The following is a 72,089-nucleotide window of genomic DNA, read 5'->3' as shown; positions in this document are numbered from 1 at the left end:
TTAGTACCTCCGGCCTTGGATCATGTCTTGTTTTCTTCAATGGAGGCTGGGATGTATGTGTCACAGGCAGATCACTCACAAATGGTGTAGAAGTTTGAATATCAACATTTAGGGAAGGAAGCCTTGATGTTGTATCCGTAAAAGTTTGAGTACTAGCCATCTGTGTAGAGGAAGGAGGCGTAGCTTCTTGAACATAATCTACTTCCCGTGTCTCTGTTGACGGTTGATCAACTTCATTGACACCGTCAAAGAAAGAGTCAAAGTTCTCATAGTTATCCACAAAATTTTGATCAAAATCCATATCTTCATGCCTAGGCAAGTTACTGCCAAAAATTGAATCATCATCTCCAAATCGTTTTTCTTCACCATCATCATCACCATCACCACGCGTGTCGTGACTCTTGTTGAAGTCACTCTATACCTCCACATTGGTCATGGTGTCATGTTCTTCTGCAATAATTGCAATTGGAGGAACTCTGTCATCTTCATGTTCAAAGATGGTTGTCACATCATTTGCAGAATCCAGGGGTTCAGAAGACTCTTCATTCTCAAATGACTCACTTAATTATGCAAATGCTCCAAACTTCACCAAAGGATATTTTCCTTGAACTGTAAATTTACCCTTGCGGTTCTGTTTAATTAACCCAATAGTGTTTGACCCAAGAGACTTCATGTCTAAATTTTCTCCTTCTTTTTCAATCTCCGGGAATTGTTTGTTGATGAGCAGCTGAATGAACCTTGGGTACATGAGAAATTTATCTCTTGTCTTTCTTTTAATGTTTACAATGAGATCGTCCATGATGAATTTAGAGAGATTGAAGTCAAGTCCCGCAGCGAGAGCGGCAATTGCACCAGTTTTCCGTAAAGAGATTTCATCCGCTCCAAATCTCCTTCCCGAGATGCAGCTCACAAAGACATAAGCAAGAAACCTCCAATATGGTGGTAATAGCTTCTTTAGGGTTGGAGGAAATTCTCCTTCATATCCCATTTTACTGAGGAGTTCTTGAGCTAGATCCATTTTGATCTCTGTTGGAAAACTTTGTTGGTATTCAATCTTCAGAACGTCCCGGATAATCCGCTCTGTGGCAATGACCTTACTTCCATTCCTTTAACAAGAGATTCAACAGACATAGAACCATAATTCCCTTTCTTCACTACTGCAGACTTCCAGAACTCGTTAATCAGGCTTTGGTAAATTGTTGGATTTAGATTCAGAGCAATAGCTAAGCAACATTCCTTCAGACTATGGATCATGGAATTGAATTCACCATGAGCTGTAGGAGGGTCAACCAAGAAGATCGCCAAATTGTGACTGTCAGCAAACTTAAGTCCATCCATTTTGATCTGCATTAAGCCAAACCAAGTGAGAAAAAAACTTATATAATCATTTAAGACTAAGGTTTAACTCATGTATCAATTTAATTAGGCTTTGATGGAGATTAATTGAGAAAATTATTTTAATGTTCAAAAACTTTGGGTTTATGGTTAGAGAGGGTGTGTGTGGCCATAAACGAGTTTACAACCATAAACGAGGTATACGGCCATAAACAGGGTGTACGGCCGTAAACGGGTGTACGGCCGTAAACCCTTCAGTGGCTGTAAACCCTTCAACTAGCCGTAAACGCCGAACAATTTGTTTTCTTTGATTAATCCTTCGAATCAAGGTCGATTCATAGTTATAATGGCATTCCGATGATCGCAATGGGCATACCTTCAAGCGTAAACAATCAATTTCGAGTTAAAAACACAAAGTGAGATGAATCGATGAATATCCTTGAGAGGATTTAAGGAGTTTATGACCGTAGAAAAGAAAGTGAGGGTAAAAAGAGTTTACAGCCGGACTTCATAGCTTATATACCCGGACCCAAGACCCAGTCCATTTTCCATGGGCTGCAACCCAAGAGGCATCAAAAATTAAGCCCAATACCCAAAAAACAATTAAAAAATAATGCATTTTGAGGAATAAAAATAAAATAAAATAAAAACAAAAATAAAACAAATTATAAAAAATAAAACAAATTTTAAAAAATTAAGCTAACTAAATTTTAAATTTTAAATTTTGATATTTTATAAAGATAAAAATAAAAAAAATAAAAACAAAACTAAACATAAAATAAAATTTGAAATTAAAATACCACTAATTTCACCTCAACTATTGCTAATAATATTTTTGTGATATTGGGATCAAAGTTATTAGACATCGTCAATCCGTTTATATTACTTCCACCTTTATGTCTAGATCTGGTTGATCGCCGAAATTGTGGTCTACTTAAACACGAAGGATTGTGATCTATACTTTTGACATAATATGAGTGACAAGGCATTATGACCTTACGTTTGTAGATAAAATTCCTAAGGACCATTCTTTTGACGACGACCAAGAATATTGTTGACCACCTAAATTGAGCAGCGAGATCAACAGATAACCTAGTGATTATTCATTTTTAAATGTACTAGAACATGTTTCCCGCTTCCTGAAATACCCCAATAATCAAGAACTTCTGAGATATTCCTTACTTTAGGTGAGCAGACATTTATTATGGGAGAAGACAGATTTAGAATGCATATGCTGTACACCCAAGTCGGATTTCTTCCAATCACACAAAGGGTGAATCATATGACTAACTGAAGTTTCGAGGGATTGAGAAGTAGAATGGTGCATATGTTGTGTACTAAGTCGGATTGTTAATCACGCAAAGGAGACAACATATGGCTAATAGATAGAAAGAATTGCATAGAAGGAGATGCAGAGAGACAGAATTGCATATGTTGCAGTCCAGGTCGGATTTTTCGATCACTAAGAGGAGGCAACATATGACTGACTGAAAGAAAGCAAGAAAATAGCTTTCTACAGACCTACTTTATCGTAATTCCCCGATCGCCTTGTCAATATCGGAATTAAGGACACAATCCGTACATCGAGGAAGAGTTAAACCACGATTCTAGATACAGATTACTTAGTGTGACCGGTGGATTCTAATGTATATCTCCCTGCTCAATCTACCCAAGCGTCATGTTGCCAAACTTAATGGAACTATCTATGTTAAGATTTGTCAAATCTCTAGATTCCTTAAGTTCATCTACACCTAGTCAAGTCCATTTAAATCTTTCGTGCCTACCAGCGCATCGAACACAAAGTCTAGATAATTCAGCTTTTGTACATTATAGAGATTCAAATTGCCTGTTATCGCATGAATATATCACTTCCGATCACAACACCTACATAAATACGCTTACTGAAAGAACACTATTTTTGGATTTGTTTTCTATTTTTTAATTGGTTTTTGTTTATTTCTCCCCCTAAATTTGTGCATGGGTGCGAATTAAAACTAAATGCACAAATTTAAAGTATCCTAAAACAAAAGTTAGTCCTCAAAGTGTATCATTTTCAAGAATCCCACAAGCACATTGAATCAAGCTTTGTTAAACGGTTTTGTGAACAAGTCCGCCACATTATTAGCAGTGGGAACTTGTTCCAACCGAATGAGCGAACGCCCATAACAATCTATGATAAAATGCACTTTGATATCGATGTTCTTGGTTTTTGAGTGTTGGACATGATTTTTAGCAATTTGAATTGCAGCCTCATTATCGCAAAAAATAGGGGTTTCTAGAAAATTCAAACCATAATCCATGAACTGATGTTGTATCCAGATAACTTGAGAACAACAAGCAGAAGTGGCTATGTATTCTGCCTCTGCTATTGAGGTTGAGACTGTATGCTATTTCTTGCACTGCCATGACACCAACCGATCACCAAGAAATTGACATCCTCTAGACTTTGATTTCCTGTCAAGCTCACAGCCTCCGCAATTATTGTCAGCAAAAGCATATAGATCAAATTCGGAATTTTTCAGATACCAAAGACCCAATTTTGGGCTGCCTTTGAGATACCGAAAAATTCTTCTGACAACAATAAGATGTGAAAGTTTAGGATTAGCTTGGTATCGTGCACATTGACAAATCACAAACATGATGTCTGGCCTGCTTGCGGTTAGATATATCAACGATCCGATCATTGATCTGTAGTAAGTCTGATCTACAGATTCGCCTTCAATATCTGGAGTCAATAGAGGTCTCTCGACCATTGGCGTATGTACAGGTTTTGCGTTTCGAAACTCGAACTTCTCTAGCATATCTTCAACATACTTGGCTTGATGTATCAGGATTCTGGTTGAGTCTTGTTTGACTTAAAGCCCCAAAAACATGGTTATTTCTCCCAGGGAACTAATCTCAAACCTCTTCTTCATAACACTTTCAAACTCGTTGCACAGCTTTGATGTAACAACCCGAAATTTGTTCCCTCGCTATAACCGTTTCGTCAATAAAACTCGCCGGTAGCAAATTGTTCCAAGTTCGTTTTTGATTAGGTCAATTAATTCAAGGCATTTATTTTGACATCGTAAGTACCCAAACTCATTAGAAACACAAGTAAACATCTCAAACTAATAATTAGAAAAGTTTTAGTTTTGACCATATCAAGTTACGAAAACTTAATCGGGTGCGACCCAAAGCCTCGATTAACGTCGGTATCGGGTAGAATTCCACCGTGTCTCAATTCCAAATCATATTTAATGTTGTTTAAGCCTCATTTGGAGCCTTTTTCACTCTCTATCTAACCTCTCTCCTCAACTCAAACTTGTTGATCCAAAATCACTCATTTCAAGCTTCAAAACACCAAGGTAACTATCCTAGTTTCTAGTATAACTCATTTAGCCTTCAAATTCGAGTTTAAATCATGGATTAGGAATATTATCATGAGTTTACGGACCTAGAACATTCCTAGGCCGTGAACTCATATAAAAGGGGTTTTTGAGCCATAAAACCCTTCCAAACCTCATTTGGAGCTTAGATATGACTTCGGGAATTGCCAAATCGGACTTAGAACACCTTGAGCATCATTTTTGAGGAGTAATCATGAGTTTAATGCCCAAGAACATGCTTGGGCCGTAAACTCATATGCATGGGGAGTAAACTCATTTTAATGTGTTAAGATGCCACTTAAACACACCATTAGCCTTGGAATAAATCCTAGAACCAACCACAATTGAATTTGGGACCTTAAATATGATAAAAACCCTTCATTTGAGAGTTTACGGCCATAACCCCCCATGAATAGGTTCCAGGGCCGTAAACTCCTAAACATAAGTCAAATGGTGCCGAAAATTCATCCTAAGGCTTGTAAAAATTGTTTGAATCACATGTGATTGTCCTAGCATCACCAAATTACATAAGGAATATGTGTGGGGGATTTTACGGCCGTAAAATCCTAGTTTACTGCCGTAAACTCCAATAAATGGTCCTTTTGAGAGTTAAATTCCTTTCCAATGCATTAGACTCAAACCTAGATTTAATCCCCAAGTGTTTCAAGGCCATTTTGCACCATAAACTTCCCATCCATGAGTTCATGGCCGTGAACTCATGTGAATACGTTGTTTAGGGCCGAAAACTCTTATAAGAGTTTACTCTTGAAGAATAAACTCCATTCCTAAGCCATACAAGTCATTAGATGCCACCCGGGTCACTCCAAACACTTGATTTGAAGTGTTGTCGCGTCTGGGAGTATATAATCGTATCTAATTAGTGAATTAAAATCTAATTAGATATATTTGTGTATTATTTAATATTACATAGGAACCTCGCACTTATTCAAGCCTCGATTCGACATTTAGCATCCTAGTCGACACATTCCGCGTCCGGTGAGTTCATACCCCTACCCTTTTTCAATGGTTTTTCAATGTTTTCAGGGGGGAATACAAGCAAAAGTACAAGAATAAGTTGTGCTTAAACATTATTATTTCATTAGAAATGTTTCATATTTCACTTGCTTTTAATAATTGAACCCGTATTAACCAACTGTTTGACTTGCAGAATCAGTTACAAACCAATTTCATAACTTATTATATAATGTTATATTATATATTTCACAATTGATTTGTTCCATATCATTATTGTTTAAAAGCTTTAGATTAGTACATTTGTTTTGTCCTCGGTAACACTCCACAGAGATACGCGAGTGGAGGATCGTCTTTATAAGTAGAACTTAGAACATGATTTTCCGCATTATTACTTGTAGATTAGTTATTACTATAAATTGGAGACATGTCCTCGGAGAACACTCCACAGAGATATGGGAGTGGTGGACCGCATCCGTAACCATAATCTCTTAGATAGGGAGCGTGACTTGAGTGTATAGATCTATACGGGGCTGACTACCCCGCACCTGGCTGCTAGCTACAGCCGAACCGAAAGGTTCAAGGGTGACGAAAGTCATAAAATGATTTGGACTTCTTATTGCCATATCTAGTCTATCGTATGGTTATAGAACTCGCAATTTGGATAAGAGAAATTTACTTGTTAGTAATAATGAATATAGTAAATTAATAATCTTTGAAATTAGTTTACTATGATGATAGTTTTATATACGTGTTAAAACTAACCTACACTTAACAAGGATAACCAGGTTTTTAGTATACATCGTTTACATTACATTTCGGAATGGTAACCAACTTTTTAGGAAAATATAAAAATTTCCTGGGATAACATCAGTACATAACCAAAAATGTGTAACAATTCAGATAACTAAACTTTACATTTCACAAGGGCAAACATGTTTTCAGTGTACATCTTTTACATTACATTTTGGATCAGATAAGCAACTTTTAAGAAAATATGGGATTTTGTTGGATAACCACTTTTTCAGAAAACTAAAGGAACTTGTTCATTTCATAAAACAAACCGCTTATGAAGTCACCAGCTTTATGCTGATTTTCAAACTGCTTGTATTCTCAGGTTCTCCTTAGATAGGTATTCCCGCGTTCTTTTGCAGAAGACGGAGCGTTTGGAGTCACATCTTTCTTTTGTTGAACTTATGTATCTATGAAACTTGTATTACTCTACTTTTGAACAAATGTAATGAAAACTATATAATGTAATGTTTTGTGTTTTACTTCGCTTACTATGTACATTGGTTATGATATTCAACATGATGTCACCTTTGCCTCGGAACGTTTCTGCCCTGGGTTTCGGGGTGTGACAGATTGGTATCAGAGCCCTTGTTTATAGTGAACTGAGTATACCAAACCTTACATGGTATAAGACTATAAACATTAAAGGGGCCTAAGTGCTCTGAACTAAAAGTATACCTTAAAATATAAGTATTTTCAAAAGTATACAAGTATACCTAACCGTCAAAATCTATAACTACAAGTAGAACAAAACATAAGTAAATGGGTGTTGTACGCTGCAGTTAAACCTGGGCAGTTATGTAGTCGTGTCTAGGATCAATATAGCCTGGCCAACAATATTCATTCGAGACACGGCCAACATGTGCTTGGGAGTGACTGTGGTATGCGGCATACCTAAAACTTACCGAAATACCACAAACTACGAGCCTTCATCACAGCGAATCATGAAATACTATGGGAGTATTTCTAGATCCAACTTCGTTGTAGGAAAATTCTCATTCAAGCATTGCCCCTCGATCATTCCTTTAGCGATAGTTTGTCTGCCCTGATAATTTATTCCTGCTTCATCGCTTCATAGAATTATATGTCTGTCATGAAGAGATATCCCTTGTTTCATATCTCTTGATTAAATTCAGAGGACTTACCATCCTCTTTTTCCTAATCATTTTAGATTGAAATGTCTCCAAAGAATGGACCCAGCGTAAGGAACAACAACTCTCCGTCGTCATACTCTCCTTCGTTCGACTTCATCCTGTTTCAAACAGCCGTTACTGTTGCAGTGACGGCTGCAATGACGCTATTGAACCCTAGTAGGTCCAGTGGACCAGGAAGTATCATGTACCCCCAAAACCATGAAGAGGATCAAGAACACCCAAACGAGTGTAGTAAGAGTAAGAAGAAGGTTTTCTGGAAAAAGCGGAAGGGTCAGAGTTCACAAGGACCCTCCAAGAAGCTCAAAGCTGTGGCAGTCCAAGATGCTACTAATCCTGCCGCTGTTCCTATAGTTCAAGCTACCACTACTCCTGTTGCTGCATCTACAACTCAAGCACCTACCATTAGGTATGCTGGTAATCTCCCTTGGTGCAACAAGTGTAATTATCACCATTGTATTCCAGGCCCATGCCGTGAGAAGGTTTGCATCAGATGTGGCATGAAGGGCCACCTCGCTCGAAACTGCAAAACGCCAATTCAACTAATCAATCAAGCTTCCGGATCGAGTACCGAACAAGCCTGTTTTGGTTGTGGAGAAATCGGGCATTTCAAGCGAAACTGCCCAAAATCAGCAACCACCAACGACGTCAACAACACCGAGATGGTTTTAGCTATGAAGCAAGAGGAGGCAGCCACTGATCCCACCAACATCGCGGGTACATTTCTTTTCGACAATTCTTATGCTTCCATCATTTCGAATTTGGTGTCAAGAAAGTTTTATTAGTCATTCATTCAAATATCTTTGTAAGCATAGTCCTCGTCTAATAACCAAAACATTTACTGTCAAATTAGTTATCGATGAGAATGAGTGCACTAACGACTTATCTCTAAGTTGTATCCTTACTTTGAGTAATCATTCTTTCCTCATTGACCTGGTGTCAGTTTCAATAAAGAGCTTTGATGTTACCATTGACATGTATTGATTGAGTCTTGATCGTACTAATAGACTTTGTTATGAAAAAGCTATTCGTCTCAATCTCCCCTCTGACCGGACCCTCATGATATATGGTGACAAGCTTAGCTCAAAACTTCGCATCATTCCCTACATCAAAGCTCGAAAGTTTCTGCGAAAGGAGTGTCAGGTATTCTTAGTTCATGTAATCAGCGAGAAACAAGAAGTTAAAGACCCTAAGAGCGTCTCCGAAGACTGTAATATTTCTGATATCTTCCAGAAGAGATTCCGAGAATTCCTCCCGAACGCCAAGTTGAGTCTCGTATCAACTTAATACCTGGAACTACCCTCGTAGCCAAACCTCCGTATCGTTTACTCCAGCAGATATGCAGGAGTTATTCAGTCGGCTTAATGAGTTGACTGTCAAAACCCATATCCTCTTTCCCGAATAGATGACTTCTTCGATATTTTCAGGGAGCCAGCTACTCCTCAAAGATACACCTTAGGTCAAGACACCATCAGCTATGAGTTCATGAGAGTGATGTTTCAAAGACAGCATTTGGGACCCGATATGATCACTAAGAGTTCGTATTGATACCCTTCGGTCAAACCATTTTCCTCTGGTCATGTAGTAGGCGATGAAGATATACACGTGGATCCTCCTAAGATCAAAACAATAGAGAATTGGTCAGCACCGAAGACTCCCATAGAAAACCTGTCAATTCTTGGGTTTCATCGACTATTATTGGAAACCCATCCAAAAAATTCTTCCAAAATTATCAAACCCTTAAACCACTCCAACACAGAAAGGTGTACCCTTTTTCATTGGAATGAAAAGCGAGACACATCATTCTAAGCATTGAAGTAAGATTTATGCATCACACTTATCTTGTCCCTGCTAGAAGAAACAGAGGACTTCGTTGTCCTTTGCAGTACATCCAATTAGAGTTTAGATTATGTGCTTGGACAGGAAGGAAAAGTTATAGTTCACGCTTTGAGACAAACAAAAGGCACACGAAGTTAACCACACATCTCACGACTTGTGATGAGTTAAAAAACTAACTTGAAGATCGATTAGATCTTATAATAGGTAAAATAATAAATACGAAAACTGTAAACAACTCAAGTATGGATCGAAGAATGTCGAATGATTAATCAACAATCCTCAACAGAGCTCGATAAAGAACTTCCACTGTAGAGGATTTAGGGTTTACAAGAACGATGAAGAAATAATCTGTGATATGTCGTAATCGCTATCAATCGTCTGCCTAATATGCATGCAAGCATATATATTTATATTAAACCCTATCAGCTCACGGTTGGACAGGCCCAAACCAGAGTAACAAAACTTGGACTATTAACTGAGCCCAATGGACGCAATACATCAAAAAGCTACGCTACCCAACAATCTCCCCCTTTGCGTCAAATTGGAGCGAGATTACTTCTTCTTCATGCTTGGGCCAGCAGCAGGAACCTTCTTCTTTACAGTTTCAAACAGACGTGAGATGAGCGCGAGGATTGTCTGTCTGAACCGAATATACCATTGTATCATGTCGTCAAAATACTTGATATCATCCGCTGTATTTTCTTTGCATCTGTGGATGATCCCCAACATATGCTCTAGACAAGCAGTGGTATAAAGATATTTATCAGCTAAGGCAAAGAGACATTTTTGTCCTTCACTCCTAGTGAACATGACTGAGTTTCACCTCGGATCAATTTTTCCCATCTTCATATGGTTTAGATCACTGGCCGAGCCAACAGGAAATATCTTTGGTTTCTTCTTGAAGACAGTTGCAATCTCCTGATCCATCAGTGCGACCTCCATAATATAGCACACCAGCATCCTTTTGAGATGGTCAATGATCGGACCATATTCAACTTCATTGGTTAGAAGGATGTTGTGCAGGATGATCCAATCATGGGGATTGAGGTTCGGTAGATCTGCTAAAGAAATTGCATGTTCGGTTTTCGCAGATCCCCTGAGCACCTTGAACCGAACGTTGATAAACTTCCCTTCAGTGTACGGTTTCAAGACCCGAACGTTGATAATCTTCTGAGCGCTCCAGGTTTGATATTGGGGTTGAGCAGCCTTCAGATAGAATTCAATCAATTCCCGATCAACCTCCGGATGAGGATGAGGGAACTCAGCAACGTTGGCGAAGGCGTGAAAGATGAACGCCTTTCGGGTAAGTGGCATGTCGAACTGAGAGTCGACAGAATTGTAACAGTCAAATGAGATAACTGGTTCAAGCCACAAGATGCTCGGGGTGTCGATTGCCTCCTTTATCATTCTCTCTCGAGTCCAAGCAGGAAAAAGAGTTTTCCTACTCTCGAGAAGGTCGTGGGCTTCTTTCTTTTTGCGTTCAGCTTTTTCAGCTTCTCTTGCCACACGATCACTTTCATCTGCATCATTGCGTCGACTTTTGCGTTTTAACAAGTCGGCAATGGTTTCTTGATCATCTTCCTCTTTTTTCTCAGCAATCTTCTTGCCTTTGTCTTTCACACCCGAACCGGAGGCTTGGCCTACAGGAGGAGGTTCGGTGGTGTGAGTTGCCTTTGAGGAATGAGGTGGTTGAGGTGCAGACTCCTTTTCTCCCCCTTGTTTCGGAATGGACACGAAATCGGGTAGCCCTTCAAATTTGCTTAAGAGGTCTAGGGCAGGAGCGAGCTTCTCTGCAAGGGTACGCCTCACAGAATGATTGAGTATCGGATCATGTGCTTCGAGGATGTTAGATATTGCTGAGTGGACATCCGAAACACACGTCTTGATGACCTCCCTTTCGGACCGAAGAGTGTCTATTTGTTGTTGAGAGTGGGAGAGTTGAGCACTCTTGACCTTCAGGGCAGTGGTCTTCCTTGCCAAAACATCCATCAATGAGTTCTCAGCAGCCAAATCTTCTTGCAGCTTTGAGAGACACTCATCGATAGAAGCACGGAAGGCTGAGTTCTCGTCGGTGAGCGATTGACGAAGTGAAGCAAAGGACTTCAACTCAGTAGAGACAAACGTGGCCAACTGTTGAACAATCGGTTCCAACGTAGTCTTGGTAGCAGCAACACTCTCCTGTAAAGACTTTAACAGGGCAGAGGCATCAGAAAATAGTTTATCGACTTTTTCGGTCGCAGCCTGGCAGGCTTTCGTTGAGGCATCGATGGCGGTGGTGGCAGCAGCGACAGAGTCTTGCTGAGCCCTTGAGAAAGCATCAACAAGCTTTTGAATGGCAGCTTCAAAGAGGGATGATTGAGACGTAGAGGAAGAGGCAATGAGCAAGTCAACCTTGTCATGGAGCTCCTTAAGATGTTTCTTTGTGACTGGAGCGTCATCATCATCATCGCTCTGGACTTGAAACGGACTGTAGTAGACCGAATCAAACGTCATGTTTTCCCCGCCAAGGAAAGGGTTATCTCCGTCAGAGACATGACCGGGAGATGGTGGTGGTGGTGAAGCTGGTGGTACAGTGGTTCAGGTAGGTTCGGGTTGGGTTGTTTCGGGTGTAGGTGTAGGTGTAGGTTCAGGTTGGTTTTGGGTAGGGGTAGGTTCGGGTGCTTTTTGGGTTTCGGTTGTGTGTATGGTTTTGGTTGTTAGTGGAGGTTCGGTTGCATCAGTATGAACCCCCGTATCAGATACGATGGTTGTAACCTTTGCAGTGGATGTTGCTGTTGCATCGGTGAAGATTGGTGGTGGCATTGGGATTGAGGTTTGTGAAATGTGGGTGAAGGGGTTTATGGTGGGAATGGAAGTAGGAATAGATTGAGTAGGAGAGGGAATTGGAGAAGGAGGGATTTGCATTTCAGGGGTAGGTGATCTGGGTGGTGTGTTGCCTCTTGGAGAGCCGTCAGAATCTGAACTCTCACCCTCTGACTCACTGGAAGAGGAAGCGATAATCAGATTTCTCTTTGGTTGAGTTTTTCGCCTCTTGTGCTATGGAGATTGAGCAGCTTTCGTGGGTTTCCTCTTCTTGGGGGAAGGGCCTTTAGCCCCTTTCGCCACCTATTTCCCTTTGTCTGCCTTCTTGCCTCTTGGAGCAGGCTTGTCGGCGTCGTGGATCGATTTCAACATCTCCTGTGTGAGATCCCTCGGACCAGAACGTTTGAACTCTTTGTAGGTTCTGATAATCCGGCTATCAGCTGGAACGTCAGCATACATGGTTTCCGGAATGGAGCCATTGAAAGGGAATTTCGAAGCATTTGAAACGATGATCTTCATGGTATGGAATGTACCAATCGAAGACATCGGTGCACCGGAGATAGTGGGGACGTTGTACTTGTCCATTACCCACGATCAGGGTCCAAAAACGAGCATACGACACCTCTGAATGCCGCGAAGAAGATGAGAGACTCTGGATGAGTTGTTGCCAAAGAACAAACCCATAGTCGACATTGATGCCATTGTAGACCCCATATAAGATGGACAGGAACAGTCGACTGGAACCATCTGAGCCAGAGCTCCTTTCAAAAAGACCTTTGAATAGCACAGTGAACATCCCGTTCCACTGTGGCGGCAAGCATGACTTCTTGAACTTGGCGACGGAAGTAAGCGCCTCCATGTAACCCATATTGTAGAACATGTTGAACAGGTGCCCCATGGGAATTGTCTCTGGATTAACCCTTGTTGGATCAGCTTCAAACCCTAACAGAGAGCAAAAGCGTTGCTTGGAGATAAACGCTTTATGATGAGAAACGTCAAAGAAGATCCTATCGACCACTTTGTCGTAATGAGCAGTCGCATAGATCTGCGACAGGAATTCCATGGGCACTGATTCCACCCTTGAAAGTGCAGGAGCAATTGGCGAATATTTCAAGCACTCGATGATGGCAAACATGTAGGAATCATAGACATGAGGGGTTAGATCGATAATAAGGCATTGTTGAGGGAGAATGGGAAGAATGTGGGAAGTTGCGTGAACTGAAGACGAATCTGCCATTGTTGAAGAGAGTGAAGAAGATGATGAACAGTTAGGGTTCAGGGATTTCTTGCGCTCTGGGAATCTTGACTGCAGTAAAGAGGTAAATGGTAGATGATGTTGCCTTTTATACTGGGGTTTAAGGAGAGAGAAAAATCTTCCCAAATCTTCTATCGATATACGAAGGGTTTTCCGGAATTTGACTGATGCATGACAGTTAAGGTAAGCGATGATCACGCATGAGAGAGAGTGTCAGATTCCTTAGAACACACCTCCCATCAAGCGCCGTTTGGATAGAAACCGTTTCAGATTCACACGCGCCCTTTCTGTGCTTTTTAGAGAAGAACCGTTTCAAATTCGCACACGCGTCTGCGACGTCATTTGGAGATTGGACGTTACAAATTCGCACGCGTTTCCTTTTTACCGCCATTTGAAATCAAATCAATTAGACTCCCGCCTGAGTCAGCAACCCTTCATCTTATCCCTTTAAATTGTAACGGTATCTTTTGAATAATACGCTCACGTGGATTAAGATTGACCACAGCAATTAATCAACCACCAATCCAATGAAAAAGCCTGTAATTATTGGAACCAGAATTGTGGAAAATCAAAGATTTTCGTGCTAAGGGTGTAAAAAGAAAAGAAATAAAACAATCCTTTTTAGGAAAAAGGGTGATGTCAATAAAGACATGAAATAAATGATCCCGGGCACGAATCTCTTCCTTCAAAGTCAAGAAAGACCTTAAAGTGTTAATGTGGTTTCCCGTTGAATAACGATCAAACACCTATTAAGAAGTGTTGAAAGGCTTCTTTTAATTAAGCTTTTTAGGGTGGCTTAGCTTTGATTCAACAGTCCTAATCTTGAAATAAGATAGAAAGTGAACAAAGTACTTGTGAGACCGGTGTAGTCTGTTGAACAAGTAGGTTTGAAATAATTTTTAAAGTGGCTGGTAAATATAAAATCTCAACAAAAATTAAAAACTGGATCCCAAGGGAAGAAATGTTATGGTTTGTAACAATTTCATAGGAATCACACAAAAGAAAAATTTGAGACTTCATGAAGATACGTCCGTCAATTCATTAGTGAAAACTAGAGCAAATTAATTGTTCACTGTCAATTCAGATTGGGTATTGAATTTTGGGTTTCACTCAGCTCGTAGTGGCACGAAACTAAGATCATAAACGCAGTTTTTGAGTAACCATAAACCTCAGTGGTAATTTCTGAGAGTCTCAAGGGTTACGTTTGTGAAACGAATTTAATGGAGAAATGCAATAGAGATGGTGTAAGAAATCAAAGTACCTCTGCTGGGAAAAATAGGACCAAGCAGAAAACTCTTATCTCATGTGAGACGAGAGTTAGGTAGCTCACGATTGGAATAAATGTGATAGCCTAATTGGGAAGACAAGGTTTGTGTATACCAAGTCATTAAGGCTATTATTCAGAATCTGATGAGGCTTTGGGCACATACAGCAGCATGCTTCAAGGGACACTTAACTAATTCAACCATTTCCCCACACAAATACAATAAAAAAATAAAGAACAAAATATTTTTGGAGTTTTTGATATTAAAAGAAATATTTTTGGAATTTTTGATAAAAAAAAATTATAAATAAAAATAATAAAAAAATAAGACTGAAAGAAAAAAAATAAAAAAAAACTTTGGAGCCGAACCCGAGCGTTCGGTTGATTTCGGTTGAGAAAAATTTTGAAAAACCGAACCCGAGCGTTCGGTTGGTTTCGGTTTTGAAAATTTTTGGAAAACCGAACCCGAGCGTTCGGTTGGTTTCAGTTTTGAAAATTTTTGGAAAACCGAACCCGAGCGTTCGATTGGTTTCGGTTTTGAAATTTTTTGGAAAACCAATGAACTTAGACTTTCAAAAAGAAAATGCTTTTGACAATAAGATAAACAAGTTTGTAAAACAATTGTACATGAAATTTACAACCAAGAAAACTACCTTTAATTGATGAGCGAAAGGCAGATTATTCAACCGAACCCGGACGTTCGGTCTATTTCGCTTCTTACGTTTGAGTTTGAGAGGTAGTTTGTGGTACTGACGCTGATTCCATCATACCGAGCCCTTGTAGAATTTTATTGAACGACGCTTCAGGAAGGGCTTTGGTGAAGACATCAGCCAGTTGATCAGTGGTTCTAACAAAGTGAATTTCAACGTTTCCATCTTCCACATGATCTTTAATGAATTGATACCTCAGTGCTATGTGCTTAGTCTTGGAGTGTTGCACTGGGTTATGACAAATCCTAATTGCACTTTCAGAGTCGCAATATAGTGGGATCTTTTTCATATTGAGTCCATAGTCTCTGAGTTGACTCTGGATCCAAATCACTTGAGAAGTACAAGATGCAGCTGCAATGTATTCTGCTTCAGCTGTAGACAAAGACACACACGTTTGTTTCTTTGATTGCCAGCTAACCAACTTCCCGTCAAGAAATTGGCAGCCTCCAGTGTTGCTTTTCCTGTCTAGTCCACAACGTCCAAGGTCTGCATCTGAGTAGGCTTGAACGAAGAAGCCTGAGTTGGATGGATACCATAGATCTAAAGAGGTAGTTCGCTTGAGATATTGTAGAATGTTTTTCACTGCAAGCATGTGAGGTTCGCGTGGGTTCGACTGAAATCTAGCACAGTAACAAACAGAGAACATGATGTCAGGCTTGCTAGCAGTAAGATACATCAGAGAACTAATCATCTGGCGATAAAGTGTAATATCAACTGCCGGTTTATCCAAGGATGGAGTGAGCTTGGTGCTGAACGCCATTGGAACTTTGACCTTTGAATCTCCCATCATGCCAAATTTTGCAAGGAGAGTCTTCGTGTAAGCTTCCTGATTGATAAAGATGCCTTCGGGTCCCTGTCTAATATTTAAACCAAGGAAAAAGTTAATTGGACCCATTGAGCTCATTTCAGATTTAGTCTCCATCAGCTTTCTGAATTCAACTGTTAAGCTGGGATTCGTAGAGCCAAAGATGATATCATCGACGTAAATTTGAACAATCATAAGGTGGTTACCTTCCTTCATACGAAAGAAGGTTGGGTCAACCGAACCTTGTTTGAATTTTGACATCTTTAAAAACTTTGTCAGCGTTTCATACCAGTCTCTCGGAGCTTGTTTCAGTCCATACACGGCTTTGTCCAAAATATAACAATGATTAGGATACCTTTCATTTACGAATCCAGGAGGTTGCTCCACGTACACTGTTTCTTCAAGTTCACCATTGAGAAGTGCACACTTAACGTCCATTTGGTAAACTTCAAAGTTTTTGTGTGCAGCATAGGCAAGAAAGATTCTAACGGATTCCAGCCTAGCAACAGGAGCGAAAGTCTCTTCATAGTCAATTCCTTCCTCCTGACAGTATCCTTTCACAACTAGACGAGCTTTGTTTCGTATCACGTTCCCTTCTTTGTCCATTTTGTTCCGGAAGACCCATTTGAGACCAACAACTGAGGCATCTGGAGGAGTTGGAATGAGTCGCCAAACTTTGTTCCTTTCGAATTCATTCAATTCATCTTGCATAGCTTGAACCCAGTCGGAGTGATCAAGAGCAGTGTTAACTGTCTTTCGTTCAACTTTTGAGACGAAGGAGTTAAACATACATAATTCTACTTTTGAGAACAAGGAAGTTTGTTTTGCTTTGAGTTGTGATCGGGTCAGAACCTTTTCAGATACATTCCCAACAACTTGAGAGACAGGATGATCTCTGGTCCATTTGGTGAGAGGAGGGTAGTTTGGATCAAAGGATGGATCCAATTCAGCGTTTATCATCTCTTCTGGTTCGGATGGACTTTCATCGTCATAAAGCATATCGGCATGCTCCCCCTCAACAGATAAGCTTTCAGGAATGTCTTGAGTGTCTTGTGCTACAGAGGTTTCTGCTGGTGCTGAGCTTTCGGGTGTTGATGCACCTTCGGGTGATGAGGCACTTTCGGTTGGTGTGGTACTTTCGGTTGATAAAGTGCGTTCGGGAGCAACTTGAGAACTGTTCTCCCCCTCAACATGTGAGCTCGGCTGTGATGATGATGGCGGATCCTCCCCCTCGACTGAAGCATTGTGTTGTGGAGGGTCGTCAGAACTTGATCCTCCTTCATTCATTGTCTTTGCAGCATCATCGATAAGTTGCTTCAGATGATCTACCTTGTTGTCAGCTGCGTTGGCTTCTGAGAGAGTTGCCTTCTCTGGTTCATCAAATAACTCAACGAACTTCTCAAAGAGGTTTGCAATAGAGGCGGTGAGTTGGCCAGTTTGAGGAAAAATTTCTCCAGCTGTGTCTTCGTTGGCCTTTAGCTTTTTGACATAGCTATCATCAAAAGTCACGTAATAAGTTTCTTCTATTTTTCTCGAGCGCTTGTTTAATACCCTGTACGCTTTAGAAGTTAGAGAATAGCCCAGAAATATCCCCTCGTCGGCTTTGACATCAAACTTGTTGCGGTTTTCTTTAGAATTGAAGATGAAACACCGTGAACCGAACACATGGAAAAACTTGACATTTGGCTTCCTGTTGTTGATTATCTCATAAGGAGTGAGAGTGAAGCGCTTATTGAGATATGACCTGTTCTGTGTAAAACAAGCAGCAGAAATAGCATCAGCCCAAAAATATAAAGGTAAGGAAGCGAAACTTAGCATAGTTCGGGCTGCTTCACACAAAGATCGGTTTCGTCTTTCGACAATTCCGTTTTGTTGAGGAGTGTAGGGAGCCGAGAAGTTATGACTGGTTCCCTTTTCGGCCAAGAATTCTTCGAATTCTTTATTTTTGAACTCCAGCCCATTGTCGCTCCTGATGTTGCGAACGACTTTCTTCAGCTGTACTTCAACCTGCTTAATGAACGTCTTCAGTTTGAGAGTCGCTTCAGATTTTTGCTTTAGAAAGAACACCCATGTAAAACGCGAAAAGTCATCAACAATAACAAGAATGTACTTGCTACCACTGATGCTTTCGATAGATGATGGACCACACAAATCAATATGAAGTAACTCTAGTGGTTCAACAACTTTAGTGTTTATTATAGATGGATGACTTTGATGACTCTGCTTCCCCATTTCGCATGCAGCACACAAATGTTCTCTATCGTACTTGAGCAATGGAAGACCTCGAACATGACCTCCAGTGACAAGTTTGTTGATATCCTTAAAGTTGAGATGAGAGAGCCTTCGGTGCCACAACCAGCTTTCGTCAGATTGTGCTTTGGATAACAGGCAGATAGCTGGGTTCCCTTTGATAGGTTTGAGGTTCAGGGGAAACATTTCACCTTTACGCTCCGATTTGAGAATAACTCTTTTCGTTTTCTTCTCAATTATTTCAGAACCCTCATCGTCGAATGAAACTTTGAGACCGGTACCTCCAACTAGCTGAGATACACTGATGAGGTTATGTTGTAGTCCTTCCACGTATGCAACCTTCCTAATCGTGAAATCACCATTTGTAATCATTCCATAGCCTTTTATGGTGCCGAAGGAGTTGTTCCCGAATTTGACATTTCCACCATTTGAAAGAGATCTGTATTCCCTTAGCTCTTCCTTCCTTCCTGTCATGTGATGCAAGCAGCCACTGTCAATGTACCATTCTTTGTCAAACTGCTCGTCACTGATAACCTGCAAAAATCAAGCAGATTTAGGAACCCAAAGTTTCTTGGGTCCTCGTGAGCCTTTCACAGGAACAGGAATAGTAAGAGAGATGTCAACAAGATATGTTCTTTTTATTAGTGTTGTTTCATCTTTCTTTTTGATGGTGAATACTTTAATTTTATTGGGATTCGTTGCTTTTGGTTTGGACTCTGGTTTAACTGATGAAACCTTCGATTTTCCTTTCGCTTCAGTTGATGATTGAGGTTTTTGAGAATGAACATAATGGAATTTAGAACGAGGTGGAGAGGAATTAGAAGAATTTGAAGAATTAGAAGAGTTAGAATGAGAGAACTTAGACTGAGATGGTTGCTTGACTTGAGATTCTAGGTGACCTTTTTGCTTTTGATCATTAGTGGGACCGAACCTAGAATTTTGATCTCTTTTGTTCTCTGAACCGAACCTTTGCTTTCGGTTGATGTTGTTTTCTGAACCGAACCTCTGCTTTCGGTTGTTGTTGCTCTCTTGTGATTCAACAGGACTTTTCTTTGACTTTAAGTTCCTGTCATGATGTGAGAAATAGGCATTTTGAGCTTGCCAAAACTGTTTTCTTTCAGAGAGATTCTTCTTGTATCTCTGATTCCTTTGCTGTTTTTGATTTCTCATCTGCTTCGGTTGATGATGGATATTGGCTTTTGGTTTCGGTTTCCCTTTAGCTGGTTCATTCTGAACTGATGATGTTTCACTTAAAGGAGTGACTTCTTTTGCAGGAATTCCTTTTTGTTGAGGAATATCTTTTGTACCACTAGTACTTGGCACATCAAAGCTGTCAGGCTTATTTAAAGGTTCTGGCACATATCTGCCTTTTCTTTTCCATGAAGTTCTGTCAGATAGACCTACAGTTTCATCAGCATTGTCAATTGGAGCTGACCAGAAGAACTCGTCGCATCCATCAGCATTGCCTTCTTTTACAATTGCTGTGAGTTCAGCAGTCTGATGTTCGGTTACGCCTGTGACCTTATACACCTGATTTGGAGTAGTTCTAACCTTTTGATATACGACTGCCTTCTCTGCAAGGATCGGGGACTTTTGTTGGGACAAACGAGCAAACTCCACTGAATTTTCCGAGATGAGATTCTTGTGGTTTTCGGGTTCGCTCTTGACAAATTCTGAGCAATCAACTGTGTCCTCTACAGAAATTTCACTCATATTGTCGTCCTCATTAAGCTCAGATGCATTTTCAACATCAATTTTATTGTCTGAGCTCAAGTTGGCGTTCAATGAGTCAAATTTTTGTATGGTTTCGGTCCTCAGTTTCAGTTTATCATTTTCATCCAAAAGGTTTTTAAGCATGTCCTTATGGTCCTTGGACTTAATGAAAGATTCAATTTTGTCCAGTCCATACATATACGTCGGATTAACTTCCTCAGACGAAATAACACTTTCACAATTATACGCTTCAGCATCAATTTCATCCTCCTTAAACTCAAGGAAGGGTAAAATCATGCGATGAATCTTTTGCCCTATTTCACAGTCCAAATGAAGCTGAGTGATATTAGTATAAAGACGTTTAGCAATCAAACAAAAAACATTTCTCTGTTTTAAAAGCTTTAAATTGTCTCTTTGCAAATAAATGTTTTCATCTTTTATTTTGATTAACTCCGACTCGTTCAGTTCGATCCACATCCTCCGTTCCTCACTCTTCGAAGACACCCTGCTTATTTGGTCAGTTAGGTTAGAATTGGTGACTCGAGTTTGAGTTAAACTACTGTCTAGATGAGAGATTCTTGAACTAACACTTTTTAATTCTTTTTCGTATGAGCATTGTGGGACTTTGAATGAAACAAAACGGATTGTACCTTCTTGATCATTTCATCAAGCTCGTTGAACTGCACGCTGAGCGGTTTTGCTGTGAAGCACAAGTCCTCTCGCTCCTTTGCGTCTCCGTTCCCACTATCTGTGTTGTATCCCCTCATCTGAGACACGTCTGTCACCATCAAGCATTTTCCACGGCTGCCCTCATCTTTCGCCACATAAGACTTTCCATGAGAAGGTTTCCTCACTTCATCATATTCAGAGTCGGTTGACCAGACCTGCACGCCACCGAACTCATCATCCGCTACCGAACCCTGCACAATTAAAGCATTCATAGAAGGGTTAGCAGTAGATTTCTTCTTCCTGATCTCATCCAGCTTTCTCTGCAACAAAGCTTCTTCATCCTTTTCGTCATCCTTTTCTGTCATTTTCTTGAGGACGCAATCTTTTGCATAGTGGTTCTTTCCTCCACAGTAATAGCAACTCACTCCCGAATCTCCTTCAGCTTTCGGTTCCTTCTTTGATTCTTCTTCCTTCGGTTCATCTTTGACCTTTTCAGAACTATAGCTTCCGTGCCAATTTCTATTCTTATTTGTGGGAAATCTTTTCTTGATGAACCTCTTGGGGTTTGACACCATCATAGCATAGTCTTCAGAAGTGAGGTCGTAGTCCTCCAAGTTGAGATCTTCTTCTTCCATCACCGCTTTGCTTTTGGACAAAAGAGCCAACGAACCCAAGCTTGAGACCACACTCTTCTCCTGTAACACGATCTTTTCTTGAGATTTCAGGATGCCTACCAATTTCGCCAAAGAGTAGGATTTAAATTGCTCATGCGCTTTAACAGTGGACACAACAGCTCTCCACTCAGATCTGAGGCCATTCAAAAACGTAACCTTCTGCTAAATAAGCTTCCTTTCAATGTCATGTTTAATCATCTTGCTAAGAAGATGATTGAAGCGATCGAACGTTTGAGTCACGGTCTCTTCGGCCCCCTGCTTGAATTCACCAAACTCAGACAAGAGTAAGGTTTGAATGGAGTGTTCAAGATCTTCGTCCATAGAATACAATTCTCGTAGCCTGTCCCATATTTCTTTTGCAATCGTGCATGAACTCACTAGCCTGAAAGTATCAGATTGAAGAGCGAATCTGATTAATCTCAACGCTTTGATATTGCACTGAAATTTATCTTTTTCGTCTTGAGCAATATCTTTAACGTCTTTCAAAAGATCATTATACTCCTTCTGAGTTTTAATAATCCTTGAAGTTGCTGAATGAGCGAAAGGTCCAGAAACGATTGCTTCCTAGATGAGGTATCCATTGTCCTCAGATCCTATAACATAATCTTCAAAGTGATGTGCCTAGACTTCATAATCGTGGGTGTAAAGGATGGGAATCTTCGTTGTTGATCCAATGCTATTCGAAATATTAATTGGATTGGATTGTGACTCGTCCATGCTTGATCGAATAACCTGTTAAAAGATCAGACTTGTAATGTATTAAATTAGGGCAAAACAATAAATATCGAGTTACGTCAATTATGGGATGACGGCTTAATAAATATCAGTAAATGCGGAATAACCCTAATCGAAACTTTTTTCACAGAAAAGAAGTGTATGAATTACACAGCCTCCTGCTCTGATACCAATTGATGAGTTAAAAAACTAACTTGAAGATCGATTAGATCTTATAACAGGTAAAATAATAAATACGAAAACTGTAAACAACTCAAGTATGAATCGAAGAATGTCGATTGATTAATCAACAATCCTCAGCAGAGCTCGATAAAGAACTTCCACTGTAGAGGATTTAGGGTTTACAAGAACGATGAAGAAATAATCTGTGATCTATCGTAATCGCTATCAATCGTCTGCCTAATATGCATGCAAGCATATATATTTATATTAAACCCTATCAGCTCACGGTTGGACAGGCCCAAACCGGAGTAGCAAAACATGGACTATTAACCGAGCCCAATGGACGCAATACATCAAAAAGCTATGCTACCCAACAACTTGTAATTTGGAGCAGCAGTTCCTGCACTGAAAAATGAGGGTCATGATCTCAATGGAATCGAGCACATGAATTTCACAAACCATAAGAGACTACAACATATCTTCGATCAAAAAGACATAAACATGAGGTGCTCTTAGCCGATAGGAAAACTTAAACAGTAAGACTAAGACATTAGCAATGACCACTTGTCCCCGTTTATTCGCTCAGACCTGAGAAACCTAGTCAGAAGCCCTCGGGGCTACTCCAGCAGCCCAGATACCAGAATGGGAATGGTAGATAACCAACATGGATTTCAGCATCACGTTACCCAGTTTTCCCGAATGAGTATGATACCATTTGGGATGTCGATCCTTCGATAAAAATCCGCCCACTTCCTTCCGATCAGAAAATCATTCATGATGAAAATACTCACGCGAACCCACATCCAAGAAGTAGTCCGACTGCATAGTATAACTACATCCCTTATCTTTGGTTGAGATAACAGGATTACCTCAAGGTTTTGGCAAGTCCCTTCAAAGGACTCACGGAACCAAGTTGGACATGAGTACAACTTATCATCCTCAGACAATTGGACAGAGTAAGAAAGTTATTCGAGTCATGGAAAACATGCTGGGAACATGTGTCATAAACTGCCGAACAACTTGAGATATCCCTTACCTATGATCGAGCCTTCGTATAACACCGATTATCATACCAGTATCCAGATTACACCATTCGAAACCATCTACAGTCAAAAGTACAGATTCCTTCGTATTAGGACGAAGTAGGAGACACACAGTTAGCTAAGAGTCGATTCGCCGGTAGTACCCTCACTGGTTCTGAAATCATCCGCGAAACCATCAAGAAGATCACCCAGATCCGAGAACGATTGAAAACTTCACTAGATCGATAGAAGAGTTACGCCGATATACAACATAAACCTCTGGAATTCCAGGCTGGAGATCGTGTCCTATTAATGGTCTCACCCTGGAAAGACATGCTACACTTTGAAAAGCATGGAGAACATAACCTGTGGTACATTAGACCCTTTGAGATCCTCGTTAGGATTGATTCCGTAGCCTTCAAACTCCGAGTACTTTCAGTACTTAGCAACGTTCATCCTGTACCTTGCATCTCTATTCTTAATGAATACCAATCTGATAAAACCATAGAAATCTATCCTGATGTGACAAAGAACCATGATATACCTAAACATTCCGGACGAACAAACTAAGATCTTAGACCAAGTAATCGAACGTATGAAACCAAGCTGTATCCTGATAGTGAAGGTTCGCTGGAATGACATGCGGAGACCTGAAATCACTTGGGATCGTGGAAGATTCGATATAGTAGATATATCCGCACCTTTATCCATAATTTGTACCTTAATCTTTGAATTTCGGGACGAAATTCCCTCTACCGGGGGGATAATGTAACAACCCGAAATTTGTTCCCTCGCTATAACCGTTTCGTCAATAAAACTCGCCGGTAGCAAATCGTTCCAAGTTTGTTTTTTATTAGGTCAATTAACTCAAGGATTTTATTTTGACCTCGTAAGTACCCAAACACATTAGAAACACAAGTAAACATCTCAAACTAATAATTAGAAAAGTTTTAGTTTTGACCATATCAAGTTACGACAACTTAATCGGGTGCGACCCAAAACCTCGATTAACGTCGGTATCGGGTAGAATTCCACCGTGTCTCAATTCCAAATAATATTTAAAGTTGTTTAAGCTTCATTTGAAGCCTTTTTCACTCTCTCTCTAACCTCTCTCCTCAACTCAAACTTTTTGATCCAAAATCACTCATTTCAAGCTTCAAAACACCAAGGTAATTATCCTAGTTTCTAGTATAACTCATTTAGCCTTCAAATTCGAGTTTAAATCATGGATTAGGACTATTATCATGAGTTTACGGCCCTAGAACATTCCTAGGCCGTGAACTCATATAAACGGGGTTTTTGAGCCATAAAACCCTTCCAAACCTCATTTGGAGCTTAGATATGACTTAGGGAATTGCCAAATCGGACTTAGAACACATTGAGCATCATTTTTGAGGAGTAAAAATGAGTTTACTGCCCAAGAACATGCTTGGGCCGTAAACTCATATGCATGGGGAGTAAACTCATTTTAATGTGTTAAGATGCCACTTAAACACAACATTAGCCTTTGAATGAATCCTAGAACCAACCACAATTGAATTTGGGACCTTAAACATGATAAAAACCCTTCATTTGAGAGTTTACGGCCATAACTTCCCAAGAATAGGTTCCAGGGCCGTAAACTCTTAAACATAAGTGAAATGGTGCCCAAAATTCATCCTAAGGCTTGTAAAAATTGTTTGAATCACATGTGATTGTCCTAGCATCACCAAATTACATAAGGAATATCTGTGGGAGAGTTTACGGCCGTAAACTCCTAGTTTACTGCCGTAAAGTCCAATAAATGGTCCTTTTGTGAGTTAAATTCCTTTCCAATGCATTAGACTCAAACCCAGATTTAATCCCCAAGTGTTTCAAGGTCATTTTGCACCACAAACTTCCCATCCATGAGTTCACGACTGTGAACTCATGTGAATATGTTTTTTAGGGCCGAAAAATCTTATAAGAGTTTAATCTTGAAAAATAAACTCCATTCCTAAGCCATACAAGTCATTAGATGCCACCCGGGTCACTCCAAACACTTGATTTGAAGTGTTTTCGTGTCTTGGAGTATATAATCGTATCTAATTAGTGAATTAAAATCTAATTAGATATATTTGTGTATTATTTAATATTACATAGGAACCTCGCACTTATTCAAGCCTCGAGTCGACGTTTAGCATCCTAGTCGACACATTCCGCGTCCGGTGAGTTCATACCCCTACCCTTTTTCAATGGTTTTTCAATGTTTTCAGGGGGGGGGGGGGGGATACAAGCAAAAGTACAAGAATAATTTGTGCTTAAACATTATTATTTCATTAGAAATGTTTTATATTTCACTTGCTTTTAACAATTGAACCCGTATTAGCCAACTGTTTGACTTGCAGAATCAGTTACAAACCAATTTCATAACTTATTATATAATGTTATATTATATATTTCGCAATTGATTTGTTCCATATCATTATTGTTTAAAAGATTTAGATTAGTACATTTGTTTTGTCCTCGGTAACACTCCACAGAGATACGTGAGTGGAGGATCGTCTTTATAAGTAGAACTTAGAACAAGATTTTCCACATTATTGCTTGTAGCTTAGTTATTCCTATAAATTGGAGACATGTCCTCGGAGAACACTCCACAGAGATACGCGAGTGGAGGACCTCCTCTGTAACCAGAATCTCTTAGATAGGGAGCGTGACTTGAGTGTATAGATCTATACGGGGCTGACTACCCCGCACCTGGCTGCTAGCTACAGCCGAACCGAAAGGTTCAAGGATGACGAAAGTCATAAAATGATTTGGACTTCTTATTTCCATATCTAGTCTATCGTATGGTTATAGAACTCACAATTTGGATAACAAAAATTTACTTGTTAGTATTAATGAATATAGTAAATTAATAATGTTTGAAATTAGTTTACTATGATGGTAGTTTTATATAGGTGTTAAAACTAACCTACACTTAACAAGGATAACCAGGTTTTCAGTATACATCGTTTACATTACATTTCGGAATGGTAACCAACTTTTTAGGATAATATAGGATTTTCCTGGGATAACATCAGTACATAACCAGAAACGTGTAACAATTTAGATAACTAAACTTTACATTTCACAAGGGCAAACATGTTTTCAGTGTACATCTTTTACATTACATTTTGGATCAGATAACCAACTTTTAAGAAAATATGGGATTTTCTTGGATAACCACTTTTTCAAAAAACTAAAGGAACTTGTTCATTTCATAAAACAAACCGCTTATGAACTCACCAGCTTTATGCTGATTTTCAAACTGCTTGTATTCTCAGGTTCTCCTTAGACAGGTATTCCCACGTTCTTTTGCAGAAGACGGAGCGTTTGGAGTCACGTCTTTCTTTTGTTTACCTTATGTATCTATGAAACTTGTATTACTCCACTTTTGAACAAATGTAATGAAAACTATATAATGTAATGTTTTGTGTTTTACTTCGCTTACTATGTACATTGGTTATGATATTCAACATGAAGTCACCTCCGCCCCGGAACGTTTCCGCCCTGGGTTTCGGGTTGTGACATTTGAACTCGTTGACCCGAAAATGATATCATCGACCTAGATTTGAACGATAATCTGATCGGTACCAACATGCTTAATGAACAAGGTTTGATCGATTGTCCCTCGTGAATAGCCATGCTCGAGCAAGTGATTCATAAGAGTTGCATACCACGCCCTTGGAGCTTGATGTAACCCATATAAAGCATTGTCCAACTTGTAGACGTGATTTGGAAACTTTGAATTGACAAACCCAGGAGGTTGATCAACATAGATTTCTTCCTTCACAGCACCGTACAAAAAGGGATTCTTGACATCCATCTAGTAAACCGTGAAATTCATGTAGGAAGCGTACGCAAGGAAGATGTGAATAGCCTCCAAGCGAGCTACCGGAGCATAAACTTCGGTGTAGTCAAGACCCTCAATTTGGCGAAATCCATGTACAACCAATCGAGGCTTACTTCGCACAATGACCCCTGAATCATATTACTTGTTTTGATAGACCCAACGCGTCTCGAGTGACTTCTTGCCCTTAGGTAATTCAACCAGCTTCCAGACCCCAAGCTTTTCAAATTGATTCAATTCCTCATGCATAGAATCCACCTAGTTGGGCTCATTTAAAGCCATTTCAACATTCTTTGGCTCTATTTGAGATATGAAGCAAGAGTAGAGACATGTATTGACATCTCCACTCTGACTCCACATTCGAACACTGTCGCCCAATTGACCATTGATGTTTCGTGTTGAATTCTGAAAGGAAGCTCCTGGCTGATGTCATTAAGCATTACGGGAAGATTGTGAATATTGACAAATCCATCATCTGTTGTATGAAACACCTCGGTCGAATTAGAATCGTGAGAGGGTTTGCCACAAACTCGTTAGCGATTGGTTCAGGAAAGAGAAGTTCGATAAATGTTTGAGTAGCAGCGGAAGCATCTATGGAAATGAACTCTCTATCACCAGGAGTAAGAGGAGTGGCATCAACTGGATTGGTTTGATGACATGGATGATCAGACATATTACTTGGAACAGATGTATCCACTATAGGAGTCGTAAAATACACCACCGGTGGTCTGTAAACAACTTCTTCGTCCTCATCTTAAATCACAGTCTTCGAGTTAGAACATGAACCAGACAAATCATCTGAAAACACATTGTACGATTTGAACAAAGATGTGTAGTCAAACAACCAATCTGGACCGACTCTGGCATCCGTCTTGTTCTCCTCCAACCAACGCACGTCAAAGGATTCTACAATTTGATTTGTCCTTTTATTGTAGACCCTGTACGCCGTGCGAGCAACATACCCCACAAAGTAACAATCATCGGCTTTGGCATTGAATTTGGGATTGGATTCCAGATGAAGGAGGGTGCAAGGACAGCCAAAGATACGAAAGTGACTAATAGATGGTGTGTGACCGTATAGAATTTCATATGGAGTCTTCATATGAGCTTTGTTGATCAGAACGCGATTTTGAACATAACACGCCGTGTTGATCGCCTCGGCCCAAATGAAAACCGAAAGTTTGGAGTCACATAACATCGTCCTTGCAGCTTCTTAAACAGTTCGGTTCTGCCGCTCAGCAACACCATTTTGTTGTGGTGTGTGAACGACACTGTATTGACGCACTATCCCTTTTTCAGCACAAAAGTGATCGAGAACGGCATTTTTGAATTCTTTCCGGTTGACTGTTCTGAGCACCTTCACCCGGTGGTTGTTTTGGTTCTCTATCATCACAATAAACTTCATAATCAAGTCAGCAACCCTAGCTTTGTTGGACAAGAAGAAGACCCACATGAATTGCGAGAAATCATCGATCACAACCAGACAATATGAATTTGTATTGATGCTGAGGACGTTGACCGGACGAAATAAGTCCATATGCAACAATTGGAGGACCTAGTTGATTGAATTGACCTGTTTTGGAAAGTGTGGCTTTCTATGATGCTTACCTTTGGCACACGACACACACTTTTCGAACGTGATGAAATCTCTGACAGGAAGTTCACACACCATGTCATTCTTTGCAAGTCGATTCAAATTCTTTGCATTAGCATGTCCGAGTCTTCGGTATCATTGCATAGACGTGACAACCCAAAATTTTTACCATGTGTAGTCGATCAATCAATCAAGGTCAGAATCGTTTTTGCTATCTTCTGGCGTTGTTTAGAGTCAATTTGAGTGCTCTAAACCTAGTATAACAAAGGTATGAGGCTAGGGATAAGTGTATTTGGGTTCAACACCTTTTAATTGAGCCAAACACCCCTTCATGAGGTGCGTGCGGCCGCACACATGGGTGTACGACCGTACACCCATCCCAACCGTACACTCTCATGTATAAATGAGAGTCTTAGCCTTCATTTACTTCTTTTCACACTCCTAAGCCAAGAAATCAACTTCTCTCTCAAGTATCATCCGATTTTTCTTCTAGATCTTCAAGTTGTAAGTGTTTCTTCCTTTGATTTGATGATTCATTACTCTACCTAGTAAGTATTCATGCTTTCATTCATGAAATTACTCCTTTTGTTTAGATCTTCAACTGTTCTCCAAGAACACCTACTAAGTTTTTGGACCTCAAACACCCCTAAAGGCTTCTATATTGTAAGTACCACTCCTCATGCTTGTTACTTACTGAATATACTCCTTAGAAATAATCCACACCATGATCGTCAAGGAGTGTACGGCCGTACACAACCCATGTGGCCGTACACCCCATTATTTAGTGCTTAATGGCCTCAAAACTCATGTTTTATGCTAGCACTTGATCAATAACACTTAGGGGATGCAAGATAGAACCTTGGAATACACTTTTTACCATTTTTACATGAATATCAAGTGTGTACGGACGTACACTCCTTGTGTGGCCATACACACCCTTTTTAAGGCCCCAAATTGCATTAAACTTCCATTAAGGCTGAGTATTGGTCAAGACACACTTCCTAGATGCTTAATAAGACTTTAAATAACTCAATGGCATGTTTCACCATGAGTGTGCGGCCGTACAACCACTTGGGCCGTACACTCTGGCCATACACACACATGAAACACCCCATTTTGGCCGTACACTCAAAGGTGTGGCCAAACAACCGTTATATGCAACCCTTGGTACTTCTAGCACTTGAATCTAAGTGTTTCCTATGTCCTAGGGTGTCTTTCCTAGCATGTTTAGCTGTTCAAACACTAATTATATACATATATGTGTCATTATATGCTATTTAGGATTCGTTGTGCTCAAGTATTCACTTGGCACTTAGTATCCTGCAAACCGATCTTTCATTCGTATACAAACAATAGAACACTATAACATGAATGTGGGCCACTATTTCATGGCATGACAATCTGCTGCTGTGTCATGTTTTGTAGCCAGAGTCTCCTTGAGGGAGAGCGTGAGTTGGTGTATAGATCTATACAAGATTGACTATCCTACACCTTGCTGCTAACTAAAATGGGACCTGAAGGTCTACGGGTGACTAATGTCATGCCAGTTTGATGCCTTAGAGCGTCGTTATATACTAGTCTATCAAGGTTGGTTATAATCATATCACATTTTACCATAATTAAAAAATTGGTTTAAGGTAGTTAGTACATTGGTAGTTACTTACTTACAATACTACTGTACACTGTTATTTTCCCATTGCATTCACATTATGATCTTGTCACATAAACGGTAATGTAATCTATATTTTAGTAATGATAGTCATAATTGGGAAAGATACGCTTTTACAAACAACAGAACATTTGGGCCTTGGCAGAAGGTTACTTTTAGTAGAAAATATAGGATGTTCTAGGAGATACAAACATTTACAAATACATACAAACATTTACATCAAACATTTAGAAACACTTTCATACAAGCAACGACACTAAAATACTTATGAACTCACCAAGCTTAATGCTGATCTACGCTTTCAAAATAACTTGTATTCTCAGGTCACCAGTAGACAGGTACCGATGACCAGGTTTTGAGATGATGAAGCAAGTTCAAGACTCATCTCTTATTTTGAATCATATTTTTGGTGTCTTGTAAACTATTCAGAACGCACTTGTATTAAAATTATATTGTTAATGCAGTGGATGGTGTTGTTGCTTTTTTACTATTATGCATTGTTGTGATACTTTATGTGACGTCTTCCGTCCCCGAACGTTTCCGCCGTTCAGGTTTTAAGGTGTGATAGCTTGGTATTAGAGCATTGAGGATAGTGGATCGAGTATATCAACCCATAAAAGATATACAAACCATAAACAGAACGAGATTAAATACTCTAACCAAGAGTATATACATTTAAATAATAAAATATTTAACCGAAGTATACATACTTGCATTCATACTAAAATTAGTGTCACTAGGACAGAACAAAAGTATTGCGATTGTTCGACAACACACGTAGGCTTGGGAACATATGATCAGATCTGGGAGTGATTTAGCTTGATCAACTATATCTTTCTGAGAAGTGATTAGCATGTGCCTAGGAATGGTTGTGATATTGCAGCAAGTCTAAAAACATACCAACACTGCTGCAACGAAAACATTAAAACATAACATAAACTTAAAATACTGTAGGAGTATTTATGTTAATATAATTATTATTTGAGAACTAAAGGCCTTTATTAGTAGGTCAATAGTTTCTAAGTGGATACACTAAGGTTATATGTGACTAGGATGACATAGAATAAGAATCCATGATCTTTGCTTTACATCATGTTCCTTGTTTGGTTGGGGATTTGGAGTTAGGGTCACTTATTCGAAGGTATATCCTGTTTTGATTACATGTAGCTGGTATGCACTATGAAAGTATTGAAGCAACTGATAAAGATCATCTTATAATTATCTAAATTAGTATGTCTATTGATTATTTCTTTAGCCCTATTCTCGCACAGATAACATGGCATGATTCCATCCCCACGGCGACCCATACTTCCCTAACCAAGGTAACGGAGGATGGCTCGATGCAGAGCCAAAAGAGAATCATCCAATCCCTCTGGATGACGACTTCGCAGAGAACTTTACGGAGGATTCTGACTCCGAACCCGAAGTCAATAACCTACCCCCAGTGGCTCATATCCCAAACCCTAACCCTCATCCAGCATTTCAAGGTCCCATACCTCTGTGGGCAACAAAACTGAACAGATGGATCCATGAACAGAGTCAACCCTTACCTTACAACGGAGATCAAAGCTTCTATAACTTGAGCGAGGGAGGCTCAGCAGACAGGATCCTGCTTATCCTGGTCCGCAGGATTGCTTGTAATGTTGACCAAGGTAGAGTGGCTATCAAACGAATCATGGAAGTTGATGCTGATGCGGGATTCAATACCGTTCGAATTCGCCATCTGGAGTCTGCTTATGAAAGGACTCAAAACCAAAATGCAGCGTTGCAGAGAGATCTTACTATAACCCAAGCTGAAGTCAGGAAACTTCAAGCTCGGCAGAAAATGTTTGCAAGGCGCATGAGGAATATGGAGCATCGTCTGGCCGAATCAAGGACTCATTCTAGTGGTTCTCGTCGTAGATAGAGTTTACTCAACTTTCTCTTTTGGATATAACTTAGATCTATGTAAAATCTCTAGTTTTAGTTCCTATCTATGATAAGACTTTAAAATTGTTAGATCTTGCTAAGTCTTAGTTCTGTCAAAATTCTCCTATCTTGGTTCGATGTAAGACCTACTTCTAGGTCATTTTTCCCAAACTTGTTACATTTGTAATACCAGTATTATTGACAGATATCTAATCTCATGGAAATTATTATCCAAATGCTATCATCTTTCTAGTACTAGATCTACATTCAATCATACTTTCAATTGATTCTTACTATCATTTCCATCTTTGTAAAACTTTTAGTTGAACAATGCCTCCTCGAAGAGTGACGAGGCGTAATCCTCTAATAACTCCTACGCAACCACCTCCACCTCCTCTTCAATACAACCCAACAACTATTCAAGCTGTTGTGAATGCGGCTGTTATTGCAAATTTAGCACAATTCACCTCGACTGATACTAGTGGGAGTGGGAATTATGTGCCTCCTACTGTTGTCGAAGCTCCAGTGTGCTCTAGAGAGTGCTCGTACATGGACTTCACCAACTGCGAACCCAGGGCCTTCAATGGAACCCAGGGCCTTCAATGGAACTGGAGTCAATCTTTGAGATCTGCTCCTGTCCGGAAAGGAGCAATGTCAAATTTTCCGTCTGCACCTTCCCGAACCGAGCTTTGACATGGTGGAATAGCCATGTCAACTCACTATCTCTTATAGTGGTGAATGCTATCGGTTGGGAAGCTCTGAAGGAGCTCATGATCGAAGAATACTGCTTAAGGGGCGAAGTTCAAAAACTGGAGCAGGAGCTCTGTAGCCTAACCATAAATGGCTCTGATATAGTTTCCTACACTGCCATATTCAGCAATCTGGTAGCACTATGTCCGGGAATGGTCCCTTCCGAAGCAAAGAAGGTGGAGAGGTATATCTGGGGGTTGGTGCCTCTATTCCAGGGGAATGTACTAGCTTCAAACCCCGTTACCTTCGATAGTGCCAAGCGATTGGCACAACGACTCATTGACCATGGGGTCCGTACCCCGTCAACAAAAACAACCCTAGCCATCTCAAAACCCTCCAAAACCGTTGATAAAAAGTGGAAATTCTAGGATGACAAGAAGAAGAACACTGCGCAGAAAGTTGCCAAAAAGTAGCAGGTTGTAGCGGTTCATGCTGCGATAGCACCTGCTGCTGCTGCGTCGGTAAAGCAGTACGCTGGAAGTTTTCCGAAGTGCAACAAATGTAGTTTTCACCACAACGGACCCTACCAGGAAATGCAGTGCTCTAACTGCAACAGGAAGGGGCACACTGCCCATTTCTACAAATCTCCGACAATGCCGATCAACAAGTCCTCGACACTGGTGTTGGTCAGGCTTGCTACAGTTGTGGCGAAGTGGGCCACTGCAAAAGGAACTACCCGAAGGCAGGGAATGCCGGTGGAGTGGGAAGAGTTTTGGCAATAGGCCACGAGGAAGCTGTTGCCGACCCCACAGTGGTCACTCGTATGTTTCTCCTCGATAACTCTTATGCATGAATACTGTTCGATAGAAGAGCTGAGAGGAGCTTCGTAAATCAGAAATTTGCTCGCTTACTTGAACAACAATCATGTGCACTTAAAGAACCGTTCACTATAGAAATGGCTAACAGAAAGACTGAGAACACTAGTAGTACATACATAGGATGTACTCTAACTCTAGATAGCCATTTTTTTCAGTCAACCTCATGTCAGTCTCAATTAAAAGTTTCGACGTCATTATCGGCATGGATTGGTTAAGCCTGCATCGTGTCGACATCATGTGTTTTGAAAAGGCTGTTCGCCTTAATCTGCCATCTGGTGAAACTCTAGTAGTCTATGGCGACAAACCTAGCACGAACCTTTGTATCATCTCGAGTATTCAAGCCCAGAAGTACTTGCGAAAGGAATGTCGTGCATTCCTTGCTCATGTTGTCGATGTGAGCCAAGAAGTGAAAGAAATTAAGAATATCCAAGTGGTATACGATTTTTCCGACATCTTTCCAGAAGAACTCCTAGGATTACCTCCGCAACGTCAAGTCGAGTTCAGAATCGACTTAGTTCCACGGGCTACCCCAATAGCCAAATTGCCCTATCGTCTAGCACCAGCAGAGATGCAGGAACTATCCGGTCAACTTAACAAGCTGCTCAGCAAGGGCTTCATTAGACCAAGCTTCTCACCCTAGGGAGCTCCAGTCTTGTTCGTGAAGAAGAAAGATAGATCGTTTTGTATGTGCATCGACTACAGAGAACTAAAAAAGCTTACCATTAAGAATATTTACCCTCTGCCTCACATAGACGATTTGTTCGACCAACTTCAAGGGGTGAACTACTTTTCAAAGATAGATCTGAGATCCGGGTATCACCAATTACGAGTGCAAGAGGTGGATGTTCCGAAGTCAGCCTTCCGAACTCGTTATGGACACTACGAGTTTGTAGTGACGCCATTCAGATTGATTAATGCGCCCGCAGTATTCATGGATTTAATGAATAGGGTATGCAGTCCTTACTTAGACCAGTTCGTCATTGTGTTCATTGATGACATACTTATCTACCCTCGTAGTAAGGAAGAACATAGTAAGCATATACGTCAGATCTTGGAAACATTACGATCAGAGATGCTCTACGTGAAGTTCTCTAAATGCGAGTTTTGGATTCGAAGAGTCGAATTCCTTGGTCACGTTGTTAGTGAAGAGGGAATTCATGTGGACCCTTCCAAAATCAAGGCCATTAAGAATTGGTCAGCACCGAAGACGCCTAAAGAAATTCGCCAAATTTAGAAATTCTCTAGAATCGTGAAACCGCTTACTACATTGACCCAGAAAGGCGTGGCCTCTGACTTGGAAGAGAAACAAGTGAAAGAGTTCCAAACGCTGAAACGAGCCTTATGCACCGCACCGATACTATCCCTCCAAAAAGAAATAGAAGACTCCGTGGTCTATTGCGATGCATCCAATCAAGGGCTCGACTGTGTTCTGATGCAATGAGGTAAGGTCATCGCCTATGCCTCAAGACAGCTGAAGACACACGAGGTTAACTACACCACACATGATCTTGAGTTAGGAGCAGTAGTGTTTGCTCTGAAGATCTAGAGACACTACCTGTATGGTACGAAAATTACTATCTTTACAAACCAAAAGAGCCTACGACATATATTCGACTAGAAGAAGCTCAACATGAGACACCAATGGTGGGTCGAGCTACACAGTGATTACGAATGCAAAATTCGTTATCATCCCGGCAAGGCCAACGTAGTAGCTGACACCCTGATTTGGAAAGAATACTCTGGTCGTAGAGTCAAATCATTAACTATGACTATCCATTCACACTTGTCCACACAAATTTAGGAGGCTCAGCTCAAACATTTGACACCTAAAAATGTGGAGAGTGGATCCCTGAGAGGGATGGATAAGAACTTGGAAGTCAAGGGTGGCGGAGCCTTATATTTCATGGATTGGATCTGGACACCGAAACACGGTGGTTTCAGAGACTTGGTCATGACCGAAGCGCACAACACTCTATATTCCGTCCACCTAGGTTCAAATAAGATGGATCTGGATCTTAAAATGTTATATTGGTGGCCTAACATGAAAGCAGAGATTGCTACCTTCGTGAGTAAATGTCTTACTTGCGCTAAGGTTAAGGTCGAATACCAGAAACCATCAGGTGTACTTCAACAACCGGAGATACCTGAATGGAAGTGGGAGCAGATCATGATTGACTTCATAACCAAGTTCCCCAAGACGACGGGTGGGCTCGATACCATTTGGGTGATCGTAGACAGGTTAACCTAGTCCACATACTTCATGCCCATCAAAGAAACTGACAAGATGGAGAAGCTAACTAGAACATACATTAGGGAGATAGTACGACTGCACGGTGTTCCCATATCCATTTTCTCGGATAGAGATAGTAGATTCACTTCGAGGTTCTAGTAGTTGCTACATAGTTCCCTAGGAACCAGGATGGAGATGAGTACAACCTACCATCCTCAAATCGACGGACAAAGTGAGAGGACTATTTAAACTTTGGAAGATATGTTGTGAGCCTGTGTGATTGACTTTGGAAAGGCATGGGATATTCATCTACCCATTGTCGAATTCTCCTACAATAATAGTTATCACACGAGTATAAAGGTTGCTCCATTTGAAGCCCTCTATGGCCGAAAGTGCAGATCCCCTCTGTGCTGGGCTGAGGTGGGTGACACCCAGTTAGCCAAAGGACGAGTTCCTGACAACACTCTCACAAGTCCGGAAATCATTTGGGAAACGACAGAGAAGATCGTTCAAATCCGTGAACGATTAAAATCCTCTATAGACCGACAGAAAAGCTACGTAGAAAAGAGAAGGAAACCTTTGGAATTCCTGGTTGGCGATCGTGTTCTATTGAAGGTCTCACCCTAGAAGGGCTTGATACCCTTCGGAAAGCGTGGAAAGCTAAATCCAAGATACGTAGGGCCTTTCAAGATTCTTCCTAGAATCGAACCTGTAGCTTACAAACTCAATCTACCTCGCGAACTCAGTAACGTACATTCTACGTTCCACATCTCGAACTTGAAAAAGTGTCTGTCTGAAGAGACTCTTGTAATCCCACTCGATGAGATCGACATCAACATCGACAAGAGCCTCAACTTCGTGGAAGAACTTGTAGAGATCATGGACTAGGAGGTCAAGCAAACGAAGCAAAGCCGTATCCCGATAGTGAAGCTTCGTTGGAATGCCAAGCAAGGACCGGAATTCACTTGGAAGCTTGAGGATCAAATGAAATTGAAATATCCTCATCTTTTCGCTTAGTTATTTCTAATAGCTTATTATCTTAAACTCTAATTTCGGGATAAAATTCTCTCTAATGGGGGGATGATGTGACAACCCAAAATTTCTACCTTGTATAGTCGATCAATCAATCAAGTCAGACTCATTTTTGCTATCTTCTGGCATTGTTTAGAGTCAATTTGAGTGTTCTAAACCTAGTATAACAAAGGTATGAGGCTAGGGATGAGTGTATTTCAACACCTTTTAATTGAGCCAAACACCCCTTCATGAGGTGCGTGCGGCCGCACACATGGGTGTACGACCGTACACCCATCCCAACCGTACACTCTCATGTATAAATGAGAGTCTTAGCCTTCATTTACTTCTTTTCACACTCCTAAGCCAAGAAATCAACTTCTCTCTCAAGTATCATCCGATTTTTCTTCAAGATATTCAAGTTGTAAGTGTTTCTTCCTTTGATTTGATTATTCATTACACTACCTAGTAAGTATACATGATTTCATCCATGAAATTATTCCTTTTGTTTAGATCTTCAACTGTTCTCCAAGAACACCAAGAACACCTACTAAGTTTTTGGACCTCAAACACCCCTAAAAGTTTCTATATTTTAAGTACCACTCCTCATGCTTGTTACTTACTGAATATACTCCTTAGAAATAATCCACACCATGATCGTCAAGGAGTGTACGGCCGTACACAACCCATGTTGCCGTACACCCCATTATTTAGTGCTTAATGGCCTCAAAACTCATGTTTTATGCTAGAACTTGATCAAGAACACTTAGGGGATGCAAGATAGAACTTTGGAATACACTTTTGACCATTTTTACATGAATATCAAGGGTGTACGGCTGTACACTCCTTGTGTGGCCGTACACACCCATTTTAAGGCCCAAAATAGCATTAAACTTCCATTAAGGCTAAGTATTGGTCAAGACACACTTCCTAGATGCTTAATAAGACTTTAAATAACTCAATGGCGTGTTTCACCATGAATGTGCGGCGGTACACCCACTAGGGCCATACACTCTGGCCGTACACACACATGAAACACCCCATTTTGGCCGTACACTCCAAGGTGTGGTCATACACCCCTTATATGCAACCCTTGGTACTTCTAGCACTTGAATCTAAGTGTTTCCTATGTCTTAGGGTGTCTTTCCTGGCATGATTAGCTGTTCAAAGACTAATTATATACATATATGTGTCATTCTATGCTATTTAGGATCTGTTGTGCTCAAGTCTTCACTTAGCACTTAGTATCCTGCAAATCGATCTTTCATTCGTATCACTCACAACATGTGAGATCATACCCATTAACTTACCTTCTAAATGATTTTTAATGCTTTTATGAGGGGAATAAAAGTTGGAACTTTATAGTTATTATGTCAATCACATGTGATAAATAACTATCAAACAAACAGATTTACTATACTTCAAACTGTGTTATCAAACAAACTACTTCAACTCGATTTATAAACTGTTTTACATATGAAATACTTTATTTAAACTCTTTTAAACTTATGCTTTATCAAATCATGTCTATATAGATATAGTCGTATAAGTAGGATTGAAAAGACTTAGAATTGATAACTAGCCTTATTTCATGTTCCTTGTTTGTTTGTGGACTTAGGGTATCGTTTGTTTGTCCGAAGGTCATTTGAATCTTTAGTTATATATTATGTGTATGTATATAGATATTAAAGTTCTTCATTCAGTTCAATATCTTTGGATAGCAAAGGTGTACAAACATGTTCATACATACAAACAACATTACTAGTAAACTATAATAGGTATAGTTTAGGAAGTCATTACTTACTATTAATAGAACAATGAAACATACAAGAGTCGGCTCATTCATGAGTCAATACAAACATACTATGATGAGAAAATAAGAGAACATACTATACACTACACTATAGAAGAGAACATACTATGATGAGAAACAAAGACAACATACGCTACATTAGTACAGAAAGAACATACAAACACTAGATATACTATACAAACATTAGAACACTATAACATTAATATGAGCCACTACTTCATGGCATGGCAATCTACTGTTGTGTCATATTTTGCAACAAGAGTCAACTTGAGGGAGAGCCTGAGGTGGTGTATAGATCTATACGAGATTCACTATCCTATACCTTGCTGCTAACTACAGTGGGACCTGCAGGTCTACGGGTGACTAGTGTCATACCATTTCGATGCCTTAGAGCGTCGTGTTATACTAGTCTATCAAGTATGGTTATAATCATATCACATTTTACCTTAATTAACAAACTGGTTAAAGTTAGTTAGTACATTGGTAGTTACTTACATACAATACTACTGTACACTGTTATTTTCCCATTGCATTAACATTTTGATCTTCTCATATAAATAGTAATGTAATCTATATTTTAGTAATGATAGTCATAATTGGGAAAGATACACTTTTACAAACAACAAAACATTTGGGCCTTGGTAGAAGGTTACTTTTAGTAGAAAATATAGGATTTTCTAGGAGATACAAACATTTACAAATGCATACAAACATTTACATCAAACATTTACAAACACTTTCATACAAGCAACGACACTAAAATACTGATGAACTCACCATGTTTAATGCTGATCTACGCTTTGAAAATAAGTTGTATTCTCAGTTCACCAATAGACAGGTACCGATAACCAGGTTTTGAGATGATGGAGCACGTTCAAGACTCATCTGTTATTTTGATTCATATTTTTGGTGTCTTATAAACTATTCAGAACAAACTTGTATTAAAATTATATTTTTAATGCAATGGATGATGTTGTTGCTTGTTTACTATTATGCATTGTTGTGATATTGTAATTGACGGCTTCCGCCCCCAAACGTTTCCGTCGTTTGGGTTTTGGGGTGTGACAAATAGCATTTTGCTCAGAAACGTTTTAGAAGAGGCAAGTGACTTTTTCAGGAAGATTGTTGTTCACTTCAATGATGTAAGTATATCCATCCCATTTTGATTTCACAAGAATCCATTCATCTGGAATGACAATGCTTGGCTTCAAAATTAAACATTCTTTATCGGTAAAGTGAGTGGAATAACCCTTGTTACAAATCTGAGAAACACTGAACAAACTGTGCTTTAACTCGGGCGCGTAATTAACATTCTCGAAGCTCAGCACTCCATTGGAAACTGTTCCTTTTTGAGTGATTTTTCCTCCATCCCCTCCTGCAAAGGAAACATATCCCCCGTTAAAGTTTTGAATGTTGTGCAACTGGGAGATGTCTCCAGTCATGTGCCTGGAACAACCGCTGTCAACATACCAAGGTCTGACGATATTCCTCCGCAGCTGTTCCTGCACAATGAGCAGGATTATTTAGATTTAGGGACCCAGGTCATTACATCCCTGGGTTTACCCGGGACTTCGACAGATTAATTTTTTGATTTTTCAAATTTGCATTAATATCAGAAACACTTTCAGAGTATGAAGATGATCGGAGAATTGTAGATTTGGTCATCCATTGGTAGTTAGATTTTAAAATATTTATAGGTGACTCAGAAACATTTCTCTTTTTCTTTGAGCGTTTAGATTTTCGGCTATAATTAGTCGAAGATCCAGACGCACCTTTGACAAAATTGATCTTGGCTTAGCCGCAATCGATTTAGGCAAAGTACCTGTGGCTGGATTAGGGAAAACCTGTTTGTTCAGTTTAATATCGGCCTTTTTCTTATTATTATGAATTTTCTGATCATTATCATGAAGACGAGATCTCGAGGACTTTCTTGTTAGAGACCTTTCTCGAGACTCATTTTCTTTCCTCGGTGTTGAATAATGCATAAATGCCTGGTTGGAACAATTTCGAGCAATGTGGCCGGTAGTACCACAATTGAAACAAATTTGCTTATTATCGTTAGACCTTGTACCACCATTATCAGATTTCATGCTCCTATGGACCTTTCTAACCTTCCCACATGTGCAATTGCAGGAGTTAGAATGTGTGACAAATGTAGAAGGTGTGGATGTGTTAGTATCAGATTCAGTGGATTTCATGAAAACAACATCACAATTATCAGAAACATTTGAGTTCGACATCAAATCATCACAAATTAAGATATCAGTCTTAACATCAAGAACATACTCATCAACATTTGAAATAGGAACACCAAATTATTTGACTCTAACTTTCCATCCTCTTGCTTTTCTTGGCTTACTGATGAATCTGCATCGGAAGTAGAAATGTTAGTATCTAATTTCCTATCACTACAGTCTGTTTGCTGTTCAGTCGCTAATTTACCGTAAACCATAAATGGTTCACGGTCAATCTCAGGTTGAGTTAAAGGAATAGTTGTGTAATTAGGATTAAATGAGGGGGGGGGGACACTCTCATAGCCTATGCCTAATTGTTTCTGGTCCCTCCATGTCATTCGATGTTCAATTATTGTTGCAACTCTTTAACTTGACACATCGAATTTTTTGAAGTTAAATTCAGCATTTGCAAAATGAGTCTTCAATGTGTCAAGTTCCGCAGTTACAACATCAAAATCGTTTTTAAGATATCTTTAGTGAACACACTTGTCACTATAGTCTGCTTGTAATTTCTTATGGTCATTTGACTTAGCCTCTAATTGATCTTTTAAAGGTTTTTGCCCTTTTCTCAGTTGGTATACCTCATACTTTAGTTCCTCAATTTCTCTATGCATCAAATCGGCCTGTTCATGTAAAAAATTTATAGTTTTAATACAATATGGAGAGCAAGCGATTTCACTGACCTTTGACTTTTGAGAATCTGGCATAGTTTGAACGATGAACACAAATTGTAGATTCATCATCTCCTCCTTCGGATCCATCTCAGCTTTTGCTTCTGCAATATCATTGATTTGAGCCAGATGCACATTTTTAGGTCCCGAGATGTTCAGGGCCTGAATTTGGTCATCCCAATCAAATAACTGAGACACAACCGCAAGATTTGCGGTCGGATTGTTGATGGCGGCTCCCCAATTGTTACCTACTAGCACCAATGTTCTTTCATTGTTCTCTCTCCTATCAGGCTTGGGACAGTCTCTAGCAAAATGACCAGGTTCATGGCAGTTAAAGCATCAGAGTTTGCCTTTTTTAAACCCCACCTTCTTCTCTGCATTCATTCCCCAATTATTTTTGCTTGTCTTTTTGGAGAACTGTTTGGCTCTGAACACCACCATAGCAATTTGCCATGTGATTTCCATTTCTTCAATATCTTCGGGATGAATTTGTTCCAAATCAGCAAACGACAATTGAGGAGGTAGCTCACTAGCTACAAAAGCATTATAACAATTGACAAGACCAGTTGCAAGAGCCAAATTTTTGTCATTCTCTTTGGGAGCAAGGGTTGGAGCAGGAGCTGGAGCTGGAACTGGAGTAGGTGTCTCTGAAGAAGAAGCAACTTGTGGATAAAATACTAGAGGCTGAACATTTTGCATGAATGGTGTGGCATATGATGATGATTGAGGAGCAGCAAATGGTTGAAATTGAGGATTGGTGAAGGATGAGAAAGCATTGTTTGATTGAATTCCGAGATTAGCAGAAGAATATGAGTTAACGTGATTGATCTATCTTTGTTTGTCATCTAGATCACAAGCTCTAATGATGACCATGATTTCAGCCAACTTAGTCGATTAAGATCTTTTGTTTTCTTGATGACAGCAACATTCATATCCCATGTCTTTGGGAGAGAGTTAAGAAACTTCTTGTTGACTTCTGATCTTGGCACTGAGACACCAGTTGAACTCATCTCAATGGTGAATGTGTTAAAGAGTTGTAGTTGAACTTCCAAAGTTTCTCCAAGAATATGATTAAACATATTGAATTTCTATCTCAACATGTCTTGGTGGCTTTGTTTCATATCCTCATTCCCTTTACACTTCAATCAAAGCTTCCCACAGAGCTTTTGCTGATTTATATTTCCGAAAACCCTAGGCAATCTCAGGAGAAAGAGCCATAGTAAGGGTTACAAGTGCCTTCTCTTGCTGCTCAAATTTATCAAATTCTTCAGCAGTACACTCTTCGACACTCTTGTAAACGATCGTTTAATCTGGAAGTGTTGTGTTGATTCGGATAGGTCCCTTCAAAATGCATCTCCAAATTTTGAAGTCTTTCATCTTGATATATTTTTCCATTCGATACTTCCATTCCGGGAAACCTTCGACATATAGCAAACGAGGAATATGTGTAGTTGTTCCCATAATGGAATCCAGTTCATGAAGAATTTTTGGGTATTATGAATCCATTTTTTTTTAATTTTTTTATGTTTTTATATATATATTTTTTAAGTTTCTTTGATTAAAATGAAAAGATACAAAGATTTAAACAATATAAGTGTTTACGGTCGGAAATCGTTTACGGTCGTACACTCAATTTACAGTCAACAAGGTGTACATCCGTGAAACTTTTACGGTCTAAGATTGTTTATGACCAATCAAGCGTTTGCGGCTATTGAAGATCAAAGGTTTACAGATGTATCAAGTGTTTACGGCCATACTCCCTTCAAAATTACTAGCCGTAAACTCACAGAAATGATGAGAACAAGTGTTTTTCGTGTTGATTTTGTTTCCCTTAGCTGTGACTATTCGAACAAATGCAGATCCAAACTCGAACAATGAAGAGACTGCAAATCCTTTCAACCGTAAACTTCACTAAAGTTATTTTGACACCAGATTTGCTCTGATACCAATTAAAAGGTCCCAATTTGAGTGAATCTAACCAGTGATCAAAACAAACAATAGCAAGAAAAAGTATAAGAACAAGATGATCAAGCAATGCACACGTTCATTCACAAAAATGTCTAGTATACCTTGAGTTACACACAAGTTGACAGTAAACACTAATGATTCATTACTCTCTGATAGACACTGACACATACTATATATAGGGAATGACACGCTATAAACAGGTTCATGACCGTAAACCTGTTTACAGCCGTAAACACATAACAACAAGCTTCAAAACACCTACAACCTGACCAAGACCCTATCAAGACCTATACAAACAATTTCCTATCCCAAACCACAAAATATGGGCCTATCAATTTTTAGGATGTTACAACTTGGTATACGAGCCTTGGTTTAAGAGAATTAGATGAACATTCGTGTGAATCCAGACTTAAACTAGGGAACTGCTAAGGTTTTTATATTAATTTTCAAAATTGTTTTCAAAAACAACCAAGGAAGGATGCGATGTGTACAATCAGACGGAGCAAGAAAATATACCCCAAGTTACCCTGTGACAACCCGAAACTTCTAACCCATGTAATTGATCTGTGTTTCAGCACTAAAACTTGAGTTCATTGTCTTTTATTAAATCTTGTGATTCCATATGGGTGCTTTAGACTTAGTATAATTTAGATATGAGTCTTAGGAAGGCTTGGAGAGTGTTTAGTATCACAAAATCGGGCCAAAACTCACCAAATAAGGTGTGTGCGGCCACACACCTGTGTGTACGGCGACACACCCAACCGCAAACACCCTCAACCTCACACCCAATTCAATTTATGGATGGATACCTCTTCATTCCTTCATTTAGATGTTCTCTTCCCTCTCTCTACTTTCTCTCTCTAAATCATCAGCCAAGAACACTTGGAAGGCTTCATAATCGTGATCTACTTCATCTTCAAGCCAAGTATAGGGGTAAACACTTGAATCCCAAGCTTAAAACTCATTATGTTCATCATATTCATCATCCCATGAAGGTGTACGGCCGCACACCTTCATATGGGGGCAGCACACATTCAAAACTCCCAAGTATGAAGAGCATACACTTCAAAAATCAACATATGGACTCAAGTGAGGAGTGTACGGGCTCACACTCCTATGTACGCCGCACACACCCTCTGTACGACCTCACACTCTTGTGTGCTGCTTCACACACACTCCTGGCCGCACTCCCCAGCTGCACACTCATTTTCAAGACCATACACCCACTCTAATACCTATTTTGGCCTTAAACTTTTATAAATCATTAAGTTTGGATCATAGGACACTTATTCTTAGTAATTCCAAGCCCTAAGGATGTTTTCCCATCATGTTTAGTCACGGAAAACCTTAGTTCTAACTCATTTATGTGTCATCACATGAAAAATAGGGGCCATAGGAGTTCAGGGCATCCGTTGACACTCGATCTCTACATTAAGCGGTGAGTTCATACCCCTACCCTTTTTCCCTGTTTTAAGGGGGGATCACAAGAAAAGTACAAGGGGTTACTTGTACTCAAAACTTGTTTTCATGAGTGTTTCACATTTTATATGCTTTTAACACTGATTGATACAACTGATACTCGTTTGAACATGCAGATCACGTAAACATATTATTTGTGAAATGGGTTTATAAACTGTTATGTTTTATATATTTCACAAATGGTTTCTACATTTTATCAGTTAAAAGCATGTTATTAGAACTTTTGAAAAATAAAACTTGTACACTGTATATCCTCGGTAACACTCCACATAGATACGCGAGTTGAGGATTATCATATTATTACTAGTAAATTGTTAGTCCTATATGATTGGAGACACGTCCTCGGTGAACACTCCACAGAGATACGCGAGTGGAGGACTGCACCCGTAACCAGAATCTCTGGGGATTAGAGAGCGTGGCTTGAGTGTATAGATCTATACGGGGCTGACTACCCCACACCTGGCTGCTAGCTACAGCTGAACCGAAATGGTTCAAGGGTGACGAAAGTCATAAGGTGATGTGGACTACATATTGCCATATCTAGTCTATTGTATGGTTATGGAACTCGCAATTAGGATAACAATGATTTACTTAATAGTAATAACGAATAACTTAACACATTTTACAAGATAACCAGGTTTCAGAATACATTTTTTTTTACATTGATAACCAACATTTAGGAAAGTATGGGGCTTTCCTGGGAAACGTTTACATAACTAGAAAAGTGTAACAAAATGGATAACTTTACACCTGTTACAATTGGTAAAAACACAATCAGGAAAGTATGGGACTTTCCTGGGGATACATTGGTACGTAACCAGAACAGTATAACAAACCAGATAACATAACTGTACATTTTCACAAGAGTAAGCGTATTTTCAGTGTACAACTATACTTTACATGTTGAGAACAAAAACCAATCTTTTTAAGAAAATATGGGATTTTCTTGGTGTGTGTAACATTTTCAGAAACAGAAAGGAAACTTTAACACTTTCACAAAACAAAAACTGCTTATGAACTCACCAGCATTATGCTGATTTTCAAACCGCTTGTGTTCTCAGGTCAACGTTAGAACAGGTACCCGAAGATCATTTTGTTCCAGGTCGGAGTACGAAGAAGACTTGTCTCGTTTTGCTTATATATACTATGTATCACAACTGTACAACTTACTTTTGAAACAAATGTAAGCTTTTCTATATGTAATGTAATGGTTGTTCTACTTTACTTACTATATGCATTGGATTTGATACTCAACATGGAGTCAACCCCTAAAATGTTTCCGCCTTCGGTTTTCGGGGTGTGACATACCCACATTGTTATTTAATATTATGTGCATTCTAGAACAACATGCTAGTTGTAGGATATGAATCTTCGGGAATTGCATGATAGAATTCCCTAATACATGATGCATTATTTCCTATAGAGTTTTCTTGTTGATTGTTGTATGATTCTTTTAGGTGTGAACTTACTATTAACTGAATACGTTAAGTCACATGTTGCATGGGTTAAATAATTTTTGAGTGAAGGATTTGGTCCTTTGGCGCAACTCTTTTTTGAGTCCAATCGTTGTAGGGTTGAATCTTTTAATAAAAAATTATTTAAGTTAAGTTCCATGTGATGGTGTTCATGAAATAGTTCATTGGCACTATTGGGGTTTGTTTGCCAGTTGACGGTAGGGTGAGCTGTGAATCCTAGAAGAGCCTAGAAAGTGCTTTAGTATTGTAGCTATGTTGTTTAGCAGGTGTTTGAAGTATTATTATGAGTAACGTACAAGATTCGGGATGATTATTGAGGAAAGTATAGATAGGTGTCGAAGGTAGTATTACGCCCGTACTATTGGAAGCATAGGATCCATAATCGAATAAAGGAAGTCACGAGGATTCTAAGACGGTGGTTGAGGGTAGATAGCATGGTTGGATAACCATGACTCGTGGCAGTGTTTCTATATCTGCCAATCTTTTGGATGTGGTTGTTCAGGATGAGGATGAGTCAGGTGATTGTTGTACTTTAGTGGCCATGTTAGTTTGGGTATGAATGGCTCTGATCTAAGTGAGTTTGTTGATTTTGAGGTCTCAAGAGCCTTTCTCAAGTAGTTCCAATTGGGCCACAAGACTCAAGAAGGAAGTTGTTGTCGGGAACGGATAGAGAATTTCGAACGGAGGATGAGTGATTGGCAGATGGCTTGGAATGTTACTATCTATGGCGAGGGTTACGTCTTTCTAGTTTTTCGAGTTCAAAGAAGGAGTTGGTAGGCATGTGACTTTCAAAATTGGTATGTAAGCCCAACATGAGGCTACTTAGCTATGGTGTTTAGCGGTTGTATGACATCGTGGGAAAGCGTAGGAGGATAGTTATGGTATGGATGCCTCATGATGAGACCAAGGGTCTGATTCTTGGAATATAGGTAAGTCGATCAGGTGAATCGATAGCGACAACTTTTGTTGTCTATGATGTATGTTGACAATGAGAATGATGAATTTTGATATTTATGATTTAACGGTTAGGATTGCAGGTGAGGAATGTATGTTTGGGGATAATAAGTTGGTGTTTTGCTTACACGTTTTCATGAAATCCTTAATGTTAAATGTGGTTATGATTGAAAATTTCTAAGATTCAGAATCTCTTAGGGTTTGCTTTGTCCTTATCTGGAAGATCATCCTATGTGTGTTATACGTTACAAGATTCAAGGACGGTTAGTAACTGGTTGAGCCATTTTGAGATATGGTTTGGTTACAACACCAGTGGGTGGTAGTTTGAACCCTAAGCGGGGGAGAACTAGGTTTTTTGCTTGGAGGATCATCGATCTGTTCGAGTTTATGGTGTCTGAAGAATAGATCATAGGGGTTTTCGGTGCGGGTATGATGGATTTCAATTTAAGATTTGGTCAAGTCATGGGTGTAGAGCAAGTGGCTATCGTATGTATGTGTCCATGAAATTCACGAGTTGTCTCGTAGCAGGAAGTAGTTGGTCGAGGAGCTTGTTGTAGCAATTGGTGCCAATGAATAGATGACGAGGCGCTTGGATCGCTCAGGTTGAGTATCGATTGTCGAGGGACTTCTCAGCTCGTTGTATGGATTTCTATTTACAGTGTAGATTGGGTTGTTGCCGATCGGTAAATTAGTTTCAGAAATGGGTATATTCAGCTTTGCGTGGATTTTGATTTATTGGATTACATGTCAATGTGTTCTCGAGCATTGGTCATTTCATACATCATCAAAGAAGAGATTCTTCAGAAGTTTTGGGTTGTATCAGTTGAAGTTCAACAAATTCATCGACCTATCTCCAAGTTCGACTCGAGTTTGGAAGATGTCCTTGGTTATTAGGACTCTAGAATTTGGGATAACGTTGCTTAGTTTTGCAGACGAGACATTAGGTCTGCGTGGAATCTAATTTTTGGCATGTCGTGTTGCTAGGGTTGGTATTTGGATGGATCCAACTAGAGTCTTAGCAGCATTTTTAGAAACCTTCAAAGTTTTATCGAGATAGTTATCTATGGATGGGGTCTGTTGAGTCTCAATCAAGGTATGGGATCTTGTTTCGATAACTCATGAGGATATCTTTTTTTAATGATTAAGGTTCGTCATTTCGTTAGAACTCTGGTACTTCGCCCCTTTTGGTTAAGGTTATGGGTTATCTAAGGGTGTGTTTTGAGGTAAGTTCATTAGATATTGTCATGAGGGGTGTATATGTGCTGCACATGATAGCAATGGAGCAATTTGTTAGCATTATATGAATGATTCTTATTTGGGTTATAGCCTTTGAATTGGAACAAAAGTACGACCATTTATCCCACTCTCGGGTCGTGTGCGACCATGTTTTCGTTGGATTTTGTGTTGGTAGCAGCTTATACTGTGAAATGATTTGTGCATGGAAAAAGAGTATGGCATTGTTGCGCTCGGTTAGCATTGAGAGGGACGTTGATTGGGTTCCTGCAAGGCGGTGGTATGAGGTTGAGTATCTTTAGGCCCCTATGGTGTCGGTCATGAGTTTCCAGGCGAATGATGGAATGTCGACAGGATCGGTGTAATACCAGGAGCATTCAAGACATAGGCTGTGGGCCCAGTGATCATGATTGTTTATTTCTTCTGCTTGTGGTGCTTTTGGTGTTGGTGCATTGTTGGAAGTCAAGAGACTCATGAACCAACTTGTTTGGATAAAGTGAGAAGTTAAGGGTTGTTAGGAGTATCATTCGTGCATTAGAAAGTCTATACCGAGTGTTTGCATTATAAATCCTGTTTGTTCACAAGTTGTTATTAGGAGTTTAGTTACCAAGGTTGGGTATCGATTATGAAGTCTCAAGTCATGAAGTTTATAGTGAATGTCTCGAGTGATTATCCAGGCGGGAGTACACCTGAGCTGATAAAGGGTAGATGCAATGTGAAAATTCTTGGATTGATCATCTTTGCTTGTAGGAGTAGTGGTTGGTAATGGCATGTCAGGGAGTCAAAGGTTTATTAAAGGTTTTTGGTACATCTTATGGATTTGGAATTGGTTGAAAATTGTGATCGTGTTTTGAGTACTTCATTTTGCATGTTTGGTGGTGTTCTTAGTAAAAGATAAGGGGTGGGTTCAACGAATGGATGAATATTCGTCCCGGAATATGAGTTCTGAAGTTTAGATCTGATGGGTTCCTAGTCTTCGGAAGCATATTGATATAGTTTATTCGGTGATTGTAGTTTTGAGAGTCCCCGACTTTGTGGTTCTCACATGAAGTTCGGTCTTATAGCTAGGAAGTTGTGGAACATGTTGGCCTTGTATGTGCTTCTTTGCAGGGGATATATAGATGAGACTCGTGTTGGGAGTCGCCTTGTTTTTGAATGGGGGTTTCAATAAGAGTAAATAGTCAGTGGTTCTATTTTTAGTTGGTTCTCGTCACAATTGTGCCCTTATGTGTGGAGTAGCATGATGACGACTGGCCGAGGAGGTCTATAGGAATAAAATCTATGGGTTTTCGGCTAGGGCTTCCATCATGAAGTAGAAGCCCGAGATGATTTCGAGGACGAAATCTAATTTAAGTGGGGGAGAATTGTAACATCCTTTTGATTGCCATTTGTCACACCCCCAAATCAGGATGGCGGAAAAAACGTCCGGGGGTAGATGACTTTCATGTATTGTATCATAACAACATGCATAATAGTGACCAAAGCAAACATGACCATCACATATATAATCGAAAAAGTAACATCATTATAAGTGTTATATGTTTCCAAAGTCAATTACGATATGATGAAAAAAGATTTGGTAGTAAAGCCATTTCGTATATTTAGTACTTTTTCACAAACGGTAAGAAAATGTATTTAAACACTTGTGTTTTAACGTAAGTTTCCTTGTGTTTGCTTGTATCCCCCCCCCCTAAAATATGGAAAAATTCTTTAAAAATGTAGGGGTATGAACTCACCTTAAGTGTGATTGTGGTTGGTTAAGGAGGTGATGGCGACGATCTTCAAGCTAGAACACTTGAAAATGACTAAATCCTAAGAGTCTTAACACATGATAATGTGTGTAAATAAGATGAAACTAGCATTAAAGAATGTAAAACACTAGGTTAATAAGGAAATACTTACTATAATTCCTAAGGAATTAACTTGAAGTATTAGCTTCCTGGGAATGCTTTAAAGAGATTCTAGGAGTAGAACTCGTCTTTGAGAAAAATATGGAAAAATTTGAAATGCAAAGGTAAATTATGAAGGTGATTTCGGCCTATTTAAATAGAAGGGGGGGGGGGGGGGGGGTGAGTTGAGGTGACATGTGCATTGGTTTGTGTAATTATCTCATTGGGAAAATAATCCAGCAATCAAGTGGCATGAATCATATAAATATCTAGGAGATTTTGGCCAAGTACTACCCAATTCACCATGCTAACAATGAAATCACATGTGATTTCGGTTCCTAGGGATGTTGGTTCAATCATGATTTCGGTTCTAGGCTTAATTTGGGTTCTAGGTTTGTGATTTCAGCCATGGCTCGGTCCAACCCAACCGAAATCCCATGGTTTTAGATTCCCAAAACCAAAAACCCTTGGTTTTAGATTCCTAAAACCGAAAATTCTTAAGCAATGTATAATTTCAAGCTTCTAGACTTATCTATTTGACTTGTGTTGACTAGTGTTGTCTTGTGTGGTCTTATGAGGTCTCATGTTGATTGTGTTGACTTTCAAAGGCTCATTACAACATGGTTTTCAAAGTATATATATATATATATATATATATATATATATATATATATATATATATATACAATTGATGCCTTTTGGCTATAAATGTTTTATTGCAACAAGGTTACGATGTGGCTTCACTAAAACTTAATATACTTTAGACTTTGCTCGACTCAAAATTTGCTAGTTGTCACATATCCCCTTGTTAGAGGGAATTTCGTCCCGAAATTAGCATTCTGAGTGGGACTTCAAGTGTTGGGGAAAAGATGTGGGTACTTTTGTTTCATTTGATCTTCTCGTTCCCTGATGTATTCAGGCGCTCGCTTGGCATTCCAACGGACTTTTACTATGAGTATACGACTTTGCTTTGTTCTCTTGATTTCTGTATCCGTGATTTCCATTTGATATTCGATGAAGTTGAGACTCTCATTTACCTCGATTTCATCGAGTGGGATTACAAGAATCTCGTCACACCGACACTTCTTAAGATTGGACACGTGGATGGTGGGGTGTACGTTGCTCAGTTCCGGTGGTAATCTGAGTCTATAAGCTGCTGGGTCGATTCTAGCAAGGATCTCGAATGCCCGACATACCTTGGATTCAGTTTTCCACATTTTCTAAAATATATCATTCCCTTCTAGGTTGAGAACCTTAATAATACGTGGTCACCAACCTGGAACTCCAAGGGTTCGTGTCTCTTTTATGCGTAGCTCTTTTGTCGGTACCTAGATGCTTTCAGTCGTTCACGGATCTAAACAATCTTCTCCATAGTTTCTCGTAAGATCTCGGGGCCAGTAAGAGTGCTGGCAGGAACTTTCCACTTTGCTAGTTGTGTTTCACCCACTTCAGCCCAGCACAGAGGGGATTTGCACTTGCGTCAGTAGAGGGCTTCGAATGGTGACCTTCATGCTAGTGTGATAGCTGTTATTGTATGAGAATTCGATGAGTGGTAAATGGGTATCCCAAGATTTACCAAAGTCTATCACACAAGCTCTCAACATGTCTTCCAGCGTATAAATGGTTCTTTCTCTTTTCCCGTCAGTCTGGGGATGGTATGTTGTACTCATGTCGAGTTTCGTTCCCAAGGATTTTTGTAGTGACTGTTAGATCCGTGAGGTGAATCTACTATCTCTATCAGTGATGATGGATATTGGTACACTAGTTAATCGTAAGATCTCTTTAATGTAGGTTTTGGTTTTCTTCTCTATCTTGTTGGTCTCTTTTATTGGCAGGAAGTGCGTGGATTTGGTCAATATGTCAATGATCACCTAGATGGTGTCGAGTCCACCTATCATCTTGGGTAACTTGGTTATGAAGTACATTGTTATCCGCTCCAACTTCCACTTCGATATTTCTGGTTATTGTATTAAACCCGAGGGCTTCTGGTATTCTACCTTGACCTTGGCGCAAGTTTGGCACTTGCCCATATAGGTAGCGATTTTTGCCTTCATGTTTGGCCACCAATAAAATTTCTTGAGGTCCAGGTACATCTTTTCTAAACCGAGAAGAACGTAGTATTTGGTCTTGTGAGCCTCGTTCATAACGTCTCTGTATCCACCAAACTTCGGTGTCCAGATCTGATTCATGAGATAACGAGCTCCGTCGCTCTTGACTTTCAGATTTTTATCCATTCCTCTCAAGGATTCACCTATGATATTTTCAGGAATTAACTCGAAGTAGAACACTAGATTAATAAGGAAATACTTACTATTATTCCTAAGGAATTAACTTGAATTATTAGCTTCCTGGGAATGCTTTAAAGAGTTTCTGGGAGTAGAACTCGTCTTTGAGAAAAATATGGAAAAGTTTGAAATGGAAAGGTAAATTATGAAGGTGATTTCAGCCTATTTAAATAGAAGGGGGGAGGGGTGAGTTGAGGTGACATGTGCGTTGGTTTGTGTAATTATCTCATTGGGAAAATAATCCAGCAATCAAGTGGCATGAATCATATAAGTCTCTAGGAGATTTCGGCCAAGTACCACCCTATTCACCATGATAACAACCAAAATCACATGTGATTTTGGTTCCTAGGGATGTTGGTTCAAGAATGATTTTGGTTCTATGCTTAATTTGGGTTCTAGGTTTGTGATTTTGTCCATGGCATGAAATTTCGATCCAACCCAACCGAAATCCCATGGTTTTAGATTCCCAAAACCAAAAACCCTTGGTGTTAGATTCCCAAAACCGAAAACCCTTAAGCAATGTATAATTTCAAGCTTCTAGACTTATCTATTTGACTTGTGTTGACTAGTGTTGCTTGTGTGGTCTCATGTTGATTGTGTTAACTTTCAAAGGTTCATTAAAACATGGATTTCAAAGTATATATATATATATATATATATATATATATATATACAGTTTGATGCCTTTTGTCTATAAATGTTTTATTGCAACAAGGTTACGATGTGGCTACACTAAAACGTAATATACTTTAGACTTTGCTCGACTCAAAATTTGCTAGTTGTCACATCATCCCCCTATTAGAGGGAATTTCATCCTGAAATTAGCATTCTGAGTGGGACTTCGAGTGTTGGGGAAAAGATGTGGGTACTTTCGTCTTTCAAGCGTCTTTAACAGCTGCTGTAACCACTGCCATAGCACAGATTAGCTCCAACGGTACCAATGGGGCTGGAATTGGTACTAATAGTTCTAACCAAGGTCACAAACATGGTCAATCAGGAGGATGCTCCTATAAGGACTTCTCGAACTTCAAACCTAAAACATTCTACGGCGATAGATATGTCATTGTCCTGACAAGGTGGTTCGAGAAGACTGAGTCAGTGTTTGAGATATGTGCCTGTCCGGAAGAGAGTAAAGTGAAATTCACGGCCTGCACATTCACCGACGGGGCCCTCTCTTGGTGGAACGGCCAAGTCAAATTATGTACAATCCCCTTGGCCAACGCTTTGAGTTGGGAGGACCTGAAGTTCATGATGCTAGCAGAGTATTGCCACGGGGACAAGTACAAAAACTAGAGCAAGAACTCAGGAACCTCACAATGGAGGGTTTCGATATAACAACATATACCACCAAGTTCAGTGACTTGGCGGTGCTTTGTCTTGGGATGGTTGCCCCATAAAGCAAAAAGGTGAGCGTTACCTCTAGGGACTATCCCCCTAGATTCAAGGAAACATGGTATCTTCAAACCCCTCCACATTTGATAGTGCCAAACGCTTGGCATGAATGCTTGTGGATCATGGAGTCTGCCATGGCTTTATGACGGCCATTCTCGAACAAGCAAAAGTGAGTGACAACATAAAAAGACCCTGGAACAAGAGGAAGGTAAAATCAATGCAAGAGCCCGCCATGAGATAAAAAATAGTGACAGCCCACATTGCCACTGTCCCGGCCACCCCAGCACCAACAAAACAATATGTTGGAACCCTACCCAAATGTAACAAGTGCAACTTCCACCATGTTGGAGCTTGTCAGGAAATGCATTGCACAAATTGCAACAAGAAAGGACACACTGTCCATTTTTGTAAGGAGCCAGCCCAACAGGTCGTCCCAACCACAAATACCAGAGTGAGCCGAACATGCTACGAGTGTGGGGAAACGAGCCATTTTAGGAAGGAATGCCCAAAATCTAATAACATGAATGTTGAGGGTACAGGAAGGGTTCTGACATTAGGGCACGAGGATGCCCTGAAGGATCCCATGGTGGTTACCGGCACGTTCCTTCTCAATAAATCATATGCATGCATACTCTTCGATAGTGGTGACGGAGAGAAATTTCACGAGCTACAAGTTTGAACACACACTCAACCAAAAAAACCACAATCACTCAACGAAATATTCACAATAGAAATGGCAAATGGTAAAATTGAAAGTACTAAAGACGTGTACTTAGGGTGCACTCTAACTCTAAACAACCATTCCTTTCAAATCGATTAATGCTAATTACAATAAGGAGTTTCGATGTTATCATTGGTATGGATTGGTTAAGTCCTCACCACGTCGATATCTGATGTTACAAAAAGTCGTCCGACTCAACTTACCAAATAACGAAACCCTCGTCATCTATGGTGACAAACCTAGCACAAGTCTCAAAATTATCTCTTGCATCAGGGCTCAGACTTACCTGCGCAAGAAGTACGATGCATTCCTAGCACACATTGTTGACAAGAAGAAGGATGTAAAGGATATCAAGGATATTCCATAAGTCTGTAACTTTCACGATGTATTCCCAGAAGGCCTTCATGTGCGGCAAGTTGAGTTCAGAATTGATTTAATACCTGGAGCCATCCCCATAGCCAAGTCCCCATATCGATTTGCTCCGGCCGAAATGTATGAACTATCCAGTCAACTAAAAGAACTGCTAAGCAAAGGATTCATCAGGCCAAGCTTCTTACCATGGGAGCACCAGTTCTGTTCGTTAAGAAGAAAGACAGACCTTTTTGCATGTGTATTGACTATCGTGAGTTGAAAAAACTCACCATCAAAAATTGATATTCCTTACCCCAAATCGATGACATATTCGACCAACTTTAGAGAGCATGCTACTTCTCAAAAATCAATTTGAGGTCGGGTTACCACCAACTGCGATTCCATGAGGAAGATGTTCCTAAAACGGCATTTCAGGCTCGCTACGGACATTACGAGTTCGTGGTGATGCCTTTCGGATTTACAAATGCACCCACGATGTTCATGGACCTGATGAATCGTGTATTCCGACTTTCCTTAGATAAATTCATGATAGTGTTCATCGAAGACCTATTGATTTATTCACGAAGTAAGGTAGAGCATAGTCAACACCTACGACAAGTCCTGTAGATGTTGAGGACGAAAAAGCTATATTTAAAATTTTCCAAATGCGAATTTTGGATCCAAGAGGTTGACTTCTTGGGTCAAGTGGTCAACAAAGAGGGGATACATGTGGACCCCTCTAAGATTAAGGAAATTGAGAACCGGAAAGCTGAATCGTTTTGAGCATTCTAACATTCCTATGATGTACATTCAACCCAAGAAACCTTGGATCTATGTTATTCTATGATACATGCAAATTTGTTTTTTCCAAGGTTCATAACCTATCTAGCATACATGGGGAACTTTTAAACATAAAAGTTAGTAAGAAATACATACCTTTAGTTGCTTGGGTTCCTTGAGAACCTTGTGAGCCTAGCACCTCAAGTGTGATGCCTCAAATGTCTCACACAACACCAAATACACTTGGAATAACCTTGAGAGAAATAGAACACTTCTAAAATCGGCTATGCCCTCTTGTTCTCACTAGTGCCAATTTTGGTCTACAACATGTTGCTTATATAGTGTGTCATAATTAGGGTTACACCATGTAAACCCTAACTGACATGACTCTTCATTTCTTGGATTCATGGGTTCAAAAACACCATGGATCATCCATGGAGCATCCTATGGGTTTTAGCCCAACTTGATAATCCATGGAGCATTAGCCCACTATACAAGTATGGGTGATTTACATAATCAACCCATATATTTAATTAGTCTTTTTTTGATCACTTAATTAATTCCAAATTAATTCTTGATCAATACTAATTAAATAATATTATTAATGTATTAGAACTTATAATATACTAATAAACCTTAAGTGTTTTTTCCTCTCATTTTAGTCTATCCAAATGCATGATGCCATGCAACCCAAATGGACCATGCTAATCGGGTCAAATACATTCCAGAAATAGTTATCAACTTAGACACCTAATCCAAAAAAAGCACCAAGAACACCGACGGAGATCCGCCAGTTCTTAGGCCTTGCTAGCTACTACAGGAGATTCATAAAGAACTTCTCCAAGATCGCTAAGCTACTCACTACCTTGACAAAGAAAGGAGTGACCTTCAACTGGGAAGATAAGTAAGAGGCTGCCTTCCACACACTAACGCAAGCCCTGTGCAGCACCTTGATCTTGTCTCTCCCAGAAGGGATGGAAGACTTTGTGGTCTACTACGACGCGTCAAAGCAGCGTCTTGGGTGTGTGCTCATGCAACGAGGAAAGGTCATTGTTTATGCCTCGATGCAACTTAAGTTTCACAAAGCAAACTAGAACTTACATTAAAGAGATCTTACGATTAAATGGTGTACCAATAACCAACATCTCTGACAGAGATAGTAGATTCACCTCATGGATCTAGCAGTCACTACAAAAATCCTTGGGAACGAAACTTGACGTGAGTCCACCTGTCGTCTTGGGTAACTTGGTTATGAAGTCCATTGTTATCCGCTCCAACTTCCACTTTGGTATTTCTGGTTATTGTAGTAAATGTGAGGGCTTCTGGTATTCTACCTTGACCTTGCCGCAAGTTAGGCACTTTCCCATATAGGTAGCGATTTTTTCCTTCATGTTTGGCCACCAATAAAATTTCTTGAGGTCCAGGTACATCTTTTCTGAACCAAGATGAATGGAGTATTTAGACTTGTGAGCCTCGTTCATAACAGCGTCTCTGTATCCACCAAACTCCGGTGTCCAGATCCGATTCATGAGAAAACGAGCTCCGTCGCTCTTGACTTCCAGATTTTTATCCAATCCTCTCAAGGATTCACCTATTATATTTTCAGGTTTCAAGGCTTCTAGTTGAGCCTCTTTGATTTGCGTGGACAGGTGTGAATGGATGGCCATGGTTAGTGATTTTACTCGGCTACCTGAGTATTCTTTTTGACTGAGGGCGTCTACAACTACGTTGGCCTTGCCTGGACGATAACAATCTCGCAATCGTAGTCATTTAGTAGCTCTACCCATCATCGTTGCCTCATGTTGAGATACTTTTGGTTGAAGATGTGCTGGAGACTCTTATGGTTTGTGAAAATTTTGCACTTCGTACCATAAAGATAGTGTCTACAAATTTTCTAGGCAAACACTATAGCTCCTAATTCAAGGTCATGCATGGTGTAGTTAACTTCGTGAGTCTTAAGTTGCCTCGAGGCATAAACAATGACCTTTCCTTGTTGCATGAGTACACACCCAAGATCCTGCTTTGACACGTCGTAGTAGACCGCAAAGTTTTCCGTCCCTTTTGGGAGAGACAAGATCAGGATGCTGCATAGGCTTGTGTTAGTGTGTGGTGGGAAGCTGCTTGCTTATATTCCCAGTTGAAGGTCACTCCTTTCTGAGTCAAGGTAGTGAGTAGCTTAGCGATTTTGGAGAAGTTTTATATGAATCTCCTGTAGTAGCCAGCAAGGCCTAAGAACTGGCAGATCTTTGTCGGTGTTGTTGGTGCTTTTTTTTGGATTAGGTGTCTAAGTTGATAACTATTTCTGGAATGTATTTGACTCGTGTTGGGCTGAAGTTTTATTGAAGATTGCGTCATTTGGGCTCGGCTGTTTATTTATTTAGTTTGTATTGCGGTTTGGGCCTGTCCAACCGAGAGCCCTTTTTGTTTACTATATAAGTATATGCTTGCATGCATATTAGGTTAATGATTGAAAAGATAGATCAGAGCATAACGATAGAATTTACAGTTTTCTTTAATCGTTTTTGTAACCTACCAATGCTCTACAGTTGATGTTCTTAATCGAGCTCTTCTGAGGATTTTGTTTTAATCATTCGACACGATTGATTCACTCTTGCCTTGTTCTTATTTTTGTGTTCTTGCTATTTTTATAATTAATTACCTGTTTAAGATCTAATCGATCTTCATAGATTAAAGTTTTAATCTCATCAATTGGTATCAGAGCAGCAGGCGGTGTAATCGATACACATCTTTTCTGTGAAAAGGTTACAATTAGGGTTTTTCCGCAATTAATAATATTTATTGAGCCGTCATCTCATTATTGACGTATCTTGATATTTATTGTTTTGCCCTAATCTGAGTTATTACAAGTCTGATCTTTTAACAGGTTTTTTCGATCATAATGGACGAATCGCAATCAAATCCTATCAATATTTCCAACAGCATCGGTTCGACGACAAAGATTCCAATCCTATATACCCATGACTATGAAGTCTGGGCGCATCACTTCGAAGACTACGTGATAGGATCTGAGGATAATGGATACCTCATATGGGAAGCTATCATTAATGGACCTTTTTCTCATTCTGCCACATCCAAGATTATCAAAACTCAAAAGGAGTACAATGATCTGCTGAAGGATGTTAAAGATATTGCACAAGATGAAAAGGATAAATTCCAGTGCAATATCAAAGTGTTAAGATTAATCAGATTCGCCCTTCAGTCTGACACCTTTAGGTTGGTCAGCTCATGCACGACGGCAAAGGAAGTTTGGGATAGACTTCGCGAACTGTACTCTACAGACGAGGATCTGGAACATTCTATCCAAACCTTGCTCTTATCTGAGTTTGGAGAATTCAGGCAAGGAGCCGAAGAAATAGTGACCCAAACATTCGATCGCTTCAATCATCTTCTCAGCAAGATGATCAAACATGACATCGAAAGGAAGCTTATCGAGCAGAAGGTTACATTCTTAAATGGTCTGAGGTCTGAATGGAGAGCAGTGGTGTCTAATGTCGAAGCCCATGAGCAGTTTAAATCATACTCTTTGGCGAAACTGGTGGGTATTCTCAAGTCCCAGGAGAAGATTGTGCTGCAGGAGAAGAACGTTGTTTAAAGTCTTGGTTCGTTGGCCCTCCTGTCAAAAAGTAAAGCTGTGATGGAGGATGAAGACCTTAACCTGGAGGAGTATGACCTCACGTCTGAGGATTATGCTATGATGGTGTCTAGCCCCAAGAGGTTCATAAAGAAGAGATTCCCCAGCAATAAAAACCGAAACTGGCAGGGGAGTTACAGTTCAGAAAAAGTTAACAATGAACCGGAGGTTGAAGAGCCCAAGAAGGAACCGAAGGCTGATGGTGATTCTGGAGTAAGCTGTTACTACTGTGGTGGGAAAAACCACTATGCTAAAGATTGTGTCCTTAAGAAGATGGCTGAAAAGGATGATGAAAAGGATGAGGAAGCTCTGTTGCAGAAAAGGTTGGATGAGATGAGAAAGAAGAATTCTACCGCTAACCCCTCTATGAATGCTCTTATTGTGCAGGGTTTGGTTGCTGATGACGAGTTCGGTAGCACGGAAGTTTGGTCTACCGACTCAGAAGACGATGAAGTGAGGAAGCCTACTCATGGAAAGGCTTATGTGGCAGAGGAGGAGAGCAGTGGAGGAAGATGCTTCATGGTGTCTGATGTATCTCAGATGAGGGGATACAACACCGATAGTGGAAGCAAGGAACCGAAGGTGCAGGAGGACATGTGCTTTACGGCCAAGCCACTCAGCCAGCAGTTTAATGAACTTGATGAACTGATAAAGAAGGTACAATCGGTTTTTGTTTCATTTAAAGTACCACAATCCTCATATGAGAAAGAACTAAAAAATGTTAATACAAGAATTTCTCATCTAGATAGTAGCTTAACTCAAACTCGAGTCACCAATTCTAACCTAACTGATCGATTAAGCAGGGTGTCGTCGAAGAGTGAGGAGCGGCGCATGTGGATCGAGTTGAAGGAGTCTGAATTAGTTAAAATAAAAGACGAAAACATTTATTTACAACGAGACAATTTAAAGTTGTTAAAACGGCGGAATGTTTTTTGTTTAATTGCAAAACGTCTATATTCTAATATTACTCAGCTTCACTTGGACTGTGAAATAGGCCAAAAGATCCATCGCATGATTTTGTCCTTCCTTGAGTTTAAGGAGGATGAAATTGATGCTGAAGCCTATAACTGTGAGAGTGTGATATCATCTGATGACGTCAATCCGACCTACATGTATGGACTGGACAAAATAGAATCTTTCATTAAATCCAAGGACCACAAGAACATGCTTAAAAATCTTTTGGATGAAAATGATAAACTTAAACTGAGAACCGAAACCATACAAAAATTTGACTCTTTAAACGCCAACGTAAGCTCAGAAAACAAAATTGATGTTGAAAATGCATCTGAGCTTAACGAGGACGACAACATGAGTGAAATTTCTGTAGAGGACACGGTTGACTGCTCAGAATTTGTAAAAAGCGAACCTAAAAACCACAAGAATCTAATTTCTGAAAATTCAGTGGAGTCCGCTCGATTGTCCCAACAAAAGTCCCCGATCTTAGTAGAGAAAGCAATTGTGTATCAAAAGCTCAGGACTACTCCGAATCAAGTATACAAGGTCACTGGAGTAACCGAACATCAGACAGCTGAACTCACAGCTATTGTAAACGAAGACAATGCTGATGGCTGCGATGAGTACTTCTGGTCAGCACCAATAGATAATGCAAACGAAATGGTGGGCTTATCAGAAAGAACTTCTTGGATGAGTAAAGGTAGATACATACCTGAACCCTTAAATAAGCCAGATAATTTCGATGAGCCAAGCACCAGTGGTACAAAAGACATTCCTCAGGAGAATGAAAGTTCGGCATCAGAAGACGTTCCCTCTACTTCCTCAGTGCAAAATGAAACTCCTACAGTTCAAAATGAACCAGCCAAGGAGAAACCGAAAATGAAAGCTAATGTTCATCATCAACCAAAGCAGATGAGGAATAAGAAACGAGAAAGGAACCAAAGATACAGGAAGAATCTCTCTGAAAGGATACAATTCTGGCAATCCCAGAATGCATACTTCTCACATCAAGACAAGAATCTGAAGTATGTAAACAATCCTGCTGGAAAACCTGAGAGTCACAACAACCGAAAGCCAAGGTTCGGTTCACAAGAAAATACCAACCGAAAGCAAAGGTTCGGTTCTGAAAATGACTTCAACCGAAAGCAAAGGTTCGGTTCTGAAAATGACTTCAACCGAAAGCAAAGGTTCGGTTCAGAGAACGATTCCAACCGAAAGCAAAGGTTCGGTTCTGAAGTCAAAACAGATCAAAACTCTAAGGTCAGTCCCTCCAATGATCAAAAGCAAAAGGGTCACCTAGAGTCTCCAGCCAAGAAATCCTCTCAATCTAAACCCACTTCTTCTAGTTCTTCTAATTCTTCTACTTCCACCAATTCATCTCCATCTTGCTCTAAAGCTCATTTTATTCGTTCTCAAAAATCTCATTCGTCAGCTGAACAAAAGGGCAAACAGAAAGTCAATGAATCCAAACCAGAGTCCAAACCGAACTCACCCAATCCTAATAAAATAAAAGTTTTTACCATTAAAAAGAAAGATGAAACAACACTTATAAAACGAACATATCTTGTTGATATCTCTCTTACTGTTCTTGTTCCCATGAAAAGCTCACGTGGACCCAAGAAACTTTGGGTTCCTAAATCTGCTTAATTTTTGCAGGTTCTAAGTGACGAGCAGTTCGACGAAGAATGGTACATCGATAGTGGCTTCTCACGTCACATGACAGGGAGGAAAGAGGAGCTCAGGGAATACAGGTCTCTTGCAAATGGTGGCAATGTCAAGTTTGGAAATAATTCTTTCGGCACCATAAAGGGATACAGGATGATAACAAATGGTGACTTTACTATAATGAAGGTGGCTTATGTGGAAGGACTCCAACACAACCTCATCAGTGTATCTCAGCTTGTTGGAGGTACAGGTCTCAAGGTATCATTCGATGATGAAGGTTCTGAAGTTATTGAGAAAAAGACAAACAAAGTAATTCTCAAGTCGGAGCGAAAGGGTGAAATGTTCCCTTTAAACCTTAAACCCATCAAAGGGAACCCAACTATATGCCTGTTATCAAAAGCTCAATTTGACGAAAGCTGGTTGTGGCACCGAAGACTCTCTCATCTCAACTTTAAAGATATCAACCGACTTGTCACTAGAGGTCATGTTAGGGGTCTTCCATTGCTCAAGTTCGATAGAGATCATTTGTGTGCTGCATGCGAAATGGGGAAGCAGAGTCGTCAAAGTCACCCATCTATAATTAACACAAAAGTTGTTGAACCACTCGAATTACTTCATATTGATTTGTGTGGTCCTTCATCTATCGAAAGCATCGATGGTAGCAAGTATATTCTTGTTATTGTTGATGACTTTTCACGATTTACATGGGTGTTCTTTCTAAAGCTCAAATCTGAAGCGACTCATAAGCTGAAAGTGTTCATCAGGCAGATTGAAGTACAGCTCAAGAAGGTCGTTCGCAACATTAGAAGCGACAATGGTCTGGAATTTAAGAACAGGGAGTTTGAAGAATTTCTAGCAGAAAAGGGAATAAGTCACAACTTCTCAGCTCCCTACACACCACAACAGAACGGAATTGTCGAAAGACGAAACCGATCTTTGTGCGAAGCTGCCCGAACTATGCTAAGTTTTGCTTCCTTACCTCTTTATTTTTGGGCTGATGCTATTTCTGCTGCTTGTTTTACACATAACAGGTCTTATCTCAACAAGCGATTCACGCTCACACCTTATGAGATACTAAACAACAGAAAGCGCAATGTGAAATTTTTCCACGTGTTTGGCTCACGGTGTTTCGTTTTTAACTCTAAAGAACACCGCAACAAGATCGATGTCAAAGCCGACGAGGGAATCTTTCTAGGCTATTCTCTCACATCCAAAGCATACAGAGTCCTAAACAAGCGTTCGAGAAAAATTGAAGAGACATATTACGTGACCTTTGACGATGGCTATGTCAAAAAGCTACAAGCCAAAGAAGATACTGCAGGGGAAATCTTTCCTCAAACTGGCCAAGTCACAATCTCGATCGCTAATCTATACGAGAAATTTCTGGAGCTCTTTGACGAACCAGAGAAAGCTTCTCTCTCAGAAGCAGGTGCAGCCGACAACAAGGTCGACCACATGAAGCAAATTGTCGAAGAAGCTGCCAGGAGAATGAATGAAGGAGGATCGACTACTGATGACCCTCCATCCAACGTTGCTTCAGTCGAGGGGGAGCGAAGCTCAAAAGTCGAGGGGGAGCCAAGCTCTACAACTGAAACCAAAAGTGCTTCTCCAACCGAAAGTGCTTCTCCAACCGAAGGTGCATCAACGCCTGCAAGTCCAGCATCACAAGAAACCTCTGAACCTCAAGTTTCTCAAAGTTCATCAATCGAGGGGGAGCATGATGATATGACGCTTGACTACGATAGCCAATCTGAGCCAGAAGAAATGATCAATGCTGAACTAGACCCAACCTTTGATCCAAATTACCCTCCTCTTACCAAATGGAGTAGAGATCATCCTATCTCTCAAGTGATTGGTGATGTATCTGAAAAGGTTCTGACCCGATCACAACTGAAGGCAAAACAGACATCCTTATTTTCAAAGGTTGAGTTTTGTATGTTTAACTCATTCGTATCAAAAGTTGAACCGAAGACAGTTAACACTGCCCTTGATCACTCTGATTGGGTTCAAGCAATGCAAGACGAACTGAACGAATTTGAAAGGAACAAAGTCTGGCGCCTCATTCCAACTCCTCCAGATGCTTCAGTTGTTGGTCTCAAATGGGTCTTTAGGAACAAAATGGACAAGGAAGGGAATGTTATAAGGAACAAAGCTCGTCTGGTTGTAAAGGGATACTGTCAGGAGGAAGGGATTGATTATGAAGAGACTTTCGCTCCTGTGGCTAGGCTTGAATCTGTAAGAATATTTCTTGCTTATGCTGCCCACAAAAACTTTGAAGTTTTCCAAATGGACGTCAAGTGTGCATTTCTTAATGGAGAACTCGAAGAAACGGTGTATGTGGAGCAACCTCCTGGGTTCATGAACGAAAAGTATCCAAACCATTGTTATATTCTGGATAAAGCTGTGTATGGCCTTAAACAAGCTCCGAGATCCTGGTATGAAACGCTAACTAAATTCTTAAAGATGTCTAAATTCAAACAAGGATCGGTTGACCCAACCTTCTTTCGCAAAAAGGAAGGTAACCACCTTATGATAGTTCAAATTTATGTCGATGACATCATCTTTGGCTCAACGAATCCCAGCCTAACAGCTGAATTCAGAAAGCTGATGGAGACTAAGTTTGAAATGAGATCAATGGGTCCTATTAACTTTTTCCTTGGTTTAAATATCAGACAGGGACCCGAAGGCATCTTTATCAATCAGGAAGCTTACACGAAGACTCTCCTAGCAAAGTTTGGCATGATGGGAGACTCCAAAGTCAAAGTCCCAATGGCATTCGGCACCAAGCTAACTCATCCCTAGACAAGCCAGCTGTCGATATCACGCTCTATCGTCAAATGATAGGCTCACTAATGTATCTAACTGCTAGCAGGCCTGACATCATGTTTTCTGTGTGTTATTGTGCTCGATTTCAGGCAAACCCACGCGAACCTCACATGCTTGCAGTGAAGAACATTCTACGCTATCTGAAGCGAACTACCTCCTTAGGTCTATGGTATCCTTCCTACTCAGGCTTCTTCGTTCAAGCCTATTCTGATGCTGACCTTGGAGGATGTGGACTCGACAGAAAAAGCACAACTGGTGGCTGTCAATTCCTTGATGGGAAGTTGGTCAGCTGGCAATCCAAGAAACAAACGTGTGTGTCGTTGTCTACTGCCGAAGCGGAATACATTGCCGCTGCATCCTGCACATCCCAAGTGATTTGGATCCAGAGTCAACTTCGAGACTATGGACTCAATATGAAGAATATCCCACTATATTGTGACTCTGAAAGTGCAATTAGGATCTGTCATAACCAAGTGCAACACTCTAAAACTAAACACATAGCACTGAGGTATCACTTCATCAAAGATCATGTGGAAGATGGAAACGTCGAAGTTTATTTCGTAAGAACCACTGATCAACTGGCTGACGTCTTTACCAAAGCTCTTCCTGAATCATCATTCAACAGAATACTGCAAGGGCTAGGTATGATGGAATCAGAGTCAGTACCTCACACTATCTCTCAACCTCAAACGTAAGAAGCGAATCTAACCGAATGTTCAGGTTCGGTTAAACCATCTGATTCGCTCATCACTACAAAGGTAGTTTTTCTTTGTTGGATATTTCTTGTATAAAATTTGTTTTTCTTAATATTGAAAGTATTTTCCAATTGCATGTCTAAATCCCTTGGTTTCTCAAAATTTTCCAAACCTGAAACCTACCAAAGGTTCGGGTTCGGTTTTTCAAAATTTCGTTGAACCGAAACCAACCGAACGCTCGGGTTCGGTTTTTCAAAATTTTTCCTAACCGAAACTAACCGAACGTTCGGGTTCGGTTTTTCAATTTTTTTTAAAAGTTTTTTTTTACACTCATTTTTTTTTACTTATTTTATTTTTTTTATAAATCTCAAAAACTCCAAAAATATTTTTTTTATTTTTTTTTATTGTTGTGTGTTCGTTCGTTAATGGGGATATAAATGTTGAATTAATTAAGTGTCCCTAGAAGCATGCTGCTGTATGTGTCCCAAGCCTCATAAGATTTTGAATAATAGCCTTCATGACCTGGTATAAACAAACCTTGTCTTCCCAATAAGGCTAACACATTTATTCTAATCGTGAGCTACCTCACTCTCTTCTCACATGAGTTAAGAGTTTTTCTGCTTGGTCCTTATTTTCGCAGCAGAGGTACTTTATCTTCTTACACCATCTCCATTACACTTCTCCATTACATTCGTTTCATCAACGTAACCCTTGAGACTCTCAGAAATTACCACTGAGGTTTATGGTTACACAACATCTGTGTTTATGATCTTAGTTTCGTGGCACTACGAGCTGAGTGAAACCCAACATTCAACACCAAATATGAATTGACGGTGAACAATTAATTTGCTCAAGATTTCACCAATGAATTGATGAATGTACCTTCATAAATCTCAAATGTTATTTTGTGTGATTCCTATGAAATTGTTAAACACCATAACATTTCTTCCCTCGGGATCCAGTTTTTAATTTTTTTTATGTCTGAGATTTTATATTTTTCCAACCCAATTTAAAGTAAATTCCAACCTACTTGTTCAACAGACTACACCGGTCTCACAAGTACTTTGTTCACTTTCTTTCTTATTTCAAGATTAGAATTGCTGAATCAAAGCGAAAGCCACCCTGAATTAGCCTAATTAAAAGAAGCCTTTCAACATTTCTTAAAAAGTGATTGATCGTAATTCAACGGGATTCCACATTAACACTTCAAGGTCTCTCTTGACCTTGAAAGAAGAGATTCGTGCCCGGAATCATCAGTTTCGTGTCATTATTGACATCACAGAAAATCCTTAAAAGAGTTGCTTTATTTCTTTTCCTTTTACACTATTTGCACGAAAATCTTTGATTTTCCAAAATTCCGTTACTAATTATTCCAGGCTGTATTATTCCTTTGGTGGTTAATTATGAAGCTGTGGTCAAAGATAATCCACGTGGGTATTTAATTCAAAAGATGCCATTTAAAAAGATAAGACGAAAGGTTGTTGACTCGGCGGGAGTTAAACGGATTGAAATTCAAACGACGGTAAAAAGGGGGCGCGTGTGAATTTGAAACGTCCATACTTTTACTGACATCAGGGACGCGTGTGCAAATTTCAAGCGCCATCTTTCTGGCACTTAAAGGCGCGTGAGGATTTGAAACAGTTTTCTTCTGAAACGGCGCTTGTTGGATGGCGTGATCCTAGGAATCTGACACTCTCTCTCCTACGTGATCATCGCATAGAAGATTTGAAACGATTTTTCTCTCTCCAATCCCTCACTATAAAAGGCAGTCTACACTCTCATTTACCTTTTTACTGCTTCCGGATTTTCTAGAGAGCAAAAACTCCCAAAAGCTTCACTGTTCATCTTCTTCTTCTACTACATTCAACAATGGCGGAATCATCCTCAGTCCATGCTACCTCACAAATCCTTCCTATTCGTCCGCAACAATGCATGGTGATCGATCTCAACCCTCTGGCATACGACTCCTACATGTCGTCGATCATCGAGTGCCTGAAGTACTCCCAAATCGCTCCGGCTCTCTCCAGGATTGAGTCTGTGCCCATGTCGACTCTCTCGCAGGTTTATGCGACTGCCTATTACGACAAAGCAGTCGACCGGGTGTTCTTTGAGGTTGCTGATCACAAGACCTCGATTTCTAGACAACGTTTCTGCACGCTGCTAGGGTTAGCTGCTGACCCATCGAGAATTAATCCAGAGACGATTCCGGTTGGGCATCTTTACAGCATGTTCTACAATATGGGGTACACGGAGGTCCTCACCTCCGTCGCAAAGTTCAAGAAATCTTGTTTGCCGCCACAGTGGAACGGCATGTTCACAGTCCTCTTCAAGGGCTTGTCGGAACGGAGCTCAGGGTCCGACGGTGCTAGTCGACTTTTCTTGTCGATCATGTATGCAGTCTACAACGGGGTCAACTTGGATTTTGGGTTGGTCCTCTGGCAATAGCTCATCCAGAGCCTTTCTTCATCATCACGACACTCTGAGGTGTCACTGGCCCGGTTCTGGATTTTAATCACAGAGTGGGCGATGGACAAGTTCGACATTCCCACTCCTGCAGGTGCATCGATGTCTTCTATTGGTACGTTTCATACCAAGAAGATCATCGTCTCTGACGCATCCAAATTCTCGTTCATTGGCTCTATTCTGGAGACAATGTATGGAGACGTTCCCTCTGACAGCAGGCTGATCCGGACGATCAAGGAATTCAGGGCAACTGGTCCTAGGGAACTTACACCGGAGATGCTAAAGTCAATCCATGATGCTGACAAACCGGTTCCCAGGGGCAAAAAGGAGGACAAAGGGAAGCAAGCGACCAAAGCTCCTAAGGGTCCTTCTCCCAAGAAGAGGAAACAAAAAAAACCTGCTCAGTCCCCGCAGCCGAAGAGAAGGAAGACTCAACCGAAGCGAAAGCTTATAATCCCTTCCTCTTCGAGTTCCTCAGAAGATAAACATTCGGATTCGGATGGCTCTCAAGGAGGCGAAACCCCTCAACGAGGCAACACACCACCTCGATCACCTAACCCAGAGATGGAACCTCATAATTCACCAGTTCCTTCACCTCCTCCAACCAGTCCTACTTCCATTCCGACCATAATCCCCACTACCACTATTCCTCCAACCTCTTTCCCTATACCACCACCCATTTTCACCACTGCAACCGAAACACCACCAGTAACCGAAATCCCACCCGTAACCCCACCACCTCAAACCGAAACCCAGCATACAACCGAACCTACCTCAACTCAACCACCACCCGAAAGCAACCCCACACCCACTCAACCTGAACCAACCACAACAACCACACCCCCAGCTTCACCACCTCCACCATCTCCAGATAATGCCTCTGGTGGAGATAACTCGTTTCTTGGCGGTGACAACATGAACTTCGATTCGGTCTACTATAGTCCGTTTCAGGTTCAAAGTGATGAAGATGATGATGCTCCAGTGACAAAGAAGCATCTTAAGGAGCTCAACGATAAGGTTGACCTACTTCTCGCCTCATCTTCCAACCAACAGTCCTCTCTCTCTGAAGCTGCACTTCAGAAGATTGTTGATGCCTTCTCCAGGGCTCAACACGATTCGGTAGCCTCCGCCACTGCCGCCATAGACACCTCAACCAAAGCCTGTGAGGCAGCGACCGAAAAAGTCGATAAACTATTCTCCGACGCTTCTATCCTGTTGAAGTCCTTACAGGAAAGCGTCGACGCCACAAAGACAACTTTCGAACCGATTGTTCATCAATTGGCAAAGTTTGTTTCTACGGAGTTGACCTCGTTCGCTACATTTCGCCAATCCCTAAGCGACGACAACTCGGCCCTTCGTGCCTCCATCGACGAGCGCCTCGCTAAGCTTCAGGAGGATCTCGCAGCTGAAAATTCATTGATGGACGTTCTGGCGAGCAAAACAACCGCCCTCAAGATCAAGAGCACGCAACTTTCAAACTCACAACAACAACTTGAAGCTCTTCGATCCGAAAGGGAAGTTATCAAGACATGTGTTTCGGATGTACACGCTGCATTATCAAACATCCTCGAAGCACACGATCCGATTCTAAACTTTTCGGTGAGGAGAACCCTTGCTGAAAAACTTGCTCTTGCCTTGGACCTTCTCAGCAAAATAGAAGGCTTACCGAGTTTCGTGTCCATTCCGAAACAAGGGGGAGAAGAGAAGACCGGATCGAAACCACCTCCTTCCTCCAAAGCTACTCACACAACCGAACCACCTCCGACTGGTCAAGCTTCGGGTTCGGGTGTGAAGGACAAAGGGAAAAACATAGCTGAGGAAGAAAATGAAGATGAAGATGATGAAACCATTGCTGACATGTTGAAACGAAAGAACAGTCGCAATGTGGACGATGATGTTAATCGTGTGGCGCGAGAGGCTGAAGAAGCCGAACGCAAGCAGAAGGAAGCCCACGATCTCCTTAAGAGCAGGAAGACTCTCTTCCCTGCCTGGACTCGGGAGCAGTTGATTAAAGAGGCCATAGATACTCCCAGCATCTTATGGCTCGAGCCGGTGATCTCGTTCGACTGCTACAACTCTGTCGACTCGCAGTTCGACATGCCGCTGACTCGAAAGGCGTTTATCTTCCACGCCTTATCAAATATCTTTGAAGTCCCTCATCCAGATGCTGAACTTGATAGGGAGCTCATCGATTTCTATCTGAAGGCTGCTCGTCCTCAGTATCTGACTTGGAGCGCCCAGAAGATAGTGAACGTTCGGGTCTTAAAGCCTTACACCGAAGGAAGGTTCATAAACGTTCGGTTCAAGGTGATTCGAGGATCTGCAAAAACTGCACATCATATCTCCCTGGCAGATCTACCGAACTTAAATCCTCATGATTGGATTGTATTGCATAATATCCTTTTGACTAATGAAGCCGAATATGGTCCCATTATAGACCATATCAAAAGGATGTTAGTCTGTTACATCATGGAGGTTGCCCTTATGGATCAGGAGGTTGCCACAGTCTTCAAGAAGAAACCGAAGATAGCTCCTGTGGGATCGGCCAGTGATCTCAACCAAATGCAAATGGGCAGGATCGACCCGAGACGCAACTCGGTTATGTTCACTAGAGCTGAAGGACAAAAATGTCTATTTGCTTTAGCTGACAAACACCTTTACACCACTGCTTGTCTGGAGCATGTGTTATCGATCATCAAAAGGTGTAAAGAGAATGCAGCGGATGATGTTAAGTACTTCAACGACATGATCCAATGGTACATCAGGTTTAGACAGACAATACTCTCACTCACCAAATGTCTGTTTAACACCGTGAAGAAGAAGGTACCTGCCTCCGCTGCTGGCCCAAGTAACAAGTGAAGATCTCGCTCCAATTAATGCAAAGGGGGAGATTGTTGGGCTGAAGTTTTGTTGAAGATTGCGTCATTTGGGCTCGGCTGTTTATTTATTTAGTTTGTATTCCGGTTTGGGCCTGTCCAACCGAGATCCCTTTTTGTTTACTATATAAGTATATGCTTGCATGCATATTAGGTTAATGATTGAAAAGATAGATCAGAGCATAACGATAGAATTTATAGTTTTCTTTAATCGTTCTTGTAACCTACCATTCCTCTACAGTTGATGTTCTTAATCGAGCTCTTTTGAGGATTTTTTTTAATCATTCGACACGATTGATTCACTCTTGCCTCTTATTTTTGTGTTCTTGCTGTTTTTATAATTAATTACCTGTTTAAGATCT

The sequence above is a fragment of the Lactuca sativa genome, chromosome 6 (assembly GCF_002870075.4).
Source record: "Lactuca sativa cultivar Salinas chromosome 6, Lsat_Salinas_v11, whole genome shotgun sequence".
Classification (NCBI taxonomy): Eukaryota; Viridiplantae; Streptophyta; class Magnoliopsida; order Asterales; family Asteraceae; genus Lactuca; species Lactuca sativa.
This window is presented reverse-complemented; position numbering follows the sequence as displayed.